The sequence below is a fragment of the Topomyia yanbarensis genome, chromosome 2 (genome assembly GCF_030247195.1).
Source record: "Topomyia yanbarensis strain Yona2022 chromosome 2, ASM3024719v1, whole genome shotgun sequence".
NCBI lineage: Eukaryota > Metazoa > Arthropoda > Insecta > Diptera > Culicidae > Topomyia > Topomyia yanbarensis.
The window spans coordinates 456,906,425-456,978,513 of NC_080671.1; the positions used below are offsets into that span (position 1 = coordinate 456,906,425).

The 72,089-nt window shown below is 41.4% G+C and overlaps 4 protein-coding genes across 4 annotated transcripts; 3 read left to right on the plus strand and 1 right to left on the minus strand.

Annotated features, from left to right (window-relative positions):
- The first annotated feature begins 22,860 nt into the window (after positions 1-22,860).
- Positions 22,861-24,306, plus strand: LOC131681159 (uncharacterized). The gene has a single exon (XM_058961870.1). It carries the CDS (start codon positions 22,861-22,863, stop codon positions 24,304-24,306), a length of 1,446 nt encoding a protein of 481 aa, XP_058817853.1.
- Positions 24,307-30,815: 6,509 nt separating this feature from the next.
- Positions 30,816-31,681, plus strand: LOC131682282 (seminal metalloprotease 1-like). The gene is made up of 4 exons (XM_058963661.1): positions 30,816-30,845; positions 30,909-31,034; positions 31,088-31,248; positions 31,304-31,681. The coding sequence occupies exons 1-4, from the start codon at positions 30,824-30,826 to the stop codon at positions 31,679-31,681; spliced, it is 687 nt and encodes a 228-aa protein (XP_058819644.1). The 5' UTR covers positions 30,816-30,823.
- A 138-nt stretch (positions 31,682-31,819) lies between these two features.
- Positions 31,820-33,009, plus strand: LOC131682283 (hatching enzyme 1.2-like). The gene is made up of 3 exons (XM_058963662.1): positions 31,820-31,937; positions 32,007-32,186; positions 32,252-33,009. The coding sequence occupies exons 1-3, from the start codon at positions 31,820-31,822 to the stop codon at positions 32,980-32,982; spliced, it is 1,029 nt and encodes a 342-aa protein (XP_058819645.1). The 3' UTR covers positions 32,983-33,009.
- A 2,571-nt stretch (positions 33,010-35,580) lies between these two features.
- On the minus strand, positions 35,581-39,719 carry LOC131681160 (uncharacterized). Its single transcript, XM_058961871.1, has 4 exons — positions 38,938-39,719; positions 37,664-38,681; positions 36,945-37,586; positions 35,581-36,834 (listed from the first exon to the last, which is right to left on the minus strand). The coding sequence occupies exons 1-4, from the start codon at positions 39,717-39,719 to the stop codon at positions 35,581-35,583; spliced, it is 3,696 nt and encodes a 1,231-aa protein (XP_058817854.1).
- Positions 39,720-72,089: the final 32,370 nt, after the last annotated feature.

The window sequence follows — 72,089 nt, forward strand, 5'->3', positions numbered from 1 at the left end:
CTGACACTTCAAAAGTTATTTGCAAAATAACCCTACTCTGGAGCATGGTTAAAATTGATAGAACGATAGTTAAATTTGACAGCTCGATGGTTAATTTTTTTCCTATGATGCAGAATGAAAAGGTGGAAAAATTTTCTGTACCTAATTGAGGTTGTCAATATTTTTCAATACAAAATTAAGGGATAAAGATGGAAGGGATAAAGATGGAAACGATAACGTGTTGTGTAAAGATTTGTTTGGGTTATTTCATGATGTGGATGTTTACTTTTCAAGGTTCTGACTGTCATACTTAATGTAATAAGAAAAAAAACTAATTTTAAAATATCGACAAATATTCACACCTCTACCAACTTGTGGTCATCGCAGCTGTCAATTCTAAATAACTATCCATACGTCAACTTTTGAAATGGTTCGCTCTCTCAAGGACTCAACTGATTCGATACAGATATCGACACAGATTTTTCAAAGAGTAAATACAGATGAAAAGATTTTTTAGGACAAAAGTACAGATTTAATTTTGGCAACCATTGCAGTGCATAATGTTGGTCTCTTTTAATATCAGGCGTCCGTGTGCTGAAGTTTGAATTTCAACTGGTGAAGTTTAGTGTATAGCACCCCCCCCCCCTTCAGGGGCGAGAAGTCTGTTATAACTGCATCGATTCGTTGAGGTATTTGAAGTTTCACCCTGAATCGATAAGATTATTTAGAAACTGTTCGTTGCCATTTTCTTCACCAGGACCTCTTAGCGCGATTTCAAATCATCCAGCACACGGTTCGGCTCGCGAATCCGGGAGGATTCCGCGCCTAACACGTTAAGGATCACCGTACGTCATCTGGCGCTGCGCGCCAGCAATTCACACCCTCAGGCAAAGGCCCTAATTGCAAAGGAGGGTCCCCTCTCGGTGTTGGCCATTGCTGTTAGCCGCGGTCACGCCGATGCTCGCCAAGGAGGGAAGACGCCTGCTTGCATCTAAGCCAGCAACGCCCGCTGGTCCGTCCAACTGCAATCCAGATCACCATCGTACCGGGGCCTTCATCCGGCCAGTTTCGCCGACGTCCGCGAGGGGATCTCGCCCGTCGGCATCGTTAGCGTCGCGATGCCCACCAGCCGAAGCAGCAACAGTACGGTACGTTGGTGAGAATAATAGTGTACACTCCACAGTAAAAATTGTAAATTACACCCCACACCCACACACTACAAATACACCTGAATAAAAAGTACAAGAAAAGTGAAAGTTCGAGGTTTTTGTTCTTCGACCCAGCGATACCAGCAAATGAGTCGGTTCTGCCGTAGAGCCTTGTATAATCGATGCAGTAACAAACCCCGATCAGAACGCAGCAGTGTAAATGGCAGCATCATGTTGTCATACTTCTCTTGCGCACATTTCGTTATTTTCAATCCCCTCTTCGGCTTTCTTCTTTCTAAGAAAATTATTTTTTAGGGGATAGATCCAAATAGATGATAAATAGATATAGATCGTAAAATGCAATATTTTATGCATGTTTTTACACTCGTGGTTAACAAATTGAATCAGAATGTTAACAGCTTAGAAATTAGCACCATAAATACTCTAAGCTGAGATTAAATAATTGATTTTAAATATGTGCATTTTTTTTTCAATTCGTTTATTTGATAAGGCAGGTTTGCGTTAGCTTAAAGGTGCCAATTTTGTTTTGTTTTACATTTTAAATTACTTAAAACTAGGGGATTACATATTGATTTTTGAAATTAAACTAAGGCGCATACATATAAACATATAAACAAGGGGGTAATATAATTTTCGTAATATTAGGGGGTCATTTAGTTTTTATGGCAATATGGTTTGACATTTTTAGCAATGAGATTATTGGAGCAAATAATGTTGAACTAAGGGGGAACATTTTTACGACAATCTTAAAAGTAGAAATAATTAGAGGGCGTGATTAAATTTTGTAAAGATTCGGAGACATTAATTAGAGTTATTTTATGTGGTAGTAGAGTTGGGCATTTTCAACGAGATCATATAATATAATAGTTAAAACTAGAAAAGGCAAGAAGAGCTAAATGCTTCATGAAGATATTTGGGGGGGGAGGGGTGTTACTTCTGTGCATAAGAGTCAGGGGAAGTAGGGTGGACAAACATGGCAGGGGGAGAACATTATTTCAGTTTCAGACTTCGGGAGATCAACGGATGGATTACATAATCAGGGTGGCCTTCATCAGGAAGAATCATGTACTGGGACGCCGGGTGGTCGTTCTCAAGATGGCAGGGGTTTCTCCAGACGATTTCGTAGTGCGGCTCAGATGTTGATCGGCTACATTTCGAGTTGTGCGTGTGATGTTCGTGCTTTAGGTCCCGTCTTTGTTGGCTCATTCGACAGGGATGTTTTGTGTCGCCTTGGAGTCGCATCAAACCATCGTGGGTGTATGGTACAGGTGGAAGAGAGCGTTTCTGAGAATGATAAGGAAAAAGGGGCAGTTAAAGTTGGATATTGATGGTTTTTATGAAGGTGTATATTAGGGACATATAGAGGACATCGCGGCTTGCCAACACATCTCGAACCGGGACGTTGGGTGGTCTTCCTCGGGCCCGGAGGGTGTCCATAAGCCGAGACCTGGCGGAACTGTACTCGGTGCACGCCCAGACTATGTGCTCTATATCGTGATAACCGTCGCCACAAGCGCAGATACCACTCTCCACGAGCCCAATACGTCGGAGATGTGCATCCAGCGTGTAATGGTTCGCCATGAGTCGGGACATCACACGAATGAAGTCACGACCCACATCCATTCCCTTGAACCAAAGTTTCGTCGATACCTTAGGGACTATCGAATGTAGCCACCTTCCTAGCTCCCCATTGCTCCACGAGGTTTGCCAACTTTCGAGGGTTCTCTGATGAGTAATACTGAAAAATTCGTGGAAGCAAATTGGTCTTTCAAAAACGTCACCTTCAATGGCACCCACCTTAGCTAAGGAGTCCGCCTTCTCATTGCCCGGAATGGAGCAATGAGAAGGGACCCACACCAAGGTAATCTGGAAAGATTTGTCAGATAAAGCACTCAGTAGCTCCCGTATTTTCCCCAAAAAATACGAGGAATGCTTTCCATGTGTCATCGAGCGAATAGCGTCAATAGAACTCAGACTATCCGAGACGATGAAGTAATGGTCTGCGGGTAATGTGTCAATGACTCCAAGGGTATACTGAATAGCAGCTAGTTCTGCGGCATAAACTGAAGCAGGGTCACTGAGTTTGTAGGAGGCGGTGAACTTTTGATTGAAAATACCGAAGCCAGTGGACCCTTCGAGGTTTGATCCGTCAGTATAAAACATCTTAGAACAGTCGACTTCTCAGAATTTATTATAAAAAATATTTGGAACCACTTGTGGGCGTATGTGGTCCGGAATTCCAATAATCTCATCTTTCATGGATGTGTCGAAGAAAACAGTAGATTCAGAAGTATTTATGAAATGCACACGGTTGGGATTGTAAGAAGAAGGATTAATATTTTGCGCCATGTAGTCAAAGTACAGGGACATAAAACGGGTTTGAGAATTGAGCTCAACAAGCCTTTCGAAATTTTCAATCACGACCGGGTTCAAGATATCACATCGAATGAGCAATCGATATGAGAGTTCCCAAAATCGATTTTTCAACGGGAGAACGCCCGACAGCACTTCGAGACTCATCGTATGGGTCGACTGCATGCACCCTAAGGCGATACGCAAACAGCAATATTGGATTCGCTCTAGTTTGATGAAATGTATGTTCGCGGCGGATCGAAAGCAGAAGCATCTGTATTCCAGTACCGACAGTATCGTTGTTTGATACAACCTAATTAGGTCTCCTGGGTGGGCACCCCACCACGTTCCGGTTATTGTACGAAGAAAGTTGATCCTTTGTTGGCATTTCTGTTTCAGATACCGAATATGGCATCCCCAAGTACCTTTCGAGTCGAACCAGACCCCTAGATATTTTACTGTGAAGACCTGAGCTATAGTTTGACCCATTAATAGAAGCTGTAGTTGTGCTGGTTCACGCTTCCTAGAAAATACAACTAGCTCAGTTTTCTCCGTGGAGAATTCGATACCCAGCTTAATAGCCCATGCAGACAAATTGTCCAAGGTATTCTGTAATGGTCCTTGTAGATCGACAGCTTTGGGTCCCGTAACAGACACCACGCCATCGTCTGCAAGTTGTCTTAACGTGCAGGAATTGTCAAGACATTCATCAATGTCGTTGACGTAGAAATTGTATAACAGGGGGCTTAGACATGAGCCCTGGGGAAGGCCCATGTAGCTAAATCGTGATGTCGATAAGTCACCATGCGAAAAATGCATGTGCTTTTCCGACAACAAGTTTAGTAAAAAGTTGTTTAAAGTCGCTGAAAGACCATGCTGGTGCAGCTTCTCTGAAAGAATGTTGATAGAAACTGAATCAAAAGCCCCCTTTATATCTAGGAACACTGATGCCATCTGCTCTTTACTAGCATAGGCCATTTGAATTTCGGTTGAGAGCAACGCAAGACAATCATTCGTCCCTTTGCCTTTGCGAAAGCCAAATTGTGTATCTGACAGTAAGCCATTTGCTTCGACCCAATTGTCGAGGCGGGATAGGATCATTTTCTCGAACAACTTCCGGATACAAGATAGCATTGCGATCGGTCGATACGAATTGTGGTCGGAGGCTGGTTTTCCTGGTTTTTGGATGGCGATGACCTTCACTTGCCTCCAATCGTGTGGGACAACGTTAGCCTCAAGAAACTTATTAAATAAGTTCAACAAGCGTCTCTTGGCAGAGTCTGGCAGATTCTTCAACAAGTTGAATTTGATTCTGTCTGGCCCTGGAGCTTTATTGTTACACGACAAGAGAGCAAGTGAGAACTCCACCATCGAAAAAGGTGTTTCGTTCGCGTTTTCGTGACGGGACGCGGCGCGGTAGATCTTCTGTGCCGGGGCGGAATCCGGACAAACCTTCTTGGCGAAATCGAATATCCAACGGTTTGAATATTCCACGCTCTCATTAGTACTGTTTCGGTTTCGCAAACGCCGGGCCGTGCCCCAAAGAGTGCTCATCGATGTTTCTCTCGTTAGTCCGTCAACGAACCGGCGCCAGTAGCTACGTTTCTTGGCTTTCATCAAACTCTTCATGCGCGTTTCTAACGTCGCATATTTTCGATAGCTAGCGGGTAACCCGTCGTCCCGGAAGGTCTTATACGCGGCGGCCTTCTCCGCGTACACGTCTGAGTACTCTTTGTCCCACCACGGATTAGGAGAGCGTTTTTGTATGTTCGCGCCGGGTACTGGCTTAGTCTGAGCTTGATTCGCGCTGTCGAGAATCAAGCCAACTAAAAAGCTGTACTCTTCCTCCGGAGGATGTTCTTGGGTAGATTCGATGTTGTCGGATATCGCGGCAGCATAGCTCTTCCAATCGATATTTCGTGTGAGGTCATATGAAATATTGATTGATTTCAATGGCCTTGAACCGTTATTGATTGAGACTACAATCGGCAGATGGTCGCTGCCGTGGGGATCAGGAATTACCTTCCACGTGCAATTTAACCGCAGCGATGTTGAGCAAAGGGACAAGTCTAAGGCGCTCGGGCGCGCTGGAGGAGCAGGAATCCGTGTCATTTCACCCGTGTTTAAAATTGTCAAATTGAAGTTATCGCAAAGATTCTGAATTAAGGAAGACCGGTTATCATCATTGAGGCAACCCCATGCTGTACCGTGAGAGTTAAAGTCTCCTAAAACAAGTCGCGGTGCAGGCAGGGATTCTATGATGTCATGTAGCCGGCGATGCCCAATCGCGGTGTTGGGGGGAATATATATATGGAAGCTATGCAAAGATCTTTGCCTTTGGTTGTTACTTGACAAGCGACAACTTCAATACCTGTTATCGAGGGAAGGTTAATTCTGTAGAAGGAATAGCGCTTTTTGATCCCCAAAAGCACTCCTCCATAGGGGGTGTCTCGATCCAGGCGAATAATATTAAAGTCGTGGAAGTTGAGATCTATGTCGGAAGTTAACCAAGTTTCACATAATGCAAATGCATCGCAACTCAAATTATTTATTAAAATTTTGAAGGAATCGATTTTCGGGATGATACTTCTGCAATTCCACTGTAGAACAGTGATCAAATCCGTGACCTCGTTCGATGAGTTAGCCATCGAAGGATACAATCGCTGAAAGGAGGGGCCATTTAGCAGTCAACTGCTTCAAAAATGTTCTTACTGTAGGGAGAAAAGCTAACATAAGGCTTTTAATAGGATCAGTTATATTGAAAGTTTTTATTATCCAGTCCACAATGTCCGAGAGTTTGATAATTCCAGTGCCGCGATTATTCTCGAACTGAAACAGAGGAACACTTGGGATTTTTGATGTTCCGGGAAGTGCTGGGAACTCCTTCTCTGAGTTTAATCCTCCGAGACCAGGAGCTAATTGCTTCGGTTTGGTTGCAACACTTCCAATAGATGTGACTTTCTGAGTCCCGTCAAGGGATACCTTCTGGCCTTTACAACGAACTTTAGGAGAGGAAATGTTCCTCCTCTTCCTATAACTTCTAGGCGCCCTAGTAGATGTTCCCTCTTGTGGGTCATCAGCCTCGCCCTCGTTAGGAGGCAAGTGAGCATAGATGTTTGTTGAGGTTGGTGGTGTAGCTTTCTTTAGCATTTCTGCAAAAGAACGTTCGGATCGTCCAGCAAGGGAACGTTTTAGTTTATCCCCGCGTAGTTTGTACGCGGGACATGCCGAGATATCATGCAGATTCTCTGCACAGTAAGGACACTTCTCAGCATTCTTACTGCACGAATCATCTAGATGATTCTCCCCGCATTTTCCACAGCGGATCTTATTGCTACAATGGGTGGCTGTGTGACCCAATTGTTTACACTTTGTGCAATTCATGACCCGCGGCACAAACAGACGCACAGGCAGACGAACCTTGTGCAAGAGGACGTAATTTGGCAAAGCGGTACCAGCGAAGGTCAACCGATAAGAGTTTGATTGGGGGTACGTTTTTGAACCATCCCCCGCAACTACTACTGAGTGCAAACGCTTGCACTCGAGTATTTTTACTGGCTGAAGTAAGCGGTCTCTGAAACGGCCAACCCCGTACTGCAGCAGATCCTCGCATGTCAAACTGTCATCGGTGACAACGCCTTCAGACTGTACTTTCACAGCTGGAATATACACGTGATAGTCCTTCGTAAAGTGCTCGCAGCAAGCAATATCGTTTGCCTGCTTTGAGTTAGTCAGCACGACCCTCAGCCTGTCTGAGCGGACCTTTTTTATTTCGATCACAGCCGAGAACCGTTCCGTTAGGTCTTTTGAAATCTGTAATAGATTCAGCGATTTTGTTTTGGGCCGAAAGAAGACCACAAAGGGACCGGTCGAGAGCTCTGGATATTGTTTGGGTCGGGGGAGAGCCTTAGGAGTCGACTCGATCTCCATTTGGCCATCCGGGGAGGAAGCCATCGACACCGTCAACGCACGGGGTCAGCACCCGCGCAGACGGGAAAAAGCCGTAAATGTATCAAAAAGGTAGATTTCACTTATCTGTATACTCGTTTCCCACGACGCACCAGTCCAGCTTAAATAGCTGGTTATTGTTCAATCCTCGCTTTACGAACAAAAGGTTGAGGAATGTGGCCTAACGGTTAACACACGCACAAAAGAATAAAAGTCCAAACCTCGAAGAGGCAGAGAATGGCAAAATAACCTTGAACGCGGATTACTGCACTGTTCTTTTTAGAACAGACCGAAAACAAAACACTTCTATCTCGATCGAGCGATGCGTAGAGACTGAAAATAAATATGCGCATTATTCCAATAAGAATAAAAAAACGAAAATATGAAATATAACACTTGTAAATCTAAAATAATCATTCTGTCGAAGTTTAATTTTTTGTTTGACCTTTGTTTACTTTTTATTTATGCTTCGCAGACCTTTATTTATAATTGATATTTATTCCAAACTTGTGAAAGTTCGCTTGAAACGAATATAACTGTTGTCCCTCACGTCGATAGGTATCATGTTCAATTAGAATGACATTCACAGTTCATTTTGAGTTCAAATTGAAACATTTTAACCAAAGTGTTAATCAAAGTTTGAAATCTCGACAAACATATGATTACAGCTTAAAAGTCAACAGTCAAAATTCTCTTTGAAAGGAAATTCCGGACAAACCGTTACTCGCCAATCATAGATGTTGGTAGAAAACAAAAGAGAGAAGTTTTCACTCTTCTCATTAACTTCATTAACTGCTATGAACTGTGTTAGCCAGTAACGGTTTGTCCGGAATTTCCTTTCAAAGAGAATTTTGACAGTTGGCTTTTCAGCCGTAATCATATGTTTGTCGAGAAATAACTATCATGGCACCAAATACAACCAATGGTTCAACCATCTCAAACTTGACGAGCGTGTATTCAAACTGAATGAAAACATGCATATGTACACCAATTTATTTGTTTTGGGCATTGAAGATTATGTCACTACAAAATGCTGTACATCATTGGCCAACTATCAACGATCCAACAAGTTAAAGTTCTGAGTTCAGAAACATATCGGCTACAAGTTGACAAAATTGTTTTCACACGCTATGGAATGAGACATTTGACGAAGAAAAGCTATTTCACTGCAAGAAAATATCGGAATGAAAAACAATTCACGATGTTATCCAATTTACTCATTTTCTTTGAATTTGTTGTTTTTTAACATTGACGTGTAACGTAGATCAGAACGCAGCCATATAAATGACAGCATCGTTTGATTAAAGCTTACCAAATATTTTAGGCCGGTTTAAAAACTGTTGGTGCGGCTTTGTGCTTACCACTATAGGAGAATTACGGGTAAAACCGACACCTCACGTCTTTTCCTAGAAATTATCCATTTCCCATAAAACATAACATGCTGTTCAAAATAAACAACCAATAACTAGTTGCCAGGAAAAAACAACACACATCAAAAAAAAAGCAAAGCATTGTCGATTACCAGAGATCCTCTAGTTCAGCATGAGTTAGTACCTCTTGAGCCATAGGAAACTCGTGAGTCCCTGGTTTCTATTAGTGTCCGGTTGACTCATATTGCCACATCCACAGATAGCGTGCCAGACAGGTGAATTTCGACAGCTTCTTATTCCTTGGTATCCAAATCGGGTAAAATTGCCACAGGGACGAGGTTTTCAATTAACGGGTGCCCGATAGGGTGTAAATCATTGGCCATTTTTAGCACCAATAGATCTTAAGGAATGTTGCGAAAAGTAAACAGGAGTACAGCTTGACCACAATAGGCTTGTAATCGTCACTCATTTGCAATTCTACATCTAAAAAAAATCGTACATGTGAGTACTTCTATTTTTTGTAAAATGTTTAAAAAAAATGAACCGTTCCGCAAGACCCAATGGTTGTGATAGTGTTCCTATAGTTGTAAGTCTATGTTCCCATTGTTGTACTATCTGTTTTCGCTCATCCACATAAGTTATTTCGTACCATTTCAACAAATATAATGACTCGAATATCAAACAGTATCAAATTCTAATAGTATAAGAAAATTCACTATTTTTTCAGTCTTTTGGTTTAACAGTTATGAGCTCGACCTGGTATCCGGGTACCTTTTCATATTTCAAACCAAGAAATTCCAGTCTTCCTGTCCATGCTGGGGATTGGAATTAAGTTACATTTTAAAACATCACCAAGCTTAGCTTCTGGGGGAATAAAATTGATGATGTGGGAAACGGGAGCCTGAGGAAAGGCCTCAAGATTTTTTTACCACATAACAAGACGATGAGGGTACCCGGGCACACCCAAAACTGAAATGCTCATAACTGCGGCATTTTCTAAGCGATTTGGACACTTTTAGCATAGCACTTTTAGATGTTTTGGATTTAGGAACCCATTTACTTTTAATGTGATTGGTCTAACGTAGGAGTCGGTTTTGATATGCTGTGAGAATATGTAGGACTGATTTGATTTCTTTATTTCGCACATTATAATTGGGTTCTTATTAACATCACAAGCATCTTTGGCGAGGCCCAAAGTCACCTTTTTATCTCTTCACATTTTTAGGGGGAAAATTCGTTTAAAAATAAAATAAAAATTCAAAAATATCCATTTTAATCACCGGTTAATTGAGGTCAGTCTACCTTCTCATCTCGTCCAGAGAAGAAGCTAAAAATCGTTTCGTGATAGATATGCGGCAAAAAGTAGCCCCACTACATACGAATTGTGTTGCTATTGATTTTGGACGAAGTTAGTACAATTGCCGCGACAATTAGTACCCTGGAAACCAGTGTTAATAATGCTCGTTTGACACCAGCGATGTCTCCCCCCAGTTTGATGGACGAATTGACCGTCGTTGCAAATAAAACTGCTATCACAGCTTCGCAGCATAATCAAATGGCAAAAGATGGATGGCTCTGAACTGGGTTCCAAAAGAGTGTGACGTTCTGACTGGTCAGAATATGACTTACGTAAACAGCGTCGTATTCAACAACAAGTAGAGAAAGATAAAGCTACAAAGAGTTAAAATCGAAAAGAAAACAAGGTACAAGATACAGCAATATCAACATCAACTACTACAACAACAAAGACAGCAAGAGCAATAAAAACAGGAACCGCAATAAGTACAACAATAACAATAATCACAACTAGAACCAAAATAATAACAACAACAATAACCAACCAAACTACAGCTACAAGTCCAATAACACCACCAACAACTTCAATGAAATAGGTACAATAGACACAGCAACGACCACAACGGAAACAGAAATAACAACAATAAAAGCAGTAACAAAAACCTCAACAACAACTACAACATAAACAACAACAACAACATCGGAAAGAGAAACAACAGCAATAACAGCAGTTACAACAACAACAGAAATAATAACTATAACAGAAACAACAATGCACTCAACAACAATCACCATAACGATCAGCATCATTGTTCATCGTGCTCCTGTGAACTTTCGTGTTTTCGTTAATTTTAACGCACTCCTCAGAGGCAGACCAGGACAAACATGACGCAGCTAGTAACAGTACAATAGTTTTAGATAATATTGTTACGCATAACGAATCACAACCAACAACTTTCTTCGAAAGCCTCAGTGGTTTACTGTTAAAATTTTGATAGAATAAGGAGCGCCGTAAAGATGAACGAAATTCATAAGAATATACTAGGCTCCTCATTTTCGATCATTCTAGGTTCCGAAACAAGTTGAAATAATGACATAAAAAGTGAAGAAGTTTTTGGAAGGGACTATAGTGTGTTTAGAGATGACCGTGATTTACGACTAACCCAAAGAATGTCAGGCGGAGGAGTTCTCATCGCAGTTTCATCTATGACACATTCTTTCGTGACGTTTTCAACAATTTGACGAATCTTCATACGACAAATATGTTGTAACTTTATCAAATGAACGCCTACATCAAAACTTATCACAGATTCGGTAGGTAGACAAAATTTCACGAAAGATTAAACCAACATAAACTAAACAGTCGTTCGATTGAAACACAAAGTGTGTTTTAGTTGTTAGGGATTTGCGTCAAGCCGGCTCTAACCTATTCAGACATAAAGTTAGTGTCGGTTTCTGATGAGGCGAAGCCGAGACGCAAACATGTATCATTACAATATATGTTTGAGAAAATTGCATTGCTAAGACTCAATCAAATAAACCATATAAGAAATCAATACAATTGTTATTTGGATCTGCTATTAACAAACATTAATGAAGATTTCTGTGTTGATGAATCTGTTGATGTTTTTGTGCACAAGAATCATAATTCCATTGACTTTAATTCGAGGACGTCTCCGATTATAGAAAAGCTAATTATGAAAATATTAGATATAAATTAAACAGCGCCAATTGGCAGTCCCTTTTAAAGAAGTTAAGTTGAATTCTTTCAACTTTCCATCAAAAACGTCAAAAGATATTTGTAATTTCTTCGCCACATTTTTTCAAGAAACTTATCCTAACTATTCAGATAATGATTGTGACTTTGAATATTTTTCTTATTTTCCTGATTATTCAAGAGATGTCGGTGTCAGTCACATTAGGGGAGACTGAGGAGACTTGATCCCCTTTTTTATTTTTCAGTCCAGCTCCGTGGAATGATAAAAAACTATGTATTTTTTTGTAGTTTTATATTGTTTCTAGGGATGACTAATAATCATTAAAAAATTACATGGAAATATTATACTGGACATGAGCTATGAGCATTTCTGGAAAACAACAAAAAAATGGAAAATTCTTAGATTAGTGGAGACTCGATCCCTAATTTGGGGACACTTGATTTCTTTATGAAAACGTGTTTAAAAGAGCATGTAGGGTAATGAGCCTATTTTTGCCCTGTTTCTACTATCATCCTACCCATCTGAAGCCTTTGATTAGAGCAGCGTCTGTCATCTTTGCTCAACGCATTGACTCAAATGGTATTGCGATAATGGGGGTACTCGATTAGAGACTTTGCTGCGCTCAAACAGAAGATTTTCACCATTCTCAAGACAATTTTGTTATTATATTGGCTCTTAATAAGAGGCGAATGACATTAACGTTAAAACCTCTATAATCGAAATAAAAAAAATGGACCTTAATAACAAATCAAAGAAGCTGAAATAATAAAATTATTGTAGTAATAATGTAGGTACCCTTCTTAATAGGGCAAAAACGGGTACATTACCCCATTCAATTTTATAAATGGATTGTAGTATTGATTAAATTGATATGATTAGATATTGTTATTTTTGTTACTACATATTACGTATCTCTCACCTGATTTTTTATGAATTCCCCAAATCTCCGTGCAATTATTTGAAAGCTGTCTTTATTATGGTTGAGGAACGTCAAATGTGGGATGAATGGTTGCTACGTATACTGTAGTAAACAATTACAGTTATGTTTCTTTACCATGAAGCGTTCATTTTTGACATTTTTTTATGACAACAATGACTTCAATTGTTCTGGTGTGAATTTGGTTATTTTCAGTGGTGTGTATGAAGTATGGCGAAGGGGATCAAATCTCCACGAATTTGAAGGGATCAAGTGAACCCATAGCATCTATTTCAGCAAACTTTATTAAAAATATAGTTGAACAAAAGAATCAGCTCAATCATAACGTATTCATATAATTGACATTCTCCTGTAATTCTGTATGCAAAAGTACAGTATGTAGTGGGTGATTTTATCAATTTTATAAAAGTTTGAAAATTTGAAAAATAAATCTTCTTCAGTTCTTCTGAGACTTTTTTTTAAATCGGTAAAAATTTGGTTACACAAAAGCCCAATTTCTTTTTTCTGTGTTAATGAAATTTATGTTTAGATAAAACTACGCAACTTTATAGTATATTCGATTAATGTATTCTGATCCGCCTTTGAGTTACAATGATGGGATCAAGTCTCCCCGGGGATCAAGTCTCCTCAGTCTCCCCTAATGTTCAAGATATCTTGTCTGGTCTCAAAGATCTAGATGCCACTAAAGACTCAGCATCTAATGGAATTCCACCTGCTTTCAGAAAGAATTTAGCAACTGAACTCACATCACCTTTATTCTGGCTGTTCAATAAGTCACTTGCTTCTGGTAATTTCCCAAAAGACTGGAAAAAATCTTCTTTAATACTTATTTATAAATCGGGTAAAAAATCCGATATTTGTAATTATCGGGGGATTGCCATTCTGTCTTGCTTTCCTAAACTTTTAGAATCCATCATAAATAAAAACATTTTCGACCAAATCAAACATAAAATAACAAATGCACAACATGGGTTCTTTAAAGGGCGTTCAACAAGTACAAACCTTCTAGAATTTGTTGATTGCTCGTTAAATGCCATGGATAAAGGAAATCGCATAGAAACTCTTTACACTGACTTCAGCAAAGCTTTCGATAAACTTGACATGTTAATTTTCAAACTCGAGACGAGACTCCTCAATTGAGTTAAGTCGTATTTAACAGATCACCAGCAAAAAGTTAAATTCTATGAGATGAAATTCGATATAATTAAAGCTACATCAGAGGTTCCTCAAGGTTTACACTTAGACCTCTTCTTTTCATTTTATGTCAACGACATCTCTCTTATTTTAAAAATTATTAAAATTCTCATATAAGCTGATGATGTGAAGCTATTTTCAGAAATTAGAAATAATAATGACTATAATGGTTTTCACAATGAAACACAAATCTTTTATACATGGTCTTGTAAATGTTTACTGGAATTAAATGTTAAAAACCTATTTTAATCCACCTAGCGGTGCAATTGTGCCTTTCTCATTTCTCCAAACTATGATTTAATAGATGGTTCGTACAATATAACATTATGGAAATGTCTTTCATTCTTATTACACTTGGTAAGTATATATAAGAGCACCTTTTTGCATTCATCGCGGTATCGGTTTGAATCGGAGTTTTCTATGTGATCGTACTCCACAACCCGTAACTCCGGAGCCGGAAGTGATGGAATTTAATATCAGTTTCCGGGGACGCAACACCTTTCATTTGAGACTAAGTTGATCAAATCGGTCTAGCCATTTTCGAGAAACCAATATAACCGTTATTCTGAATTTGGATGCTTCCGGATCCGTCGATGGTGGCCAGTGTAGCCAAAGAGAGGGAGACGATGCCGCAACCAAAAGCTGACAGGATGCACACAATTATCGATTTCGGAGTGGCAGTACAAAATCTGTGTTCTACTGCTCAAGCGTGCCAGATGAACGAATGCTTATATAATGTGGCGCTGCTGCAGGAGTTGGTCGAATGTCTGCCACCCACAATCAAGCTCAACTGGGCTCTTCATCGGCAAGGCAAGAACACAGTGTCCTTGGCTGATTTCAGTGATTGGTTGGGAAACCTAGTGGACGCTTTGAGCAAGGTGTCAAGACCACAACAAGGAGTTAAATGCCATCGAAATCAGCGAGATCGTAGGGATGAAGCCTACATTCACGTACATTCCGATACCATGCCAGACAAACAACACCCAAAGATGTGCTCTGCCTGTGAGAAGAACTGCCAGTCTCTGGATAAATGTGATACATTTCGCAAAATGTCTTCGCAATCCCGTTGGTCATTTATTAAAGACAAAAATATATGTCGTAAGTGCTTGAAGAAACACTTCAAATCTTGCGACACGAAGGTGTCCTGCGGTAGAAACGGTTGTCCGTACCTGCATCATCAGCTTCTTCACGACGACAGTAAGCACAAGCTTCCTGTTCAAGCGGTGAAGACCAATCCTACTTGCAATGCACACCAATGTTGTCTGGGCACAGTGCTGTTTAAGTATGTCAACATCACCATACATGGACGAGAAGGCAAGTCGATAAATACTTACGCATTCCTCGATAGCGGTTCAACATGTTCGCTGATGAAACATAGTCTCTGGGAGCAACTCGGACTAGAAGGTGAGAAGTACCCATTCTGCATAAACTGGACAGGAGGTCAAGGTCGATACGAGTCGGAATCCATCAAATGTACGGTAGACGTCTCTGGAATTCACAGTGATAAACGCAATCATCTAAACAAAGTGCATACTGTGGAGAGTCTGCAGCTACCAGCACAGACGCTGAATATCGACGATCTCTCCAAGCACTACAAGCATTTGTCTGGACTGCCAGTTGACTCGTATGAAGAAGTTCGTCCAAGAATACTACTGGGAATGGACAACATTCATCTGGATCATCCGACAGAGGCTCGCGAAGGTGGAGAAAATCAACCTGTGGCTACACTTACTCGGCTAGGCTGGATAGTTTACGGTCCGTGCTCGGTAGTCGAATCTTCACTTAGAGACGATGACCGCAAAGAATTTAACTACCATATCTGTCAGTGCGAAACAATCCACCTAGAGATGAAGCAGTATTTTTCGCTGGACAGTCTTGGTATCCAGAAACCAAATAAGCCTTTGATGTCCAAAGCTGACGAACGTGCGATGGACCTACTTAAGACTAAGACGGTCCGAGATGGGAAGCGATACACGACCGGACTACTGTGGAAATACGACGATGTTCAGTTGCCAGAAACAAAGGACATGGCCCTGTGGAATCCAGGTTTATGCCTTCTGAGAAACACCCAACACGGAGCCGGGCTGCGTAGAACTTACCTCGTTGACTGTCTGACGGCGAAAGAGGACTTCTCTTCACTTGATAGTCGCTGCTGTCCGTTCTGGTGTTGCCATCGACTTTGTTGCGTGTTCGTTGCGCACGATGAATATATGTATATACCTTGGGCCTGCGGTGACAGCTAAGCGAGGGGAACAATGTGGGATACAATCTAAAGGTGGTACCCCACATCTCACTCCTCCTTCAAAAAGAACACGTCAGTGGAGAAAAATGAAGGAGTGGGAGGCGGGCAGAGATCGCTTGCGCGCCAACCATTCAGGATTTTCGTTCTCGTGGCAAGGGAAAGGTTTCTTTTACCTTTAAGTTTCTTTTTTATTAGGACTGATTTGAATTATACATCATCAATGGGTTAAACGGGTTCTAAAGATCTTGTTGTAGTCTGTAATTAGAAAACTGGTTTACTAATCATTCTTTGCAGCTGTATTAATTGCTTACCTGCGCATATTTTCGAGCATTCGTCTCTTCTTGTACCACGCGCACGTACTTGTCCAAGTACGCAGGTGCCTTCCTCGGTCTCGTCGGATGTACACGCAATTCCGCTTGTATCTTGTGGTTTTCGTGGGTGGGGCTTCGCCAGTCTTTTACTCTTTTTGTTTACGTGACATGTCGCTTCCGTAACTTGCCATCGTCATTTGTAAGTAAAAGGCTCCCTTTCGACTGCTCGAGCACAGTGTATCTTGTTGAACCGAATCTGCTGTCTCCTTTCGAACGAGACTGTTGTTCTACGATTACGCAGTCCCCGGGAAGGATCCGACACTCTCGAGCACAACGACGTTTATCTTCGTGTTTCTTGGCTTTCAGCTTGGCTTCTCGATCTCTTTTGTCTAGTAGTTCGTTATCGTGTTCGACCTTGGTACGATTTAAGAGGGGAAGACGTTTTATTCTCCTTCCCGAAAAAACTTCTTCGGGGGGCGCTTTAGTTATTGTGTGAGCGGCTGCATTGTGCGCGCGGATGGCGGCATTAAGTTCTTCCATATGGTTGGTTCCAGAAGACACTGCAGCAGCCATAGCTTTGTTTATCAGTTTCATGGAGTTCTCCACGAGCCCGTTTTGCTGGGGGAACAGAGGAGTCGAGTATAAAATCCTGATACCTCGCTCGGCGCAGTAGATTTTGAATTCCTCTCCACAAAACGGGGGCCCGTTGTCAGTTTTGATTGTCTTGGGAAACCCTTCCTTATCAAAAATTTCATCCAGAATTTTCCGGGTGTGTTCGAAGCTCGTGGACTTCACTGGATGAGCCATAATGTACCTTGATCGGTATTCCACAAGAACCAGAATACTGATTCCACCAAATTTCGCATAAGGCCCATTAAAATCAAGGGCGATCAATTCCCAGACCGTTTTAGGAGCGAAAATACGCTCCATTGGCGTGCATTTTTCCGGTTTGCCGTTGGTAGCACATGTCCCACATGATTCAACCCAGCTTTCAGCGTCTTTAGGCATGCCGGGCTACCAGACACGCTCTCGCAGGATGCTTTTCAACTTTGCTGTTGATGGGTGTCCCTCATGTGCAACTTCCAGTGTTTTTCTGCGTAGCGCTTCTGGGATAACCGCGCAACCTTGTTTCACTAAGATTCCATCTTTGAAGTGGAGGTCGTGTGAAATAATTTGGTATCTGTGCAGCTGTTTTGGCCAATAACCGGTATCCAAAGCATGCGGGATTTGTGATAAGATTTCATCAGCTTCTGTTGCTTTCCGTATTTCGTCCTCTGTTACAAATCCTACGGCGTTTGCTTCAATTTTAGCGATTTCTCAAGGGCTTGCTTCTTCATCGAATGGATCGTCTTTTCCATTGTACAGTCGCGAAGATGGGTCTGCGATGTTGAATTTTCCTTCAACGTATTCTACTACGTAACTGTATGGACTGAGTCTTAGAGCCCATCCGTCCGCTCGAGTGAGCGCCCTTTTGGAGATCTCACGGGATCTGTTTAACAGGAATTCCACACCTTTTGCGTCGGTTCTAAGAGTAAAATGTCTCCCAAGTAGGTAGTAAGAAAAATACTCTACGACCCAAACAGCGCTAAGTGCTTCTCGTTGGTTTTGGGCGTATTTTCTTTCGGTGGGAGTCAATGCCTTTGAGGCGAAGCTGATGATGCGCGGTGTAGAATTTTCGTTCTCTTGGACGAGAACCGCTCCGAGGGCAGTAGGTGATGCGTCCGTGTACAAAATTGTCTTGTCTGCTTCAGCGAAATATCCCAGGGCGGATGTAGACTTCGCTATTTGTCGTTTAGTGGCTTCAAATGCTGCTGCCTGATGTGCTCCCCAATTCCACGTCTTGGTAGTGGCTACTTCCCACAGCGGGCCAGTCAAGTCTGAAAAGTTCCCGATGTATGGGCTAACAAATGATGCCAAACCTAAGAAACTTCGTAGTTCTGAAGCGGTAGCAGGTTCACGAAAGTTTAGAATATTTTTTACTTTTGAATCATCAATGTGGAAACCTTGTTCGTTCAGTTCGTGCCCTAGAAATTTAATACGGGTCTTGTCGAATTCGCATTTAGCCGTATTCAGGGTAAGATTATTAACTCTCAAGATTTGCAGCACTCTAGCAACCGTTTTGTGAAGATCTTCGAGAGTTTTCCCAAAAACTAGGATGTCGTCAATGTAAATTATGACGTTTTCGACGTTTTCCAGTATTCTAGACATCTCACGCTGAAACACTTCCGGTGCACAGTTCACCCCGAACATTAGTCTTGTGAATCTGTACATCCCGTTTTCGGCCAGGAACGTAGTTAGGTCTCGTGATTCTTTAGACAGCTCCAGGTGATAAAAGGCGCTAGTAAGGTCTAGTTTCGAAAAAAAATTTGCTCCGTGAAGTTTTGTTTTCATCTCCTGAATCAGCGGTAAGCGAAAATATTCGCGTTTAATTGCTTTATTGGGCGCCCTCATGTTGACGACGAGCCTGAAATCATCTTTACCCTTTGATACTGCTGACATGCCGCTAATCCATTCTGGCGCTAAGGTAACTTTTTCTATAATCCCCCGCTTTTCCATTTCTTGGAGTCTAGCTCTAGCTCCTTCTCTAAAAGCGGCTGGTACGTTATAGTAGGCATTCTTTTCAGGGGGAACGGATCGGTCGATGCTAAATTTTACCCGTACGCCTGGCATCTTTGGGAATACTTCCAACTTGTCCGTCTCGAAAGTGTTAACTGAGGACACTTTTAGAAGTTTCATTTCGCTAGCAGTGACTCTGCCCAATAACGATCGACGACCACAAGGTACTACTAAGAACTCAGCTGAAATCGCAGGGTTGTTTGTACCGGCCACTGCAACTTCCGCTTTGAAAGCGCATTCGATCTTCATGGGCTGTTCTGAAGCATAGGCCCGCAAGTTCAGGGTTTTCGGGTCCTCAATTTTATTGATAATTAACTGACCATTTCTTCTGTCATTTTGTAGTTGCTTCCAGTCTTTCCCGCCAATTATGTTTACGTCTGGTCCTGAGTCGATAAGACACTCAAGTGGGCTTGACGAATTTAAGGTGCAGCTGATGAGTACGTCTCTGAGGGAGAGTGCGTAAGCATTCTGGTAGAAAGTACGATAGTGAGACAAATAATTTGTATTACTTCAGAGTCATTAAGCAATGTAAAAGGGGGTGAGGGGGGATCTCTGAGCAACAAATGTTCATGAACGTGTCTTCGTATTTTGTTTGATTCGCGTAATATGTTATGATAAAAAACACTTTAATCTATTTTAAAATTCACTCACCGTTCTTTTTTATTAAAATAGTTTCACAAAAAGCTTTCTTCTTTTGTTTAGTTTTATTTCTCTTATTTTGTTTTTTTGTTTTGTTTATTAAAAATAGAAGTGAAATCATACCTGCTCATCTTCCTCTGATGTTTTCCGTGGACTTCGTTGGTCTACTCGGTTCACTTGCTTCTTGCGACAAGCCGCGGCGAAATGGCCCTTCCGGCCACATTTGCGGCAGTCTTTGTCAATTGCTGGACAAGGTGCTCCGTGATGCGCCTGTCGATCACAGCGTGAACATCGACTCCGTTTACCCAATGTACGTGCTCCAAGATCCAGTCGTTTTCTTGGTGGGCCTCTGTCCATCCTGTCGGCTCGGGAATTATATCTGTTTCCATCTGGCTCATTGTGGTAACGTTTAGGAGTTTTGGGGGTTGTAAAGTTGGTGACTGCCTGGACCTCTGCACTCGAAGAGCATGCCTTTACCTCGGTATCTAGGGCTTCACTTCTTGTAGCTGACTGCACGATTAATGAGGTATCATGACCATATGTTCGGGCTGCCTTTGCCAGCTCTCGGTTAGCCATTCCTTTTAGGAGTTGAGATCTAACAAACCGGTCTTGGTCTGCTTCACTATACCCGCATAAGCGCACTTTTGCCATGAGGCGAGCGTTAAATGCCATCGTCGATTCGTTCTGTCCTTGCTTCATGGCCGCGAACACTTCATGTTCTGCAGCTGTGTCCGTCATGCCGCGGAAGTAGTTGCTTATGTTTGTTACCATTTTGTTGTAGCAGTCTGCGTCATCCAGGCTTGGTCGAAGATCGGCAGTTCGAACAATGCTTTGCAACTCGTCTCCGATAGTGAGGTACAGTAATTGTGCACGTCGTGCAGGCTCAATTATGTTATTTATAGACACGGCTAAATTGAACTTTTCTATAAACTGGGTGAAGGCTTCCCACATGCCATTTGCAGGCACGTCTTTTGGGAAGGATGGCATATAATCAAGTCGTATATACGACGTGGGAGTTGTTGACTGATTGTTTGGGGCAGACCATGATTTTTCAGCCGATGTGGTCCTTTCCGCGATCTGCTTGTCCAGCATTACCTGGGTTAGCTCTAGAAGTGCCTTTTCCAGTATTGCCAACCGACCAGCTGTATTCGAAGCATCATCTGTTGTTTGCTGTATTGGAGTTACGACTGATGCGTAATACATTTCTGAGTTATTTTGAACATCATTATCTCCGCGAGTAGTTGGACCGCAAGATTCGTTCCACCCGGTCCCGGTTCTGATTCATGTTCCATTTCAGAAGCACTATCCGATAACCCTAATTCTACGATCTCGTCTACACTCTCTTGTTCCTCGTCACTACTGGTGTGAACAATTCGCACATATTTCCCATCCGATTCCATTCCGCGTTTCTTTCTGTGAGACGGGGAAAGACAGAGAAATGGTGAGAGAATATACGATCTATAACATACAGATGAGGTTTCTATACACTTCCTATGATCGCATATCAGTCCCATAAAGATAGGAAATCCCATAGAAAACGGGACAACTATGCGATCATGGGTAGTATAGGTATGGCACAAAATTATTTTGCTAAAACGGACAATCACAGCTTTGTCCGAAAACATAATGAAAGAAGATGAACGAACGTTCCGCTCTACAATAAACTCTACGTCAATAACTAATTCTATTCATAAATGTTTTCCACTCAATAGCGGGTGTCCCACGCTGCCCCGGTATCTTTCACTATGTAAGGTTGCGAACTTGAGATGTCCGAAAATCGAAGACATTGCAAATGTCCACAATACCCGTAAGAAAAAACCGAGCTCCATAACCTTTTAGCGAGCGTCCCACACCGCTAAGGTTGTTTATTTATGGTCTTAATATCTGCGCGGGTGTCCCACACCGCGGTTTTCTTTTGCGAAAGTTTCAACTATTTTTCCAGCGGTCGCCCCGCACCGCTAGACAAAGACTATCTTCTTCATACAACGGGCGTCCCACGCCGTTTACCAAAATCTTGCTAGTCAATTGTCTCGGTCCTTGCGCGGGTGTCCCACACCGCTCATTCGGTTTAACTTGCATTTTTTTCTCGCGCGCATCCCACCAGGCACCGACGAAAAGCACATCTGCAGTTTACTTATCACCACTACTTCACCATTTCGGGATACGGACACAAAACCACTATCCGGCTATACCAAACTCTGCAAGCGCGCCCCCCTTACACCACACTCACTTTTCTACTCTCAAACAAAATGGCCGACGCAAAAGCATTTGCCTGCTTTGCGACTGCTCCTCTCGATAATCAGACTGACGCCGACTAGTTAACACTTGAAACTCCCACTTTGATGAACGTGTTGGGTGATTCTCATTGTTTATATTAAGCTCTCAAATTGTACAATGAAAATTGTACAATACTGGTAGGATCGCCATTGTGGAATCCAGGTTTATGCCTTCTGAGAAACACCCAACACGGAGCCGGGCTGCGTAGAACTTACCTCGTTGACTGTCTGACGGCGAAAGAGGACTTCTCTTCACTTGACAGTCGCTGCTGTCCGTTCTGGTGTTGCCATCGATTTTGTTGCGTGTTCGTTGCGCACGATGAATATATGCATATACCTTGGGCCTGCGGTGACAGCTAAGCGAGGGGAACAATGTGGGATACAATCTAAAGGTGGTACCCCACAGGCCCTTAACAGATTGCGATGCCTGGAGAAGCGAATGGTCCGTGAACCGGATTTAGCAGCTGCTTTACAAGCGAAAATAGAGGATTACGTGCAGAAAGGCTACATCAGGAAGTTGACGGAAGAAGAAGAACGAGTTCACCATGACCGCGTCTGGTATCTTCCGATTTTCGTAGTGGCGAACGCAAACAAACCAGGGAAAATACGCATTGTTTGGGACGCTGCTGCAACAGTACGAGGTGTTTCACTGAACACATTCCTTTTGAAAGGACCCGATCAGCTCACTTCACTATTTCACGTCCTATTCCGTTTTCGGGAATTTCGTACTGCGGTAACGGGTGACATCAGAGAAATGTTTCACCAGGTGGCAGTACACAAAGAGGATCAACACTGTCAACTGTCATGCAAGTGATGACGTTCGGTGCAAGCTGCTCTCCAAGCTGTGCACAGTTCGTCAAAAACACGAATGCAGAACGATTTGCCACGGAATTTCCGGAAGCAGTCAACGCTATCATCAATGACCACTACGTGGATGATATGCTCAGTAGTGTCGAAACAGAGCAAGAAGCTATCGACCTGGCAATTAACGTTCGAGATATCCATGCACAAGGTGGCTTCAAGATTAGAGGATGGCGATCAAACTCAAGCAAGGTGCTGGTAGCACTGCACGAGCAGCAGGGAGACGAGAAAAGTTTAAACGTGACATCGCAGTTCTCAACAGAGAAGGTACTGGGCATGTGGTGGAGCTCCTCTGCTGACACATTCACCTTCAAACTTCCCACTAAACCTGATAAAGATCTCCTCAGTGGCAAAAGAGTCCCAACTAAGAAAGAAGTTGTGCGAGTACTTATGAGCATCTTTGATCCGTTAGGACTCCTTGTCAACGTCTTAATGTACCTCAAAATTCTGATCCAAGAAATTTGGCGTTCGAACATCGACTGGGATGAAACAATCACAGCAGTTCAACTCGCAAAATGGCATACCTGGTTGAAAGTAATCGAGAAGGTAGAAACCGTCTCAGTTCCCAGATGCTATCGCTTAATTACTTCATGCTCACCACAAACCAATGTGCAACTGCACGTGTTCGTAGACGCAAGTATAAATGGAATAGCAGCGGTCGCTTACTTGCGGTTTGAAGAAGATGACAAAATTGAATGCTCTTTCGTAGCAGCCAAAACAAGAGTTGCGCCCAATAAGCTGACGTCGATTCCCCGGCTTGAATTACAAGCAGCTGTTATCGGAGTTCGTCTTGCTCAGACAATCGCAGAAAGTCACCGTATCAATATCAATAAACGATTTTTTTGGACGGATGCTCGCGACGTTCTTTGCTGGTTACACTCCGACCATAGGCAATTTAGCCCGTTCGTTGGATTTCGGGTCGGCGAAATTTTGGAAAGCACTGAACTATATGAATGGCGCTGGGTGCCCACCAAACTGAATCCAGCGGACGACGGAACGAAATGGCAGAAAACTCCCGATCTTTCTTCTGATAGCAGATGGCTTCGGGGACGTGGCTTTATCTGGGAACAGCAAACTGCGTGGCCTGAAATGCTGACGCACATTGGTACGACATCATTGGAATTGAAGCACTCGGTCGGACTACACTGCGTCACTGTTCCAGTGGTAAGCTGCGAGAATTTTTCGACATGGATTCGCCTTCTGCGTCATATAGCCCAGCTAAAGCGATACATTCAAAATCTCAAGGCTACAAAAAATGGAACCGCACTCACGTTTGGCGAACTCACTCAAGAAGAATTGTTAACGGCTGAAACATACCTATTTCGTTTGGCACAGGAAGCAGTCTATCTCGAGGAAATTGCGATTCTCATCAAAGCAGCTAACTCTGGCGATAATTAAAAATATCGAATACCCAAAACTAGTTCGATCTACAAGTTGTCACCATACCTCGACGATTCAGGCATACTACGGATGCGTGGAAGGACAGAAGCTTGCGAATATGCCGAACCGGATGCCTGCTGTCCGATTATTCTTCCCCGGAGCCATCACGTAACGCAACTAATAGTGCGATCGATGCACTGGCGCTATCACCACCTCAACCATGAGACAGTTGTGAACGAGCTTCGACAAAAGTACAGGATCCCGAAGCTGCGCCGCGTATGTTACAAAGTACGGAAGTCGTGTCAAACCTGCAAAAATCGTCTTGCTCGTCCTGTTGCTCCACTCATGGCTGATCTACCACCTGCAAGACTAGCCGCGTTCACCAGACCATTTTCATACACTGGCGTGGATTATTTTGGCCCGATGTCTGTGACTGTTAATCGACATGTAGAAAAGCGTTGGGGAGTAATGCTCACCTGTATGGTGACACGAGCTGTGCACATCGAGATTGCACATTCGCTCAACACCGATTCATGTATACTAGCACTTCGGAACTTTATGTCACTGCGTGGAACACCACTTGAGCTATTTAGTGACAAGGGTACAAACTTTGTTAGTGCAGACCGCGAGCTGAAGGCGGCGTACCAGAATATCGACCAAAACCAACTGATCAAGGAGTTCACTACACCCAATACCAAATGGTCATTCAACCCTCCAGGATCCCCGCACATGGGTGGTAGTTGGGAAAGAAAGGTAAGTCCGTAAAGAAGATTCTCAATCAGATAAAACTTCCGCGCAACCCGACCGATGAAGTTCTTCGAAACACGCTACTAGAGATCGCCAATGTTATTAACTCACGACCTTTAACATATATTCCGGTCGACGACGAGTGCTCCCATGCCTTAACACCCAATCATTTTCTGCTCAATTCTTCGAGCGGATGCAAACCACTTACGCTACTCGATGACAGCCCCGCTGCGCTTAGAAACAACTGGAAGGCGTCACAAATCTATGCTAATATATTTTGGAGACGGTGGGTCAAAGAATACTTGCCCACCATCAGTCGCCGTTCGAAGTGGCATCAACCCATAAAGCCCATCCAAGTTGGTGACGTCGTTGTTATTGTTGACCCAGCACTACCGCGCAACTGCTGGCCAATGGGACGAGTGGTGGAAACCAAAATTAACAACAAGGATGGACAAGTTCGGAGTGCTGTCGTGCGAGCCAACGAGCGATACTACGAACGACCCGTTACGAAGCTGGCGGTTCTAGATGTAGGAGTCAACGAAAGTAAGCTGGACAACGATTCCAGCGTACTGGGGGGGAGTGTTACGCCCTTTGGTGAGCACACCTCACTATAAAACGCAGCCGCTCCCTGCGACGTCCGATGGGATCAACATCGATCGACCTTGCACTGAGATGCGAAATACTAACACCAAGAAGCTATAGCAGCGACAGATATTAGCTAGTAGTTCAGAACCGAAGCAAACTTTTCTTTAGAAACGGTTAGGAGTGATAGAAGCCAATTCCATTTGAAGTCAGGTCGTTTGTTATACATTTCTCACCAAGAAAGAGTCTGGTATAATTTGTGCGCGCAGTGGATTACTTTTAAGGTGAAATTAGTTCATTTAGTTAAAAAATCTTACTGAATATTTCTTTGTCTATTTCTCATACCACATGCGATTTGCAGATTAATTATCTAATAAGATCATTAACATAACCTACCCAAACTATCAGAATTAAAATTTATCACCATTAAGGATTAGCAGGTAATATTTTTATATATAAGATCGTCGCCTAATAAGCCTAATTACCTAAATCGATTACCAGTACAGTTCATAAACTCATAATTACCGCAAGGGACCATATTCCGGTCGTTAACAGGAAAATACGGCACTAAACGTGAGTTAAAACTAAGTAAAGCCATGTCAAGTGATCCTCGAATTTTTCGCAAAATCACCGATTTTCACGAGGTATATTTTATTGTATAGGGATTATGGTGAATAGCTTTTGGTATAAATATTTCGTTAAAACTCCTTTTTTTCTTTGAGATATTAACCCTTAAACTTTATTGTATAATAAAATTGTAAATTTTATATCTCAAAAACTACTGAAGATACTTGAATGAATTTTTGTACACTTATAGAATGATATTAACACTATCTCACAAAAATATATCTATTGTATAATTGAGTAAATAACGGTACTTTTCATCTATTTAAAAATTTCAATTGCTTTTTTTCTTATGTTCTTCACGCTAAAAATTTTCAAGAAGTATGTCAAATTACGCAGCAATCCTTCACCTTCAATAATCTGTATTGATAATTTTTCATTTTTGTTTCTATCAAAAGTTATGGATAATTTTGTAACGGTTTGTTCCTTCAACGCATGACCCACTTTGATGCAGCCCGCGAACACTTACATATTGGCAACGCCGCACGTCGCCACGTCCTAATGCGCATCGTTTTGGAAAAGCGTATCTCATGTCCAAAATTGCCATCTCTGATATTAGAGTAAAAGGACAAGCTTTTCTTTACGGATTATTGAGGCTTTTTCGAGTGATTTGCATACTTTTAGTGTTATTATATTTTATTGTTGAGCATTGAACAGTGGACATGTTTGAACCTGCATGGACACGATTTTTTGCAAAGTGACATATTTCACCACTTTTTTGTTAGTTGGTTCTGTCTGAGTGGTAGCACGGTATGTTTGCTCGCATTGTTGTTTATAATGTCGTTTTCGATTGAGAACCTAGACACTAACCCGGGTTAGTTGCTTCAAACAAACGTTTTTAATGGAACTGAGTTGGGTTCTAGCAAAACAGCGGTGGTGTGAGCGAACCCGAAATATTTTTCAGGTTGGAACCCAACTCGGTTTTCAGTTCAGTGACCATTCATAAATTACTCAACTCAAAAATTGCCCAAAATTGACTCTGCCTCCCCCCATGTAACAAATTGTCACAAATTTCTCCTTTTCCCCCTCTCCTATTACGTAACAAATTCCTAGAAATTTTGTTCTTCGGTGAAAACATGTTTCGTAACGATCTAACTAACTCCCCCTATGTCACAACATGTCACAACTTGTTGAACCCCCTCCCCCTAAAAGCGTCACGTAATTCATGAATGGTCCCTCAGTGGCGCATAACCTAGGTTCGAAACTGGCATCAAACAAACGCTTTGACAGCAGTTAGGTCTGAAACAAAAACATGTGAAGTAAAATGTCATAAGATGTTCCACTTTCCTGTATAATGTTGTAGACAAATAATGATTTTTTTAATAAAACATAGACGTACTTTGACTTACAAAAGTGTCTTTGAAGCAATAACATAAACTCGTTACATAAGTTAAGTTTCGGTTATTTGCGATACAGTTTAATTGCGAGTAACGATAAATTATACCTAATAAGAAAGTATTTATTAAAATACTATGATTTGTGTTGTGCACTTCGGTCAAAAAAATATAAAATAATCTCAAAATATCTGGAAAACATTCATCTTCGTTAATCCCTATAAAACAGTTTGTTCTTTTGCAGCAATCGAGAGATGTGGCTTCTGTTAGTCATGCAATGCACACTTCCAACGCGATGCGCATTAGAACGTCGCGACATGCGGCGTTGCCAATATGAAAGTGTTCGCGGGCTGCATCAAAGTGGGCCATGCGTTGAAGGAACACACCGTTACAAAATCATCCATAACTTTCGATAGGAACAAAAATGAAAAATTATCAATACAGATTATTGAAGGTGAAGGATTGCTGCGTAATTTGACATACTTCTTGAAAAATTTTTAGCGTGAAGAACACAAGAAAAAAAGCAATTGAAATTTTTGAATAGATGAAAAGTACCGTTATTTACTCAATTATACAATAGATATATTTTTGTGAGATAGTGTTAATATCATTCTATAAGTGTATAAAAATTCATTCAATTATCTACAGTAGTTTTTGAGATATAAAATTTACAATTTTATCATGCAATAAAGTTTAAGGGTTAATATCTCAAAGAAAAAAAAGGAGTTTTAACGAAATATTTATACCAAAAGCTATTCACCATAATCCCTATACAATAAAATATACCTCATGAAAATCGGTGATTTTGCGAAAAATTCGAGGATCACTTGACATGGCTTTACTCAACTATAATCCTCTCGCACCATATGCTACATGGTTGCTCATACTAATTGTTCCTATCAATTGCATTTGCAGGGAAAATTTAATTCGACTGAATAAATCGTATTTAAACTCTGGAAATGCCTGTTGCATCTTACTGTAACACTATATTTATTGTATCCCAAAACAACGTTAATAAAGATTATTTCAAAACTCACTCGTCAAACTAATTAAAAGGGCTTGAAGAAATATTGATACCCGGCATTATCCCGATGAGTTAGTTATGAAAATAATTGAAAAAATTGGGTTTGAAGAGAGTGCATAAGGTAGACGTTTGAAAGGGATTTGGGGTGGGGGGGGGGGGGTCTTTGAGGGGAGGTGGCTAGATGGGAGGAGGGACATGATGGGGGTAACTTGAGGGGGGAGGGGATTCAGGGAAGGTGTGTAATGTGTGGAGGGGGGGGGGGGGAAGGGAGGTCAACCCCTCACTGCATATCTATACCTACGCCTTTATAAGTAAAAAAAAAATTGGCCGGGATTAGGTTGACGATTTTTAGAGCGATTGCATAACCTTTCTATATGAGAAAGGCAAAAACCCGGACCGGTGAAGAAAAATCAAATTTTAGACAATATAATCACATTTCATGAATAGACCAAGCTTTCTACTTATATTTTGCCATTATTGTAACTTTCCTAAAGTACGCATACAAATGTAGCGAATTCTTCACCCTCGCTTAGCACTTAAGCCAGGTTTAAACATACTGGTGAACCTGGTTTAAAAGTTAAGCGAGGGTGAAGAAATCGGCTCTTAATCATATATCGAAACTATAAATATACACGAATCGAAAACAATTTTATACATGGACGGTGACAAATATTTCGCACTATTTGAAATTTGAAAGAACTTTTTCCAGATGTTCTTAAAGGTGTTTCGAATGATGAGTAAGCGACAAAGCCGACCAAGAACTTATTACCGGACCTCGTGACATCATATTATAAGGCCAAGCTACGTACGCCAGATCATGAGTCAGTACTGTAGGTAGATCTAGTACTATCGAAATCTGTATATAATTTTCAACAACAACTTTTGGGTGTGTAACGACTAACTGTACCTAAGAGAAGGATTGTTAAGTGTGAAATTAAAATAGTTTGAAAAGATCGTAAATGTGATAATCATGTGCTCTTTTTAGGGTATCATAGCCGTTCAAAATCATGATTTTATTGATCAGATGTTGTTAGCTTATTAAATATTCTGATCAACAAAGCATGTTTAATGTGTCACTTTGGAACGGTACCTTACATTGCACCAGAAGATTTTTTTCTTTTTTTTAATCCGCAAAATTGGTTGGTTTTAAAAACCCTATTTTCCCCCTCAACATTCGGAGCGATTCGTGCGGACACCCTATAAGTAATTACGTACTAAATCGTTCGGTGTTCGTTCTTTTATAGATAAAGATTAAACAGCAAACCAAAACCAAACGTAACGCCACAAATTACGTCGATATACTACGTATAATGGAAATCAATCAGAGCTCTCTCCATCTCTAAAAAAACAAAAAGCTGTTTGCAATACAATCCTTGGTAGAAATGATTGAACATCCATATCTTAGAAACGAGCAAAAAATGCGAATACAAGATACATGCAAGCCTCTTAAAATAATCACCTTGGTCAAATTGAGTAATTCAAGCTTCAAGATGTACATTTCTGATAATTTTTTTAAATTTAAATTGACGATTTTTAATTCTAACAAATTTTTACAAGTTTAAACTAATGCGGAACATTTCACGGGACATAGTTAGATGTAGGACATATCGCCAAAAGACAAGACAGTCCCGTGAAACTCGGAACTTGTGGTCACTTTAGGGTAGAAAAATGACCATGTTTGTTCACGAATAAAGAGGAAAGGTCAAAAATAAAGATTTTCCTGTCCACGTGGAATATGAACGTACAACGTCTAATTTCCAACTACTTATTCATAACTCTTCCAATGCCTTTCCCGGCACCCCAGCACAAATATCAATAAATTCGTTCAAAATTTCGGCTTCAAGGTAAAATGAATCGTCTGTTGATGAAATGTGCTTCGTTCGTTAGTTTTTCAATTCCCCACTTATGCTCGTTTACTTTTATCTTTGCCACACACAGCCAGTTGGTTGTGAGTCTGCTACTAAATAACCAAAATACTAAACTAACTCCGGCATCGAGTCGGAGGATGCCGGACGGACGAAGTTTTCATTTTGCTCACCAAACTGATTGGATTTGTTCGTTTTTGTGTAATGTGCATTGGTGTGACTTTCGACTTTTGATGTGCATCCGGAAAGTTCTACTTATCATTTTGGATTGGGCATCCGATGTGGTGAAATTTTACTTCGCAATGAGGAAAGTTATTTGCTGGGATTCGTTTATTATTGCAACACTGTTGGTTCTACAGATGAACACCAAAGTTGATGATGGTAAATTTGTAATGAGAGGAGTTAGTGTTTGAAATGAAAATATAAAGCCCCTGCCACTTACAGGATATATCAACTTTGAACGTGTTAAACTAAAATCAATGAAATACGGAAACATAATTCGTAACTATCTGACCGAGGAGTACAAGTGGCCGAATGCAACGGTGTACTATAAGTTTGAGGGATCTTTTCGTATGCAAATACTGTTAAGCAACTAGTGCAAAACTGACGATGTGATTTTACAGCACGTTCAGCAATTCGCCGAATCAAGCAAGCCATGCAAATTATATCATCCGTGTCTTGTGTTCGATTCCTGTCAAAACCATCGAACGAAATTGACTATGTCGAAATAACCTCAGAGCTCAGTGGATGTTGGTCAGATACAGGACGCCATTCACAGATAACGGTAATCACACGCACATCCTAAAGTAGACTGTTTGAATAATCAATATCAACTCAAGCAACTGAATCTAGGTCCAGAATGCTACGCCTCCGTCGGAACACCCCTGCACGAATTGATGCACACTCTGGGCTTCCTGCATCAGCACACCCGCCCCGATCGAGATCAGTACATTCACGTATTGTACGAAAATGTTATCCAGCGGCCCGAGTACCTGTTCAATTTTGAAATCATCGAACCATGGACTGAACTCGCTTTTCCTCTGCCGTACGACTTCGAAAGTATAATGCACTACTCGCCAGCAATGTACAGCCGGGAACCGAGTCGGCTCCCAACAATGATTCCCCGAAAAATCCCCCCGGTAAGCGAAACTATAGGCCAGCGTAATCAGCTCAGCACACTTGACATCATTGGAATAAACTTTCTTTACTGCGTCTGAAAAATTGAATTTTATTTACACCGATCGAACAATAGCCGCCATTGATATAGTTGTTGTTCACTTGTTTGGGACCTTGAGAAGTTCAAACGCGACTGTAGGTTTTCCCCTAATCCACCAACATCAGTTCGTCCGTCGATCATGTACGCATCGATTGTGCTATCAGTTTTGATCGGTCAGGTCGCATCCAAGTTGGCTACGGTTGATCTGTTATCTCACTATGGGACCTCGCTGTACCGTACCATCGATCCAGGTGTTGGTAACTTTGATCAAATTCAGTATTTTGGATTTCGGTAAAAATCTACCCTTGGCCACGTGTCACTTGCAGATGCACTAATTAGAGGTTTGAATCGTTCAACTGGCGTTCAACCATGGGAGCTCGGCAATCTGATTGAAAGCGATATGCGTCTTCCGTTGCCAAGACTACGGAATGGTTTGGTTGGTAATATGACATCGTTTTTCCGTTGGCCCAATGCTACTTTGATCTATAAAATTAGTAAAAATTTTAGTGAGTCTATTTTGTTCAATGATGAGTTTTTTCTTCTTTTAATATTAATTTCAATACTTCGTTAGATGACACGGAACGCTCCTTCATCCTCGGAGCGATGCGCGAGTTTGAGAAGTACACCTGTGTACGGTTTCGGGAGCGTGTCAAAGAGAAGGCCTACGCGTCCATCGACAATAGCGACTATGGATGCTGGGCTGACGTAGGTCGTGGAACTGGCAAAACTTTGGTCAACCTCCAACAGGGTTGTGCGAATGGGTTGACCACTCCGATTCACGAACTGATGCATGCTCTGGGATTTTACCATGAGCATAACCGGTTGGATCGGGACAACTACATTGACGTCATCTACGATAACATGATTCCGGATCCGTCTATTTACTACAATTTTCAACTACCGGAAGCGAGTGAAGTGACCAATTTTAACATCCCGTACGACATCGGGAGTATTATGCACTACTCTCAGTACTCGTTTTCGGTGAAACCGGGAAAGTTGGAAACAATGCGAGCGAAGGTGCCCTGGTCCAGTGCTTTCGGCCAGGGAGAAACTCTGACGAAGTTTGACGCACTGCTGATAAACATTATGTACTGTGGGGTGGTGCAACCACAGGAACCGTTGCCCGTTCCGGATCGATGGACTCCGGCGGAACCTTTGGTTCGCAAAGGCACGACGACGGCACGTCCGAGCCGTTTGACAACGAGTCGAAAGGTGATCACGCGAAAGCCAACCTATATGAGGATGAATAAGGAAGCGATGGAGAAAATGGAACAGGCATTGCGGGATAAGTTGAGTGGTTGAAGGGAAATCGTTGCCCTTTATATAAATATGAAGATATTTCAATAAAACAGAATCTTTACTTAATTGTTTATTACTAATTAACTGAGAAAGCTCCAAGAACCACCATTGAATTCTAAAAAGAGCAGTTTTTTCAAACTCTTGGCATAATCTTCCTGAAAATCAATCAATAGTATTCCACTATTGTCTGGCCGGTTTCTGTGGCATTCTCAGTTGCACCTTAAACTTTGTTTGCAGATTCCTAAACTCTTTAGATTAATAACATTCTTTCGAAAAGAAGAATGTTGTCCATATGAGTACTGCCCACAACCTGACAAACATTGAAATATGTCAAGGCTTACTATAGTAAAATTAAAAAAAAGCTTTTTAAGCTGAAGAGACCGAAACTTAAGTTCTTCGACAAAGTTTTAGAGCTACTCAAAAAGCGAAATTTTGCTGAAGAACCTAAATTGGTAGGTTTTTGGATTTTATAACTTTTCTTATTCAATGAAATGTATGTGTGGGGTTAGGTTACACCAACTCTCGACAGCAAACTCGAATTTTGTATATAGTTAGCTTTAAGCTAGAATTAAGGTTTATTAATAATAATTTCATTGTACATAATTGATGCGCTTACAAATTTGGTGACCGCTTGAATCGAGTGGAAGGAATGGGTCGATCTGTCCCGCACGTGATAGATCTGATCTAAAGTAAATCCTAGCAAGATAGGTTTAATTATAGTTATTCCTAATAAAGCTGATCTGATTTGCGGGCAATTTACCAATTTCAGCACTTAATCCAAATCTATACTGCACTTACTCGTTTCTCGAATTAGGAACTGATACTGGTTTAGCCGTAGCCGAAATAAATGTGAGCAAACAGCTTCCGTTCGGTCTTATAATTTCTGTCCTGACGTTTCTCGCATGTCAGTGTCGCCAACCGCTGCTGCGCCGCGTTCAGCAGCGTGACTGCGATCGGCAGCGTTGCCGACACGAGGGGGTCTGTCGGCACATACCCCCGCTCGTAAACCTTGATGAGGTTCCAGAACGTCAGAAACATGTTTACCTTCATCCAAGACTTCCAGAACAGCCAGTTTCACGGCTGGTCTTCGAATGACCCCCATCGATGTTCGCACCAACGCTTGCCGCACTCTGCCGTCTCGTCCTGGGATAATCGTCTCGATCCGTCCCCGAATCCACTGGTTCCTCGACGTCCCGCCAACCACCAAGACCAAGTCGCCGATTTTCAAATCCTTAACGTCGTGGAACCACTTACATCTGCGTGTGATAGCAGGAAGGTATTCCTTCAGCCACCTGCGCCAGAACTCGTCGGTGATGAATCTGGTTAATTTCCAACTGAGGCTTCTGAGGGTCATGCGACAGTCCACCAACTTCGCTGGGAGGAATTTTCTGCCGGATGAGTTTCCCAACAAAAAATGGTTTGGCGTCAGCGCTTCTTGGTCTGCATGTTCTAAAGGGATATAAGTGAGTGGCCTGGAGTTTATCATTGATTCCGCTTCAAGTAGGATCGTTTCGAGTGTCTCATCGTCTGGCCGACGAGGACCGTTCAGCACTGCCTCAGTCGCTACCTTAACAGAGCGAACGAGCCTTTCCCACACACCGCCCATGTGTGGTGTTGCTGGTGGGATGAACTTCCACGTAGTCTGCGCCGTAGTGAATTTCTCGACCAGCGCCTTGTTTGCTTCGTTGTGTGCTTTTAGCTCGTTGCTCGTGCCTTGGAAGCAAGTCGCATTATCGGACCAGAACTCCTTCGGAATACCGCGGCGTGATACAAAACGTTGGACCGCCATGATGCACGACTCTGTGCTTAATGAATGTACCACCTCCAAGTGTATAGCTCTTGTGGTGAGACAGGTGAAAAGGGCCACCCAGCGCTTGGTATTGCTTCTGCCCACTTTAACCAGCACCGGACCGAAGTAATCCAACCCAGTAAATGTGAAAGGTTGAACGAAAGCCTTCAGACGCATCTCAGGAAGCGGGGCCATGGCAGGTGGTGTCGGTGCTGCTTTCACGATGCGACACCATGTACATTTGCTTACAACAGCCGTCTCAGCTTCGGAATTTCAAAACGTTGGCGAATTTCGTTGAAGATGGTCTCTCGGTTGGCGTGGCGGTAGCGACGATGGAACCAGTCTACAATTAAAAAGGTAATTAGGTGTTGATTGGGGAGGATTACAGGGAACTTAGCTTCGGTCGGCGCGTAAGGTGCAGCACCGATTCGGCCTCGACTCCGCAGGATTCCTCTTTCGTCGAGGAAAGGCCATTTAGTGTAAATATCACTGGACCTCTCTACGACTTGGTGACGCTTTTCGGGTGGTCCTTGCGTTTTGACGAGAACGGCGATTTCATCCGGAAATATTTCGCCTTGCGCTGCCTTCCATAGCGCTTCTTCTGCACGTCGTAGTTCGTCGCTGGTTAGGATGCTGCGCTCCAACACTTGTCCATCCTTTTTCCGACAAATGTTGTCTACAAAGCGTAGTACGTATGCTGCTACTCGGTGCATTTTAGTCCATTGGCCGAAACGAACGAAATTCATTATTGGGGCAAAATGAGCTAAGTGACACTGAGTTGGTCGTAATTCTTCTTGCGTAGGATTGATGGGCTATTGCCGTGGCCAGTTTTCTGCTGAGGCATGGATAAAACCCTGTCCCTGGAACCAGACATTATTCATATTCAGCTGCGGACCGTTACCCCACTTTGTTGCAAGATCGACGACGTTCAATTTTGATGGCACCCACATCCATTCTTTCTGCTCAGTGGACGTTAATATCTCGCCAACGCGAACAGCAACAAACTGCTTGTATCGCCTGTGATCGCGTGAACGAATCCACGCAAGTACGGTTCCAGAATCACTCCAAAGGTAGCGTCGGCTAATGGGGAAAGTGTGTTGACTTTGAATTGCACCCATTAATCGAGTGCCAAGAACAGCCGCATTCAGCTCTAGTTTCGGGATAGAGAGCGTTTTCAACGGCGCGACCTTGGTCTTTGCACCGACAAGCGCCACTTGCACACCATTATCTGTCTCTAAGCGAAAATAAACTGCGCAGGCATACGCTGCTTCGCTGGCATCCACGAAAACATGGAGTTGAAGATTATCAAGGTTTTTGGGGAACGGTGAGCGGAAGTAGCATCTCGGTATATGAAGAGTGTTTAGCTGCGGAAAAAGATTTGACCATTGTTGCCAGCGTTCATTGATTTCCTCCGGTACTTTCTGGTCCCACTCTGTTCCTTTCGCCCAGATATCCTGAAGGAGGATTTTACCGTGCACGAGGAAGAATGCGATAAATCCTAGTGGATCGAACAAGCTCATGACCACCCGGGCTATCTCTCGTTTAGTGGGAATATGATTATCGAGAAGAATAAACTGCAGATCTTCTCTCAACCCCAGGGCGTACACGAACACATCCTCGTATGGTAACCAGTTCATTCCAAGGACCGACTCAGATTTTTCCCCCCGTTCCAGATCTAGGTTCTTCTGCTCTAGCTCATCCGTCTCTCCTATTTTCTGCAGAACTTCGGTCTCGTTAGACAGGAAATGCCGTAGGGTGAAGCCACCTTTCGAGTGTACCAGCTTGATTTCGTTTACAACCGCGATCGCTTCGTTGACCGACTCAAAACTATCCAGATAGTCGTCAACATAGTGGTTGTTCTTGATGGCTACGGCAGCTCGTGGATACTCGGTCGCAAACTCGTCAGCGTTGAGATTTTTCACGAACTGTGCTGATGCTGGCGAGCAGGTGGAACCGAATGTTGCGACGTCCATCACGTACACTTGGGGGTGGTCTGATGGGCGTTCTCGGAACAGAAATCGCTGAGACTGGCAATCGGGAGCTCGTATTTTAATCTGATGGAACATCTGCATGATGTCTCCACGGGATATTGAAGGAACTGATAGAGAACTCTCGGAAGAGGAGTCAGGAGGTCTGGTCCTTTTAGTAATTTTGAATTGAAGGACACATCACCCACTTTGGCTGCTGCGTCCCAGATTAATCGTAGCTTCTCTGGCTTTCGAGGGTTAGTAACGAAACCCAGGGGAAGGTACCATACACGTCCGGATTCAACGGATGTCAGTTCTTCCAGATTTGCTTTATGAGCATAGCCCTTGCGCTCGTATTCATAGATTTGCTCACGAACTCGCTTCTCTAGTGACGGATCCTTTTGAAGTTTTCGTTCTAGCCCCTCTAGTCGCCGCAAGGCCATTGGGTAGCTGTCTGGGAAATTTTGATTATTTGTTCTCCAAAGCAACCCGGTTTCGTAGCCAGATCCGGATGATACGCGCCTCGTTGTATCCACTAGCAGCTGCTTGGTACGCTTGTCATCGTCGGACTCAGGGACTTCGCACAAATGGGAAATACCAGCTTTATCTAAAGTGAAAAAATCGCGGAGTTGCTCGTTCAATTCCCGATCCGGGTCAGACACTGCTCCAACATGAAAATTTACCACTGCCGTTTGCGACGGTTGGTCAGGTATGCATCCATAAATACTCCATCCTAGCCGGCATTTTGCACCGATTGGGTCGCTAGGTCCTCCTTCTCGCAACTTCAGGGGAACGCATAGCCTCAAGTTGTCTAGACCTATCAGTAGCTTGGGCTGAACCAGTTCATAGTCCTGCAACGGAAGACCACGTAGGTTTTGGCCAAATTTCCATATTTTAATGATTGGGAAGGTAGAACCGGGCGGCTAACTGTACGAGTGCCAACGAGCTTGTATTGAGCGCCACATCCCTTACCGGAGATATCAATCTGCACACGTTGTGACTTCGGCTCGATCCGCTTTACATTTTCGGTCCACTGAAGTGTGAGTGGTTCCGTATGACCTTCGACCCCCAGCTGCTTTGCAACAGATTCTTCTAAAAGAGTGTACGAAGAGCCTTCATCGATGAATGCGAAGGTGGTTAGTCGATTGCTGTCGCTAGATAGAACGACAGGCACGATGCGAAAGAGTGGCCATTTAAGGTCACCAGAAAACACGTGACTAGCCGATACGCCTACGTTTTCGGTGAGAGGGGATGAGCAATGTAGGAGAGTGTGGTGTTTCTGGCGACACCCCTCAATTCCACATCCGTTCCATGATCTACATGGCCATTTTCCATGACTATTGAGGCAGGTTCTGCAAAACCCTTTTTGCTGGACCAGTTTCCATCGCTCGTCCAAACTTGCGCCTTTAAACTGGTGACAGTCCGCCACTCGATGACCAACACGGCCACATGCCCCGCACGGCTTTCCAGATTTGGAGTTATTAGTAGCACTACCAGTTGCGACTGCGGAAGTTCGCTCATTGGAATGAGTATGAATGACACCGGTTTCTCTTGGCTTCCGTTTTTCGTGTCTAAGAGCACTCCCTAGTCCAGGAATCTCGAAGGAAACCTCACTCGCAGCGGTGACCAGACCGGACATGAATTCCCCGAACGTTTCAAGGTTAGCTGGTTGGTTTTTATTTTTGTAGATGGCCCAATCCAATCGCATCGAGCCTGGTAACTTCTCTACGAAATCCTGCATTAGCGTCGGATTTGACAGGTGGTTTTGCTGGCCAGCTGCTTTAAGATGATCCACTAAGTTCTGAACTGAGAGACCAAAACAGATAAGCGTTTCCAACCGGTCGTGCCTTGGGGCCGGTACGTACTGAATTTTGCTCATCAGCGATCGAATTATTAGCTCCGGTCTTCCGTAGAGCGTGCGCAGGGTCTTGATAACGTGCGGCACACTGGCGGGCAGAAGTAAACGGCTACGTACCGATTCAAGAGCATGTCCCTTCAGGCATCGTTGGAGGCGGACTAGAGTTTCTGCATCCGAGTATCCGCAGGTGACAGTCGACTGCTCGAAGTTGGATATAAATATTGGCCACTCTTCTGGGTTCCCGTTAAAAGTTGGTAAGTCCCTTCCCAAAATGTGCCGTGCAGCAATCTGCTCTTGTGTTAGCGTTGGTTCGGCAAAGGAGAGTGTACGCGAGAAACTGGTACGTTCTGCAGCTTCTGAACGGGTTTCGATGGGCATGGTGCGGGAGGATGAGGTAGTTGGAGGGGATGTGAGTGCTTTGAGAGTGCTGATATATGACTAGCTGAATAATCGTCTGCTGGGTCTTCAGGAACATCTTCGCCATCGGGATCGACGGATTGATCATCGTCGTCGTTATTATCTTGATTTCCCTCCGATCCTCCAGTATTTGCGAGGAATTCAGCCAGTTTTTCACTTTGTTTCCCATATCCGAAATCGAACTACCTCTGCTGCTCGTTTGCGCCTGCTGTCGGATGATTTCTAGTCGCCTTTCGAAGGACTCCTTCCTAATTTGTTGCTGCATCCTTTTTAGTGCCAACTCCTCCTTCAGTTTGCGCTCACGTATGTCCCGTTCCTCTTGGGCGAGCTTACGTTTTTCATCCAACTGGCGCTCTTCTTCCTTTAGCTGCCGCTGCTTGATCTCGTTCTGTTCCAAGAGCTCATATTCTTTCAGCCGAAGTTCTTCTTCGACAAGTTTTAGTTTTTCTTCTAGCAGTGCCACACGGACACTTGAAGTAGTGCTTTTCGGCGGGTCGGGATTCTTCTTTCCTCTTCTTGAGCCCGCTTTTGACGTAGTTTTTGATCCCTTCAATGGACGTGTTTCCCCCGAAGGAATCTGCTCAATGAACGGTTCCTGCTTGGCCTCACACAGCTTGCAGGTGTATGTGATACTGCGCTGCTTTACCTGCTCATTTACTCCGGCACATCCGAAATGCTCCCAGAGTTTGCAGATGCTGCACTGGACCATCTCTGTCTCGGCGGAGTCCGGACGGTCGCAGGACTGGCAGTTCCTTGCTGTGTGTGATGGTGGGGAGTCTTCCATTCTCGTTTCCACTTGCCCGATCAAATTTCTTAAAGACATGTGGGGTTAGGTTACACCAACTCTCGACAGCAAACTCGAATTTTGTATATAGTTAACTTTAAGCTAGAATTAAGGTTTATTAATAATAATTTCATTGTACATAATTGATGCGCTTACAAATTTGGTGACCGCTTGAATCGAGTGGAAGGAATGGGTCGATCTGTCCCGCACGTGATAGATCTGATCTAAAGTAAATCCTAGCAAGATAGATTTAATTATAGTTATTCCTAATAAAGCTGATCTGATTTGCGGGCAATTTACCAATTTCAGCACTTAATCCAAATCTATACTGCACTTACTCGTTTCTCGAATTAGGAACTGATACTGGTTTAGCCGTAGCCTAAATAAATGTGAGCAAACAGCTTCCGTTCGGTCTTATAATTTCTGTCCTGACGTTTCTCGCATGTCAGTGTCGCCAACCGGTGCTGCGCCGCGTTCAGCAGCGTGACTGCGATCGGCAGCGTTGCCGACACGAGGGGGTCTGTCGGCACAGTATGAAAAGCACTCAAAGAAGAATCTTTCTAAGGCCCAGATGGCCAAGTTTCGTATGCCAATTAACTCATTTTCAAAGACACCAAAGAATGATCTTCGCGCAATCTTCCGAAGACACCTCTGCTTGATTAGTGTTAATCGGTCGTGTTTTCCCCTTAGCTACTGTTTCTTGCACGCTAACGAGCGTTTCTGGTACGACGTTACTGTAATTTCAGCTGCGAATCGATGTAACGGAACATTCGATTGGCGAGACAGCAGACCGTTAGTATTAATAATTTTATGTGTGTCGTGTGTGGTATTGCTCTGCTCGATTTCAGTCTAATAGTGTCGTGTCTGTTATTCCAGTTTAGAGATGGAAGATTCGATGGACTCATTCATGTCAAAATCGATTAAGCCCCCCTTTCCTTTCCCCTAAGCTTTACCCTTCTACGTTAAGTGATTCGCTTCTTTCTTTATCAACCTCATCTGTGAATCCTCAAATCGTAAAGGTGCAGAATCTCAAGAAAAGTATCTCACTGTCCAAACCCCTCCCAAGCAAGCTTACCCAGATGGATTGTCTATTTTATCGGCTCATAAAAATCATTGGAAATTATTGAAATGGCGACCTGACAAAATGGAATTCCGCCGTAACTGAAATAACGTAGATGAGGTAGAATAAGGTTCACGTTGTATTGTCTACCCTGCAGCAAGAAAACGCGCTGGCACAATGTGTGCTATTTGCGCTAGAGTACCGCGTATGTGTACCAACGCAGGACGTGGAAATAGACGGTGCGCTCACGTAGATGGCTTATTGAAGAATGCCGTTTGCTGTTTCAAAGATTCTTCCGATGAAGATAATTGAATTCGAGTAATTGTGTTCGGTATCGTTCGAAAGGAGAAAATAAAGTTTATCCTCCAGAAGAATAGCACTGGTACAAACCGAAGTTTCTGATCTTCTCAAATCACTTTTCAAAGCGTATGGGCCATCCTTGTAGCGATCGTATCCCTCGATGGCTAATTCATCGAGCGAGTTTATGACCTCAATCACTGTTCCATTGTAGAATTGATTTGTTCAATAGTTATCATCATCTCTAAAATATAATAGCTGCTATTACTTCAACATGACAGGTTTGAACAAGGGAGATTTGCCACGGAATCCAAAACCAAAAGTGCGTGCGAGTTTGCTAGATTTATTTCTAGGAAGTTATTAGAGGAAATTATTCTGCGACGTCTCGACTCGACTCAATTTGGCTGCCGTAAAGGCCAGGGGACGAATGATTGCTTTGTGCTGCTTTGATCAGAAATTCAACTATCACATGCTCGTAAATAGCAAATGGTGTCTGTATTCTTGGATATTAAAGGAGCTTTTGATTCGGTGCCAACTGAAATTATATGAGGTAAGCTTCATTAATAGAAACTTTCAATTCTAAACAACTATTTGTGCAATTTGTTATCAGAAAATCCCATGAACTTTTTTCATGCGATTTGGCAACATTTCGAATCAGCTACACTTCCAAAAGGCACATATGCATTGGTCGCAGTGGTTAATGTACCCAACAAAGGAAAAAAGGCTCATGTTTAAACCCACTTATTTGCAGCTTCTACGTGGAATATATTGATTGATGTCTTGCCAACTCATGCACGTGTTTGAAAGACTGTTTCTGGAATCTCTCTTCTCGTCTACTCATCCGATGTGTAATTAAGAACTTTGAAAGGGTCAAGCTTCAATCGCAAGCAAGGTTTATGACAAGATACTGCTAATTCCACTGTATTTTTCGACACATCCATGCAAGAGGAGACTCGTGCATTATAGTTGGCAGAGTTGCCGGGTTTCCTAAATGTACGAGGGAGATCCTGCAAATATGTACAAACACGTTGACTGCGAGAAATTGTTTTCACTGACGAATCACTTCGCTGACTTCAATATTTTCAACAACAGTACAATAGAGGATGTTAGATCATTGAAGGCCGATAAGTTCTAGCGGTATTCCTTGGGGAATATACGGTAATCTTTAAGTGCTTTAGCTCGAGTTTGAGCTCGAACTTGTGCGATCACCCCTGGTTGCTACTCTGTAATTGCTTTAGCAGGGAAAACATCACTTGACCATGGTATGGATTCCTGCTCATTCTTCAATTCTAGGAATCGAGAGTAGGAACTCTCTAGCTGAGATGGGTACATTAGATGGTGATATTTTCGGAGGCCCTATAACGGGGATCTGGGAGGCTGGTTATATTCATTGTTCCTAAGGTATTGACGAAAGCATGGTTCTAGGAGTTGGATGTAGGGGAGAGAGGGTAACAATGAAACACATTTTTTCTACAATTTAATTTTGATGATAATACATGTTATTTGTGTAATCAAAAGTGATACATAGTGCCACTATGTTGTTAACTAATACATATATTTTTTCCAGCTGGTAAAATTCACGGGAATTAACATTTTTTGGATAATAAACAGTTGGTGGTAAAATGTATCAGTGTGCCCCATGGGTAGGAACTATGAAACACGATGTCGTCTATAGTGAAATATTCTACTTATAAATTTTATTCTTTTGATTTGACGAAGAATGATCCTAACGCTTTGAATTAAAGTTATATTGAGGCGAAAATCGTTTGTTTACGAAAGGATCCACTATATCATCGCGTAACATCGAACCACCATATATGTATATTAGCTGCAATCCTGAAATAAGAGATAATTTCTACAAAATTTATCCAAATTTACTAATTTTGCACTATATGAGTAGTAGTTACTGTGGAAAATCTGTACCCATTAACATTTTGAGACAGACCACAAAAACAAAAAAAATCATTGTTCCCCATACGCCATCGTTTCACAGTTACCCAATGGGTCTATTCATGAAAATTGTGAAATTACACAGAACCATGAGTAGTTACCAAAAAACTTTGTTCGCGGCAAATGTTGAGCATAAAATTTGCTATAAATAGCAATAGACTAAACATTTATTCAATGAATGGTAATTTATAAAGATGGAATAATGTTTATCATTGCAAATTTACTCTGGCTATCACAAAACAAACAAATATCCATTAAAAGAGATAGAGTTATCAGATCTCTTCCAAAACATAGCAACACGTGTAAAGAATTAGAAATTGTGAAATATGAGGGAATGAGACGATTTCGATAATGCATTATGATTTTATTGCGAATGTTTCATAGTTCCTGCTGATCCACTGTCACCCTCTCTCCCCTAAGTCCGGATTTTATTCTCGTGATGTCCAGACTCATATCCAATCACCTGAAAGTAATCAGTTGTGGCGAGGGTTACCCACTACCAGGAGCCGGTTTCACCTGACGGGTATCCATTTGGGGCGACGATAATAGATGCGATGCGGCGGAAACCATAGACGAAATTGCCGGTGACTATTGACGAGAAAAGTCGGAAAAGTGTAGAATCAAGCTAGATAATTCAACAAATCTATGAGAAGTGTGAAGGTGGTTAAAAAACGAAAGAGTAAAGTGCGAGTAAAAATAGAAAGCAAAAATATGGAAGTGAATATCGTATTCGCTCAAATACTTATTTATTTTATTTATTTATTTATTTATTATTATTTTCATCTGACCGACATGGTCTACATGAAATAGAATGTGGAAAAGCCCATTTAAAGCTTGTGTTAAAAACGCCCTCCAAATGCGCGTAAAAACCCCATCATCTTTTCGCATATACATATTATTTGTAATTTGTAATTTATTTATCAGCAGAACGAAAACTTGTCAGTTACATAAACTTTGTATCAAGTCTATTATACAAGTTTTCCGATTACATTCGATTACATTGGGTTAAACTTAATTATACATCTAACAAATTAAAAAAGTTCGCGGAATTCGCCGATGCTTCTTCATTAGCGAACACAAGATCTAAGGTGCGATTTCGACCGTTTTTACCGTACACATCTGCTGCATGTTAAGAAGGGACATCCCGTCCAGTAGAGAAATACTTGATCTCGATAAGGTTGAGTCAGAGGGGTCGGCATAAGCATAGCCGGACGAAGTGCATTTCCACACTATACCAGGCCGATTGAAATCTCCGAATAGTAAGTGATAAGCATTGGGATCAAGTGAATTTGATATATCCAGCGCAGCAACGATATGCTTCTGAATATGCTTCTGAATAATCATTTGCGGAGTCCGGGGGGAGATATACAACACCTACACAGATATTTGTTCCATGGCTATTGACGTTCACCCAGAGTTGTTCGAGACCATTGTTGTGACTTATTTTGTGCTTGGACGATAGCTGATTTGAAACAGCGATCAGAACACCACGACCCCTTGTTTTGCCGGAAGTAATTTTATCGCGATCGTTGCGATATACCGTGTACCTAGGACCGAATAACTGTAGCGAGTTGATATCGTCGTTCAGCCATGTTTCTGTTAGCACAATAATATCCTGATCCGCATCATATGTAGCCACATACAGCTTGTCGATCTTCGTGCGCAGTCCTCTCACATTCTGGTAACATATTCCTAGCTGTTGAGATAAGTCACCATCGGACAGTCGGGCAGTCGAAACAGTCATGGTAACATCAGGGTTTGAATTGCTGATTGCTAAACGAGTGGCGTTGGTAGATCTGAAGTTGTATCGTCCATTGGTTAACAGGAAGCGGAGATTTCTTTGAGGGGGAGCAGTATCGAGTGTAGCTTCGGGGGGACATATACCCTCCTTGGCATTACCTGGAGAAATAGTCGTGCTGTCATCAGGATTTGGGTTGCTCATCGCTAGACGAGTGACGGTAGCGGAACTGGAGCTGTGTTGTCCATCGATTGACTGGAAGCGGAGATTTCTTTGAGGGGGAACAGTATCGCCGTAATCCAGGCATAACCGACGAATTGAACCCTTTATCGAAGCTCTAATCCGTCCACATACTCAAGGGCCGCGTAGAGTACAGCAGCTATAGAAAACCATGTGAAATCGCAGAGTCGACGGGGAAGGCAGCGAAAACGAGCTGGAGTCGAGAAGAGAAGAATGGAGAAGTGATAAGGTAAGAGGTAGTCAGTGAGGAACGGGGTAGGAAGGGAATAAAAATTTCGACAAATAAATGAGTGTTAGCTTGAAACCACGAGCGTATGTCTATTCTGAGGCGTTAGGGGGGGGGGGGTGGTAGCGATCCACGAGTTTCAGCTTGGTCGTGTGCTGAGTGTTGTGGTTCTAGGACTCTTCTGATTTAAATTTCAAAAGAAAAAGAATTAGAAGTTGAAAACAAACTGAGACTGCAACTAAAAAAAAAAATCGATGAAATGAAATATTTTTGAGGGGACAAATGTAAGCTTTATCTGCACTGAAACACTTTCTTTGTATGACGGACATGTTAGCAATTTCACGCTCGCGTACTTTATTATTAACTTAACTTCTAGAAAAAACAGCAAGCAGGAATCTACTAGAAGAATAATACAATAAATGATGTCTAGAGAGTCCTGTTTCTGTCGCTTCTTCCGACATAGGACAAGGAACGGATTGAGACAATTTCGGGATTCTGCCGCCGGATATCTCACGGCCTTTAGGCTAGGTTTATCCGAAGCAACATAATTGTTAATTCTGAACCCTCTTACATGATTCAACGGTCATCACCAAAAGTAGCGAGGGCAATCACAGATCAACGAAAAGCCCTTCGAGGTTTTAAAAAATACCGCATTATCAGTCAACTGTACCACTACAGGTGACCCCTCTGAAATTGCTAATGCAGTCGGTCAATCTTTACCTTTCTTTCTGGGAACTCATTCCGCCCACCGGCCTTCTTACAACATTCATACTAGATGCTAGCCAGGATTACAACAAACCTTTTTCTGGAGTGGAAGCAGTCACTGCGATGAGTACTACAAAGGGCAATTCCGTCGGGCTCTAAAACGTTGGCTATCCCTTGTTAAGGCTTTTACCCCCGGTTGGCAAGCGAGAACTCCTAGGCGGATTCAACAGGATCTGGGAAGGCGCCTCCTTCCCAGACAACTGGAGGACCACACTCCCGATTCCTATTTCGCAGAAATGCGAGGGAACCAAGAACTCGAATGACTTTCGACCCATCAGTCTTCTCCCCTGTACTGGGAAAACGGTGGAAGGAATAATGAACAGACGCCTGATGATCAAGATCTTCTCGACCATCGACAGTTCGCATTCCGTAAGGGATTAGGCACAGGCATTCATCTAGGCTGCCTCGTGACACCATAGTCAACGACTTGCATGCAGACACGGTATGGTATGAAGGAGTTCTAATTCAGCTTACAACTTTAGATTCAATGCGATGAAATATACATATTTATACATCAATCAATTGCATTTAAGGGGAGGGGGAGGTAAGGGTTTCAGCTTGAAAAAAAAAACACTTTTTGCGATTTTTTTAGAACTTTGCGTGATGCGAATTTATCAAAACTTTCGTACTTTATAGTGTATCATTTCAATAACATTCTGTGATTGTTCTATGCAAAAATATCGACAAACGACTCGATGACGAAGCTTTTCGTAGAACTTTCCTGAAAAAAAACATGATATGCGGTATTACCTGCCATTCAAAAACTACTTAACCGATTTCTATCAAGCTTTGCATACACATTCTATATAAAAAAAATACCTAACCCCTACTTCGAGTTTTCGCGATAAATATTCAATTAAGGAGGGTTTTTAATCATTTTCAATAAAAATTTCTACTTTTCACGAAAAATTACAAAATCTTACTGAAATGATACACTATAATGTACGAAAGTTTTGATCAATTAGCTTCACGCAAAGTTTTAAAAAATCGCAAAAAAAGTGTTTTTTTCTCGCTGAAACCCCTTAATGCAGGCTACAATTTAAGGAAAAGAGTTTTTTTTTAATTCATTGGAAATATGTCGCTGAATGAGTAAAGATTCTTGTTTTCTATGATCTTTTTATATATTTTGGACCAGTCTGTAGACACGTCACAAGACTACCTGATGCTTGGTCCGACTAATACCGGCTCTCACTGTGACTGCGACGACGAGGGTTGGTAAATGAATGTTATAAGTTATAACCGATAGATAGCGACAGTAGCAAGTATGGCGCACCTACCCACTGTTCCCCGAGAGGCGAAGTGGGGAATCTGTTGAGGATTGTTTTACTTGACAGAGACCTGTCGAACAAAGAGATCGATTTCATGCACTTGGCCGTGCAGGTGGTTTGGGAATGTGTGCTGTTTCGCATGTATTTGCAAGCATTGTTTACAAATAGGATCGATGTCTTGAAATATGTGAAGAAATAATCTGTCGAAATCCCATAGATTCTGGCTTTTTTTTGTACGAAATCTATTCTGAGAAAGAATGTTTGGAGGTAGTCCCGATGAAATTTCTGGACAAAGTTTGTTGATTTATTTATTTATTTTCATTTTTCATCTGACCCATGTTGGTCTACACGAAATTTAATGTTGTTGTATAGGAAAAGCCCATTTCAAGGTTCACTTCAGAAGCAGACCTCGAATGCGCGTAAAAACCCATAATCTTTTCGCACGTTTTTTCTAAAATTACAATGATCTGACATTACAAATTAACAAAATTACATACAAGCTAAGTCAGTCTTCTAAGTCTATTCTTGAAAACATCATTAGAAACATAAAAATCGCCCTTATGGGTTCGTTCTGACCGTACTCGGTGCGCTGAAAGTCGAGCCTTAAAAAGTTACGTGATCTAAGGTTTCTGGGGGGTACGTTAATGTTGATTTGTGAGAGAATATCTGGGGCATCCATTTGGCCAGTCAATCTGTTCCCAACAAATACCGCACTGAATGTATTTCGCCTTTTTGCCAGAGTTTCCATATTGAGCAGACGACAGCGATCAATGTGTGGTGGTAGTTCTGTTGGGTTACGCCACGGCAAAGTTCTAAGAGCAAAGCGGAGGAATCTTGCTTGTACTGCTTCAATTCTGTTAGCCCAAATGCTCGTATAAGGACACCAAATGGCTGCGGAAGCTTCCAGGACAGACCGAACAAGTGAAAAATACAATGCCCGCAGACAATATGGCTCAGTAAACTCTTCGGCTATTCTTATTATGAAGCCATGGTTTCTATTTCTCTGTGCTATAACGTGAGAGTAATGGTTTCTGAATGTCAGTTGCGAGTCAGGAGTACACCAAGGTCTCTGATAACTGACACTCTCTCTAGCAATTGGCCGGCGATGTAGTAGCTCCAGAGAACTGGATTTTTCTGCGCGTGAAAGATATTATAGAGCATTTGGACACACTGAGAGCCAACAAGTTGCGATTACACCAATTACAGAAAGCATCTAGATGTCACTGAAGTTCGATGCAGTCCTCTATTGACCGCACAATGAGAAAGAGTTTGAGATCATCAGCATATATGAGTTTGCACCCTGGGGGTATAACATAGCAAACGTCGTTGAAGAAAAAAGAAAAAAGCAACGGTTCGAGATTGCTCCCTTGAGGTATACCCGACAAGGTGATGAAGCTATATGACACGTTACTTCCTAATTTCACAGACAGAGAACGATCTACGAGATATGATTTAAGCCATCCTGTAAAATTTTATGGAGCACCCAGCCGCTCGATCTTTGCCGGAAGAAGAGAGTGTCTACTTGTGGTCCATTTTCGATGTTTTTAATACAGTATGATGTAAATTGGGCTAGATTGGTGGTTGTTGACCTGCTTGCGAAAAACCCATGTTGGTTCTTCGATATGTATACTTTGGTCTCACGAAAGAGCATATTTCCTACTACGATCTCAAACAACTTTGATCCAGCGTAGAGCGAGGTTATGCCACGATAGTTCGCAACATTTTGCTTATCACCTTTTTTTTAAAAAACCGGAAACATTCTCCCAGTCGATTGTTTGTAGTGAGTTATGAAACCTAGAGAAGTCAGTCTTCGAAAAGTTGAACTCCCTGACATCCTCCATCTCGTCATAGAGAACCAGCTGCGAACAAATCTGCGTTACCAGAAGTGGAGGATGATGTGCGTCTACAGCAACTAAAGGCTCAAGTGCCTCTGATACGGTGCAGTTCATTGAAGCTTCTTCATTTATAAAGAGGAGGTCCAGGATTCGATTTCGTCTATTATTCACTGTAGACATTTGTCGCATGTTCAGTACAGATATTCCGTCAAGTAAGATAGTAGTCGTCCTCGAAAAGGTTGATTCAGAAGGGTCTGGGAAGGCATACCCGGAGGGAGCGCTCTTCCAAAGAAGTCCAGGCTGGTTGTAATCACCAAACAGTAGATGAGCCGTGTTGGGTTCAATGGAAGTTGTAATGTCAAGTGCGGAGTCTATGTTCTTCTGAATAATTTCTACATCACTGGCGGAATCGGGGGGAATATATACAACACCCACACAGAGATTAGTATAGGGGTCACGGATATTTACCCAGAGTTGTTCGAGATTGTGAGTGTCATTTTTGTGTTTGGATGAGAGTCGGTTGGAAACTGCAATGAGCACAGCACCACCACGTTTCTTCCCTGCGCTATTAGGATCGCGATCGTTACGATATACCGAGTACCTTGAGCCAAATATTTGGAGCGAGTTGATTTGATCATTCAGCCACGTTTTGGTCAGAACAATAACATCATGATCAACATACGAAGCAGCGATGAATTTTTGTGCGTAGCCCTCTCACGTTCTGATAGTAGATTTTGAGATGTCCTGCAAGTTTTCTCCTGAGGGTTGAACGGTGGTAGATCGAGTGGTAGTGGAAGCAAATGCCTGTAATTCGGTGGCAGCATCTGTATGTCCAACTTCGGAAGGACATATACATTCATTGTATTTACCTGAGAAAACGGATACAAGAATTCCATATCCTTCGAGTTGGTCTGACTTGTTTAGAGCGTTGTTATCTGACCGAAAAGGTTGATGTCGTGTCCTTCAAGTTCTGTGGTAGACGGGTGGGTGTCGGTAACGGAGTTGACCTGATTACGTCTGTTGGCAGGGTGCAATGGTGGATCGAACTCAGGGTGCGCAGTATCTCGAATAGCTTCGGGAGGACATATACCCTCCTTAGCATTACCTGATCGGGAAAGGTCGCTGCTATAACATCTAAGTTCCGTGGCAATCATATGGGCGTCGGTGGCAGAATCGTGCTGATTACATCGGTCGGAAAACTGGGCGGCTTCGCCGTGTTGCACGAGGTGCTATGTACTGTAGTCAATAATGCGGCGTGACTGCCTAAGTCGAGTTTGATACAGGGGGCACTCAGAACTCCAGAAAGCATGATCAGCTGGCGTTTGATCTTCAGGATTTCTTGTCACATTTGCATTGTGACAATTAATGCATTTTCGGATGTCTGAGACACACTCTTTATGCTCATGCCCTTCGGCGCAAATCGGACAGCATGGGGACTTCTTGCATGTGGCAGCTCTATGGCCGTACTCCGAGCAGCGATAACAGCGGAGCACGTTTACACATTCAGAGATCTTGCACCGCATCCAACCCAAGTTGACATGTTGTAGTTGCATCAGCTTTTCGAATGTTTTGGCATCAGTTTCAATAATGGCAGACATAGGATTATCTGTGTGTTTTTCGTTTCGCACAATTCGTGTCACCGTCAGGTTGGCAGGCTGCGGAAAATTATTTTGCTGAATTAGTTTTGCCACGAAGTTTTCCGCAGTGATGTCGTCAGTAAAACCAGCAACTTTTACTTTGGGTTTTAGAGCTTTCTGGACGTCGGCGTTATACTTCTCAGACAGATTCGCTTTTACTGTACTGAGTAATTTAAGCACTGATTCACGGGAGTCACATCTAGCAGTTGCTTCTCCATTGGGTCGGTAATATATTTCTTTGACACTCAATTAAACTGGGTCAAGCTTGCCTTGAATTTCCTGCTTTTTTTAAGGTTATGTCGATCATAAATTCATTGAAACCTTGCCCATGTTCAATTTTCATAGGTACCTAGATACCTGTTTCAATAAAATATAGCATTTGAGAATTCATCTCAAAATATTCTTAAAAATCATAAATTTGTTGAAAATTAACAAAAACAGAACTAAAGGGCGTATGATCCGTCGAGTTTAAAGCCCCAATAAACAGTAGAATAAATACAATAGAATACAATACAGTGCTGCAATAATTTTTTCTTGTATAGTTGGGATCCATAGATAAAATATAAAATTGTTGTACCTTTTTTTAGTTTTCAGTACAATCAATTAAACAATATCTTCTACAAATAATAGTGTCCTAACTATGATTTGTGATACACAACTACAATAAATCTATTGAAGACATTCTAGACTTCATAAACTTTTGCTTGGAAGAAGTCATCACATATCTGAATTCGAATCAATCAGACACTGGCGGTTATTCTGAACCATCTCTTATAACTAGATATTCAGGTTGGTACCCATAAACTGTGATAAGTGCAACCTATGGATAACCCAGACCGGATGTAACAGAAGATAAGTTACTGCTGGTCTAGCAAGCCAAATTCCGAAATGTTCGAATTTAAAGCAGGTGTGATTCTATGTCAGTAGAATAGGTGCACTGTTATGATTATTAAGAATCAGAACAACATTCCGAAAATGGGTTGAGAAGAGTATGTCATCGCTTTGTTTTCGAAGATATCCGCGTGGAAATGCATGGAAGGCAAATGATTTTCCAGTCTAAAGTAATGCATTCGTAGAGTCGGAAGAACTTTCACGCAAAATTTTAACCGGATGATAGCTGAATATATTTGGCAGGGATGTATGCTTTTTGTTTTGCGGTTTTAGTTAATTTTCTCGTCTATTTTCTTGAGAAACCAACTTTTTCTTCTGTTTTGCGACGCGAGTTACGATGGCTTCAAATTAACATTGAAAAACCCAAATTCTAATGAATAAGAGTGCAACCAAATTTATAATCCTAGAAACATAAAGTCCATATTGGGCACCGCTTCCTGATCAGAAACACACCACAAATATATCTCTCGTGTTATTACTTGTTATATTTTTTGTTATTAATTAATTACGACCTAATTATTAACACTATATGTTACGAAAATTGCTTTCTGTTACAATCTTGTTAATTCATTCAGATCGGATTAGGTACTTATCTAAACCACCCACGCATGAATATTTATGTCACAGATTATTTGAAACAGTAATTTTAACATATGGTTCCTTCTAAAATGGATTTTTGTAGTGTTCTGCCGTCCTCATATTCGTCACAATGGTATTCGGCTCCCTCAATTAAAATGTATCCCCCCCCCCTCATCCCAGAACGTCAACAAAAAATATTCTCAACAAATGCTCCCCTTTTTTTAATCTTACCGTTGCCATTCTAGTTAATGAGATTACGTGGAATTATTTAATTTGCAGTCACCTATTTTTCCGGCTCGCAAGAGCACAATTTTTACCCTCCCAAATCCACCGGAGCCAAACATGCGTCGGAATGCTACAACCTTCCACGGTGTGCGTAGGGGTAGGCAGGTAGGTGAATAACGATAATTGCACATAATCCCGGTCCGTAATCGCCAGAATCGTTTTATTGTACCGCCCTGGCAAAGAGTTGCCCGCAGCTAGTCGCAGGGAAAAAAAGAAGTACCGTGTTAGAAGATTTCCCATGATGGAAATGAGCCGTTGAGGTGTGAAAGTGTCCCCCGCATCCTTGGATAAGTCTCAATGCTTCTTTCAGCGGCTCATCAACCGTTTTCAACGCAAAAAAACATTCAATTTCCTGCCTCACTGCCTTCCCCTGCAATACCAGATTTTGTTTCTAGAAATACTTCAAACCTCCAGCTCCACAGAGAATTTCGTTTCCCTCGTACTCGAGGGAAAGGGTAACGGATGTTTCTTGTATAGTACTTTGCTTGTCGGTTGGCATATGAGTTCTGGAACGGTGCGGTGGAACAGTACAGTACACACAGAAGATATGAAAACGGATACACCGACCGACTTACACGTCCTGGTTTCGTTCGGCTCCTACTATAGGTACCTACCCAATACAATTGTGTAGCATTTCTGCATAACTGTAATATATGTCTCTCTGGTGAATTGTCAGCCCTTCCGAATCATCATCACGCAAAATAGGTGAAGGGTACGTTCCAGCACTGATGGTGGTGGTAGGTCCTACCTTTTGATCGAACAGAAAACCGAACCCGAGAGGATACAGTCAGGGGGCCGAGAGCATCGCGACGTAAGGAAATGGTGTCATCTTTCATTGTCGCATGTTTATCTGCCATGATGAAAGATATCCAGTTTGGTACATACAAACCATCGATAGTAGAAAACAAATAACTATATAATCGTGTTTATGCCATTATAGAGGAGCACGGAGAAAAGCTTGATCATCAAATTTTGCAAGAAGCCTTCATAGGCTTATTGATTAGATAAAAGCAACAATCGCCACTAATTTAATCAGTTGTCTATGTACAATAATGTAGACAATAATGGAGCGTGTTAGACGGGGTTACATTCTCGGATTCAGAAATTTCACCTGAAAATAAAACTGGAATATCAGATTAGATTTAGAGATTTAGTATGTTCAATTTAAAATAGTTTTTGTTGACATTTTTCAGCTATATCAATATGGTTTGAAATTCATAAACACTCGAAACCCATAACGGCTACGGAAAGCTATTATCCATACGTCCACGGTGATATCTCCAGATAACATGTAGACGAATAAAATAATGTTTCTAATCCAACTTCAGGGCATCAGGAAAATTGTATTACCTGAAACTACGTCATATTCATTAAAATAATTTAAAATGTATTATTTTGTGAATTTAGAGGAAAGAGATGGAACCGAAATGGTGTATAAGGTGGAAGATAAACTTTTGTTGAAATCTAATAACTTTATTCACTAACTTTTCGAATCTAGAAAGTATAATAGGTCAGCTTCGACTGTGAGAGATTAGAATAATACATGTTATGCAAATTAATTCGAAACTATTTGACGGATCAGTTTCCACCGTGTTTCATTCTACAATTTTCAGCAACACTCGTCGCCACGAACCGAAATCATATGATGAATAGCATATTGAAGCATCCAGCAAACAATGGAATAAAGGTTCCCTTTTGAAGCTGAACTTTGTCCATCCACTCGTTCGACCCGCCAAGAGAGCCCTCAAGTATCACCGACCAAACTTGCGACCGATTGCGTCTTCACGTGCACTATTGATGTATCTGATGCTTCCGTTGGCTTATCTCGCCTAGCTGGAATCGAATTTTTCGCGTGAATCCTGGAATCGGAAAGGACTTATGTTTAGTTGTGTGATTTACTGCCAGGGATTTGGAAAACAATGCGTGAGCAAACGCTGACAACCACATGGACGCTGAAAACGCACCGCTAGCTTTGATTTGATTGCGATGAGTAATAAAATGCTGGATTATGTTAAGGCATCTCCACCGTTAGACCTAAATTCTCATTCTAATTAATGGCCGATCCAAAAATATAAACCAGAAATAATTTATCGGCTAGATCTAAAAGCTGACTCATGTAACCCTTTATAAGGCCCAGAGTTTGGGGTTATTAATGGATGTTATATTAATAGAAACACGGTTCTGTCAACGACACGACTAGACACTAGCATTCCAAAACTGTATCGCAAATCCGACTACCCCTCAGTGACTCAGGTAACTGGTAATGTCAAATATGAAATTTGGACAGAAAATGCATAAAACTAGCAGCACTTGTGAATCTGTTATTTTCTTTTAACAATCTCCTATTAGGTTTTACACCAACCGACATAACCCCGCAAAATGAGCCGGATGAACTTCGTTTGACAATTCTCGGTGGTTTGTTTACATACGAGTTGCGTGAGCTCGAATGTAACAGATGAGCACCCGTTGCACTCGCACTCACGCAACTAACAAAGTAAACAAACCACCGAGAATTGTCAAACATGAACTTCATTCATCATGAGTTCATTCGTGTCGTCATCTTGTAGGACTCAATAGTTACCGTTGCTTCTCCTGGTTACACACTGTCATTTTTGTATAATAAAAAAATAATACACATGATCGAATCGTTCCAGAAATTTTCCGGACGATATCAAGAAGCATAATAATTTCATATAGTGTCATCGTGTTTAATACGGTGAAAGCTTCAAAGGTACTAGAATAGCAAATCGCAAAATGTTAATAATCTGCTCAGTTTTTTATAGGTTTAAAAATTGTCGAATGGGATTGATTGCAACATAGCGACTTTTGTGAAAGAGGTGTTTTAGAATTACTTTTTTTACCAGAACGATGCATATTGGTCGTGCGGTGGCTCCTCAAAAGCACATCTCTGATCCACCCGTTTGCCCGAATTATACAAACAGGGGCTGTGTTTAAATGAGCGGTAGCGACTAATGATATACAAATTACGATGCCGAAAATATTGCCATTGCGCAAGAATACGAAGTGGACTGAACCTAAAGCAAAGAAATCCAGGCATTCCGGGCTCTGTATCTAGTTTAGATGACGCTGTCACAGTTGGAACAATTTTCATCTTCATTACTAGCAAGGCGGATTCAGAAAAAATATGAGGGAGTTAAGCATTTGGTTTGAAAATGAAGATTTGAAAATAAATCTAAATGTATGTATTGTAAATGTATAATTTATTAGTTTCAGAAAGACATCTATCTAAAATTTCACAAGTTAAATATTTCGGAACCCTGATACCTCCCCTGGATCCACACTTTCATTACTAACATTACGTTATGGCTGAACCAATCGACCGCTTTGCCAAAAATTAAGGCAATACAAAATTTTAGGCGTAGAGTCCGAACAGGCTTTCTATCAAACAACAACTACTATATGCATCAGCTGATGGAATGTGATGTTCGTGACAACTGGTGTAGCACGTAAGATAGGATGATCCGCAAATGGAAATTCTGTTAACGACACTCAATCATCATCTGACCGCCAATCGTGAAAAAGACACAAGCAATATCATTTTCAACAGAACCGGCACAATAACACCGCCGAATGCTATTAAATTTAGTGGAGAAACGATTCCACTATACAGCAAAGTAGTAAAGCGTGGTCTACAGATGGACAGCAATCTCTCCAAGTCTAATCAGGTCAACAATGTGGTTCGGAGGATATCCTTCGAACTTTCCGAAGATTTGCTCCGGTTCTCTCACTCCTAACAAGACTTAAGCTGGTACGATCTGTGGTAGCTCCAATTTTTACCTACTGCGACGTAGTTAATTACCCCGGACTGTCAGTATCACTGAAACAACAACTACATAGGTGCTTCAAATCAGCTGTTCGCTTCGTCTACAACCTTCGTCTTCGTAATACAACCGCCGCAGTCAGAAACACGATCCTTGGACACGGTTCACCAACGAACTACCACGAAAGAATTTACTGTTTCCTGAAGCAAGGGCATAGCGAAATATTACAAAACTACAGCACCTACGAGGCCAACAAGAACGCACACGATGCTTCATCATTCCGCGACACAGTACATCCAGTGGCAAAATCTTACTTGTGTATGAAGTATCCTATTGGAACGCCCTACCACTAAACATAAAAGAAAAACCCAGTATTACATCGTTTAAAAATGCTTTCAAACTTCTGGCTCAATCATTTCATTTTGACTTACAATTAGTTACACACCTTTTTGTTTTGTTTTTAACGAGTTTTTTTTTCTCATTTTTTGTAACTTTATTTGTATATTATGTATTTACCGGTATCCAAGTAACTTCCTTGATCTGATTCAAAGTCTGTACTAACAGGTTATCGTACTCAATATAATTACAAAAAGGACAAATCGTTCGAATACACATAAAAACTAGTACCATCCATTTTTTAATAATTAAAAAATGGCTACGAACCATGGTTTTGCTCACTATATATTTTCATTCCATTGTAAAGCAATTGTTTAGGTTATCACTGTTCTTACGACATCCACCTAGTCCAACTTCCGCTGGTTTTTCGATTCACTGCGGGATATATTTACAATTTTCAATTAAAACTTCTCAAGAGATGTTATTTTTTATCCTTGCCGTTGGGTAGCTTGATTCAAAATTTGGTGTCCAATACTAAGGAAGCCGAACGTGAACGTGTCCATGGAAAGATTGTAAATACCACCGAATTTGATCACCAGTTCATTCAAAAACTAGATTGATTTGGCATGTTAACCATATTGCTGCGACGTCTGTGTCACCGTCTTCTGTGAAAGAAAGTTCATCTTCAGTACCCACTGGGATCACTCCTCAAACTGTTCATTCAGTTGCGGCTGCCCTTTTCGATTCCAACTCCGACTCATAGCGCCACATAGTTCGATACCTTGGGTGACAAGCAACCGCAATTCCTATCGATTTCCGGAGTACGATGTGCTTATTAAGCTAACGGAACGGAAGCGACGTTTAAACTTATTCCTTTATATTTCATCTGTAATAGGAATTACATTGGTTAAATTTATGCATACAATCATTACCTTCTTGACACGAATGCACCCGCCGGTGTAAAGTGTCGTTAATAAAATAAAAAAAAATTACCTTCTTGCGCTCAACCTCGGGTGATGGTGACTTTGAAGGAGTACCATTTCTGATTTCTCCAGGCGTTGCAGGTTCCTCGTACGAAGAAGAACGAGAGTAGTTACGATGCCGATAACTTCGTTTTTCAGTCTTTCAAGTAACTAGGCAGTTAGTTTTGTATACATAACATGGTTGCTATACAGCAACTGAAAATTAATAAACAAAGAAGTGTTGCTGGAGAAATATTTTTTGCGTTAGAATCAGGGGGTCACTCAATGCACTGGTAACTGGCGGTGAATGGCTCGGACCATTTTTTTCACAATATTTCACTAAGTTTCAGGTCGTGTCGTTGGTTCTGTCACTCAGTTTAGAATATATTTACATTTGTTTCGTAATAATAACTGGTTTTAAAATATACTTGGTACCGCTGTTAGAAAACGCCAGTCTTCGTATTGTTTGATGTATTTCCAACGAGATTGGTGGACATATAAAGACAAATCGAGCTGGATCGGAAATTAAGGTGAGTTACTGATTATTACCTCATTAACAGTGAATAACCCCTGGATTCTGAGAATTAGTTGAAAACTGAGACCACTGATTACAGAGGTCCATTTATTCATTTAATTTTTTTCTTTGCGATTTTTATCACTCATAAATCAAATTTTCGGATTAAAAATAATTGTTTTTTCAAATTTGCATAACCAACTTATAGAGTCTAGAGTATTTTTTTCAAAATCGAGCTAATTGTATTGTCCAAAAGGAAATGGCCGTATTTTTTTTCAAAAAGCTTCACCAATCTGATATTTTTCACTGTATCTCAATAAAAAGTAATTAGAAGAGTTGCCAGCCAGTGTTCACTCAGCTTTCGTTGCTACCAGTCGCGTTTACTGAGTTCCGTTCTAGTATAGAAGTGTTTCTTTGTGCATACCGTATCTGCGTTTCGTATAGAGTTTCGTGTAGGGTTTCATACACGTTTGTTGTGTATTGGAAAGTGGAGGTTTTCAGCTTTCTCCTAACTGTGTAGATCAAGAAAACTCCGATGAAAACGTGACGCCCGGTGGATGTGATCCCACGCCAAATGAAATCATGGCGGACCCCCAATCAGATGATGATGCTGATGATGTACCAAACCGTGATTCAACGCGCATTAGAGCCTACCCGGAAATGGCTAAAGGACCGTTTACGATATTTTGGGAAAAACGACAAGTGGGAAAACCCCTAAACGTGATACAAATTGCTAAATACCTGACAAAAAACTTCCCTTCGGTTCAGGAAATTAAGAAGGTTAGGGTTAACAAACTGAGAGTCATTGTTAAAGAACGAAAGGAGGCTAATAATATCGTAAACTGTCAGATTTTCCGAATGGAGTACCACGTGTATATTCCTTGTAAAGATGTTGAGATTGATGGCATCATTTCTGAATCGATTCTTGACTGCAAGGAATTGTGTTCGAATGGTGTCGGAAGATTCCGAGATTCAGGGCTTCCCTCTGTACCAATTATCGAGTGCAGAAAATTAAACACTATTGCCGGTAGTATAGACAAATAGAAGTATTCCCCTTCCTGACTTTGTTGAAATTGAAAGGGTATTGATCCCAGTTATACTATTCATACCCCGTGTCATATATTGCCTACGTTGTAAGCTATACGGACATACTAACATATATTATAGTAGTAAACTGCGTTGTGGTAAATGTGGTAGTGATCACGAAGATACAGCTTGCCCATCGGAAGCTGTGATAACCTGTCTTCACTGTAGTGAAACTCATTCGGATTATCGCGAGTGTAACACTTACAAGGAAAAGAACATTCGAGTAAAACAATCGCTTTCCGATCAAGCCCGAAAGTCATACGCGGAAATGGTGAGCGCTGTACCTGGTATTGACCTATTACAGAATCGATACGATATTCTTGATCAAGTCACGGAAGACAACAACGTAGGCACAACTATAGGTAGACCAATAATAAAACCGAGTAAACGTAAAAACCTATTATCCCCAGAGGTAAAGAGAAAAGAATTGAAAGCAAATATCTTCCAAAACCCTATTCCTTCAAGATCGAAAACATCTCCCGGATCTCAACCACATCATAACAAGCAATTATAAAAAACCACCTGGTCTGAGTTTTCCGTTTTCCGACAAAGAGTTTCCTCCGCTACCTAAAAAAGAGACCGACAGCAACGGCATGGGTCCTTTTAAGGTATCATCATTACTAGCATTTTTACTAAGTTCCCTCACCGTGTCAGACTCTATAAAAGGACTGGTGGTATCCAACAGGGAAAAACGATCGGAAATGGTGAGTGAAGCTAAGCAATCATGTGAAAAAAATTCACCACCCAGAGGCGAGACTCGAACCCGCAACCTTTGAGACTCCGGCCCAATGCACTAACCCTTATGCTATCCCTGGGTATGGTGACATCCCAGAAAGAACATATGATTATCCCACTGGCGACGGTGATCGTACCCTGCCTGCAAAGCGAGGAATCACACACAACGGCAGCTGATCACCCCAACACCGTCGCCAGTGGGATAATCATATGTTCTTTCTGGGATGTCACCATACCCAGGGATAGCATAAGGGTTAGTGCATTGGGCCGGAGTCTCAAAGGTTGCGGGTTCGAGTCTCGCCTCTGGGTGGTGAATTTTTTTCACATGATTGCTTAGCTTCACTCACCATTTCCGATCGTTTTTCCCTGTTGGATACCACCAGTCCTAAATAAGGTATTGGCACTTAAGCCAAAAGACCAAAAAAATTGAATTATTAGTTTGATCTATAAAAGATTTGGCTCGAGGTGCGCTACCGGTTTTCAGATCCCTCGTCCACTTCTTGGTCGAAAAATGGCCAATACTTGGAAGCTTCATATCTCTAAATGAATAATACAACCAACACAAGTGTGATTTCGATACTGCAGTGGAATTGTCGTAGTATGGTACCTAAGATCGACAACCTTCGTGTTTTACTACACAATACAAACGCGGATGTGATTGCTATCTCCGAAACCTGGCTCACGGAAGAATTAAACGTTTACTTACCCTTATATAATGTGATAAGAAAAGATCGGGGGGATGGTTACGGAGGCGTTCTGCTGGGTATTAAAAAGGAATATGAGTTCAAGAATATCGAGATGTTTGGCTCATAAAATGTGGAAGTTGTTGCTTGCAGCAGCAAGATAAAGGGAATTGAAGTTAATATTATGTCATTATATATGGCGCCCAATAGAAAATTAAACAAGACCACATGTAAAGCGATGATTTCAGAAATTGCAAATCCACTGATAATTATCGACGATTTTAACGCACACAGTGTCGAGTGGGGCGAGGAATTTGATGACCCTCGTGCCAAATTAATTTATGAAATATGTGATGAGCGGAATTTAACAATTTTGAACAAAGGTGATATTACGAGAATAACTAGCCCCCCCCCCTGCTAAGGGAAGTACAGTAGATCTATCTTTGGCTTCATTATCCTTGGCGCTCTCTTGTCAATGGAAAATCATCTGCGATCCGCATGGCAGTGATCACCTGCCAATTCTAATTGAAATCTCTCACCCTGAGTCCATTACACCAACAGTTATGCACCAATTTGATTTGACTAAAAATATTGATTGGAAATTGTACTCCGATTTTGTTTTAATTGCTTTAGACCAACTTGTCGACATGGAAGATCATATTGCTAAATACGAGACACTAGTCAAAATTATAATTGATGCTGCCACAGAAGCACAAACGAAACCTTTACCGAAAGCTGGAACCACGAAGAATCGAAAAGCAACTCCATGGTGGGATGACGAATGTTTCGATGCACATCAAAAAAAGTCTGAGGCTTACAAAGATTCAGAGGAACTGGAACAACTGCTTCATTCAAAGAATATCAGGAGCTAGAATCCCTATGGAGAATTCGTATACAATCTCTAAGCAAAGAAACATCAATGACAAACCTATGGCTCGATCGATGAGAAATCGGAACGAACATAACGAGGACAGAGAATACTCTGAGGCTTGGATCGATGAATTTGCAGAAAAAAATTGGCCAGCTTCTGTACCTGTAAATACCCTTGACTACTCCAACACAATGGTGTCTGCATCAGCTCTGGATGAACCGTTTCATATGACGGAATTGTCTCTCGCGCTTTTGAGTTGCAATAACTCGGCCCCAGGACTAGACAAAATTAAGTACAACTTCCTAAAATATCTGCCCCCCCCGAAGCTAAGCTAATCATTTTGGTACTGTATAACGGATTCCTGGAACGTAATCTATGTCCAGAGTCGTGGAGAGAAACAAAAGTGATTCCAATTCAGAAGCCAGGGAAACCTTCGTCCAGCCCTGATTCATATCGACCAATTTGTATTTTGTCATGCCTACGGAAACTATTGGAGAAAATGATCCGTGCAAGGTTGGAGAAATGGACCGAAGAAAATAACATAATCTCTAAAACGTAATTTGGTTTTAGAAGAGGTCGAGGAACAGCGGACTGCCTAGCACTACTCTCCTCTGAAATCTAACTGGCATTTCCTAATAAGCAGGAAATGCCAGCAGTTTTCCTAGATGTTAAAGTAGCATACGACTCCGTTGTAGTTGATATTTTGTATGAACAACTGGCTAAACTTGGTTTGCCAGTAAAACTTTGCACATTCCTATTTAATTTACTCTCAGTGAGAAAAATGCACCTTTTCTACAACAATGTCTTAAAACATCTAGAAAATGCATAGTGGAATTGTCACAAGGATCATGCCTATCACCGTTGCTATATAATATATACATAAACGATATCGATAAGTGTCTAGAGCCAGGATGTGTACTTAGGCAATATGCTGACGATGCTGTTTTATACACAGTAGGAAGACTTAAAGACGTAATGCAACGGGAACTGCAAAAATCACTGGATAACCTACAAAGCTGGGCGCTCGCCAAAGGTCTGACTTTCTCAAGTAAAAAAACGTACTTCTTCGATGATCCAACTATGTTTGTATAATTCATCGATTAAAGACTCGGTGACACTTTGTTACTTAGGGGTGTGGTACGACAGAAAATGCTTGTGGAGGTCACATATCGATTATTTGATTAAAAAATGCACTAAAAGAATCAACTTTATGCGTTGCATAACGGGATGTTGGTGGGGAGCTCACCCTACAGATTTAATTATGATATACAAATCCACGATCAGTTCGGTCCTAGAGTACGGCTGTATTAGTTTTCAATCTGCTGCTCGTTCGCACATAATTAGGTTGGATCGCGTGCAATACAGATGTCTGAGAATTGCTCTGGGCTGTATGACTTCCACTCATACAATGTCACTTGAGGTTATAGCCGGCGTTCTTCCGTTGAGCCTACGGTTTGCTGAACTATCGTACATATTCCTGATTCGTTGCGAGGCGCTTAACCCCATTGTGATAGAAAACTTTGAAAAATATTTTCAACGTCTCCCCATCTACGAAATTCATGTCAGTGTATCATCAATTTATCTCCGAAGAAATAAACATAGATCCACTAATTAACATCCATGCATTCCCTCTGGAGGTAGTCTGTTTTCAACCATTGGTAGACAAATCAATATCTAATGAATTAAAAGATATCCCTAAAAATCTTTTACCCATCATAGTCCCCGAGATTTTTGAAAAAGCAAATATGGCTATATAGCAGAGCACAAGAAAATATATACTGATGGATCTTTCTCGCAAAATTCCACTGGATTTGGTATTGCGTGCTATGATAACCAAATTAGTTTTCATCTAAAATCACCATGCTCGATATTTATCGCAGAACTCGTAGCTATTTTCCATGCAATAGAAATAATCGAAACTCTGCCTCCGGATGACTACTGGATCTTCTCAGACAGTCTGAGCTCTTTAGAATCAGTATTAGCCACACATGTATCAAAAGATTCATCGGTCTTTGTTTTTAGAATAAAAAACAAACAGAGAGAACTCCAATCTCAATCATATAATGTTACCCTAGTATGGATCCCTTCACATTGCCGAATTCCTGGCAATGAAGAAGCGAACCGTCTTGCAAAACTAGGCTGTTGCTCTACCAGAGTGTACCCACGTGGGTATCAAACAAGTGGTTTCTACCACTTACCATGACAGCGTTCCTTGTAGGATTGGCAAACAAGCTGGTCAGAAGATCCGCTTGGGCGCTGGTGCCAATCGATTAGTCCTACTGTTTCCAACGAAGCATGGTTTAAACATCATAATTTTGATAGATCATTCATTGTAACTACTAGTAGGTTGATGAGCAATCACTATTCGTTGAACAGCTACCTCTCAAGAATCGGCGCAGTAGAATCGAACGTGTGTCATTGTAAAAAGGGCTATCAGGACATAGACCATATCGTATGGATTTGTGAAGAATACAACACAGAACGCATCGATCTTTTAGCACAAATAAGGAAAATACATAAATAGCCACAGATACCTATTAGAGATATTATAGGAGTTGGAGACTTCATGTATTTGGCGGGTATCTTCAAGTTTTTAAAAACCATAAATCTTAAAATTTAAAATTTGAAATAATACCATCAGCGAAAGAATCCTTTCAAATATAGGCTATGCCATATCCTAACACAAACTAACAAGAGTAAGATTAGCTTCGCTAACCATGGAATAGACAAACATGTGATTCGCTAACTACATAACCCTACTAATCCATACATGTTATATTACATTAATTATTATATTGTAAGTGAACTTAGCTCCGCAATGTATCATACTAATGAGCCGAAAATTAAATTCCTAAGGAACAAAAAAAAAGAGTCGCCAGACTCCTAACAAGTAGATGTCATAAGCTTGGAACACTTCTCGCTTCATCTTTCTGTGTTATGAACGAAACGAAAAGGTGGCAATATGGTTGCCACTGCCTTATAAAGGGTTTAACAGACATTCAAAGAGTTTCCAAGGCTAGGAAAGTAATAATTTTGAAAAAATTTTGAACGCTAAATAATGTATTTGGTTACACGGCACTTTGCGCGAATATAGTATGATTCGATGAGTTTGCGGCTGACGATATTTAAAAGTTTATAACAAAATCTGACGCTTCGAAATTCATGGCGCTATGGATCATAAGTCAGCTTAAAATTTAGCCGATCTGTGCGCAGGCCCGTAGCGTGCGTTTGGCCGGGTTGGCCCCCGCCAAGGGCGCCTACCTTAGGGGGCGCTGTAATCTTGGTTTGTTTTATAGATTAAGGATAAGCCACGATAGAAGTTCCATGTTAAGAAACACACTACCGAAAGTCGAACAGAAAAGGCAAACCAATGAGAATTAAAGTCTTCTCGATGTTGAAAGGAGTTCCACAATATCACAAGTCTGTAGGTGTTGTACCTAGGCCCACCCAGTCCTGCACTAAGTTGAATCGCTGGTTGAAATGTCCATGAGGTTTTCGGTGTTTCTAAAAGCGCAAGTTTTTTTTCCAATTTCTTAGACAAGGAGCTGAATCGATTTTGTGTCAGAGGTCCTCGAGCTGGTATATTTGGTGCTTTCTCAAAAGAAAAATTGAAGCGTTTATAAGGAATCTGAACTGCTTATAGTTTCAGGGAGCAGTATAAAATGTCTCCCATCAGAGTCGCACTCTTTAGAGCCAAGAGAGCATAATGATTTGTCGTGGTCAGTGGCAAAGCTTTTTTAGTATTTCCGCAAAAGAGTACTTAGAGCGTTGTTTAACGCTACAGATTCCTCGGGCGCTGGCACCCGAGACATGTTAATAGATCATGTGTACTCTCCCCACGATAGGCAGCATTCGCAATGCAAGAATCATGTTTAAGATTCTCTGCGCAATCGTCAAACCTCATCTATATAATGATCCATTTGCAATGTATGAAATGGATGACGTGCGGTATAAACAGCAGAACAGGTAGATGATCCTTGTTAAAAAATGACGTATTTTAATGCAAAACAGCCCCGAGAAAGATCACCCGACACGAGTTCAACGGGACACAGCATTTTGTTCCGCCCAGTGCGATTGTCATACAAAATTTTCGCTCACTGGAGCAAGGGGTCTTTGAAACAGCCATCCTCGTGCTTCAGTAGATCAACGCATGACAAAAACTCGATTCGATTACTACGCCGTCGATCTGAACTTTGTGAGCGGGCATGTAGAAGCGGTAGTCCTTCATGAAAGATTTGTCGCCATTTGCTTGTTTTAGACAGAATATTATAATTCTGTTCTTATCTGGGCGGACATTCGAGACTTTCTCTAAAGGCAGAACAATTCTGCGTCAGTTCTTTCAAAATCTTTAGAATAATTAGCGGAATATCTTTGATATGGTGCCAAAGAGTTCAATGTCTTTGATTTAAAATGGGCAGCCGGTGTCTTTAATTACGAATCTTCATCAACATCCATTTTATGATTGGCTGTGTCTTATCAGGGGGGGGGGGGGGGGTTAATTATACTCTCGCCTAGAGCCCGATACAAAGTGCATACTAAAAGAATACAAAGGAAGAGACAGCGATTATGGGAGATATAATGTATTAAAAGGCAAGTCAGAGAATGATAGAGCAATAATGTGGTCATCTATCTTCACTTGATGTATGCCTGGATGCTACCGATTTTCTTAGCAATTGTCACGAAGAATGTGTATGTGCAGTCCATTATCAGCAAGAGATCGTAAAAGCATCTTTGTTTCACTTGCATATGCAAAATATGGCTGACGGGGACATAACCGGAAATGCACGATGATTGCTTAAATCTAATGAAATGAAGCGTCATCAATAATCCACCAAGCAGGTCGCAGCTTCTTAAAATTGTCTTCTCGGTATACTGTTCTTGATATACGGTAGAGTGACTATATTTATAATCATCTTGAATCTTCAAGCCGGACACACCTCGAAAAAGTCCTTATGCAAAATTTAAGCTCAAGCGATAATGTCATGAATCGTCCAGATCTTGGGTAATCTCAAAAGAAAATGGCCTCTGTGGGATATGTAAAATTTTTGAGTTGAAATAATACTTGAGTTTGGATATCCCTCTCGCAGGTTGATGGCATTGACGGTATTGTAAACATCATCAAGCCACAATAGATTCAATAGAGTTATCTAAATATATCGCTCTTTTTAGTTTCTATTTGCACCAAGTTCTGCTACTAATCAGTTCTCATGTTAATAATCCATCAATCATTATGACTACCCAAGATTTGATTTATATAAGAAGCCCGCTTCAAGATGTTGATTTCAATACGTCTCCATAGTGGTGTATCGAGGAGGCCGGGAGGGCTGATATGAGCCTTTTTCGGTTCTATACCTTTCCTCTATTTACCCGCTCATAACCAACAATCAACCAGTAACAAATAGATAATTGAGAAAGGATGTGCTATGTGTGGTGGTAGGCTATTCAAGTATTGGTAGAGTTTGAAGTACTAATGTATGTCTCATGTGATGATCATAACTTCAGCTGTATCTTGTACCTATCTAATCTATTACGTCTCTCATATATTGTCTTTTATTTTTTCTTTTCGAGTCCTATACAGCCAGTTTACAACCGCCTTCAGCTGGGTCCGCAAAGATGGTGATAGTCAACGTCTTGACACTCACACATTCTCAAACGCGGTCTCAAGCGGGAACCTACAAAAATGCCCTCGCGCACATGATTACGAATCGGTCACGTCCGGAAGACTGTCCTTGATCCTAGAAGCCTGAGTCCATGCCTTCAACTGGACCAATTAAAAAAATACGCTATTAGACAACACGTCTAATGGCGACATGACCGGGAACCCTATCGATATAATGGATCCCAATCTCTGCCAGAGTTTTAACCGCACACCGAAAATTTGATATCAGAGTCACGGTTCGCGCGACCATTCAGGAACACACGCAAATATGTTACAAAATTACGTCAGCGTACAAACGTTAGGGCCCCTCGCGATTTTCCAAGCAACCTACGTCCACGAACTCGCAAACATGATTACACCCCGGTGATAAGGAGAACGTCTCAGCCCTCATAAACTTACCAACGCGATCTCAAGCGTCCGGAAGTCTCTATCCTCGGTACCAACAATCTAGGTCCATATTATTTAATAAATAAAATAAAATTGAAAAAATCAAGAAAAAATAGCTCCCATATCCACTAGACAAAACGTTCCATGGCGACGTGACCGGGAACTCTAGTGATATGGGGTAACTCACTACCTTTCAGAATGTGATCCGTACACTGAAAACTAAATGAATGACTGTCCGCGAGTATGTGAATGGCCGCAGGGTTTCAAAATCGAATTTATACACGCGAAGTTACCTACACGTTAGCACACGTGACATACAAGCGCACACGCGATCGAACACGTTAACGTACAGAAGCTCGATCCTCTCCCGATGATACACGCTATCGCGAGTCCCTACGCCCGCACATACCTGAACCGTACAATGAATATCACATTCAGAATCACGGTCCGCTACAATTGGCCTAAAGCAGTGTTTTAGTGGGCGCCATTCGTATGTCTCGTCTGCAAATTGTAGTATGTGATTCTGACGGGGAACCCTTCCGAGAACCTAGCTCTACAGCTCCAATAGGACAACTCTAAAAAAAACTATATTACTGTCACGTTAATCATATTTCTCAAGAGTATAAAATATTGTAGATTGATTATTGACGCAAAAGGTGACCAGTTGGTTTCTTTTCGTTCTTATTGTTTTCAGTCTTGTTTTGGCGGTGGGTGTAAAAAAGCAGCGCGCATGTCATCGGTTGTATATCCGACACACAAAGTTAGTCGTTCCAGGTGTTGCAGTAGGCCTTTTTTATACCGTTTAAAATGCGACTTAAATAGCATAACATCGCGCGCAAAAAATTATAACACAAGAATCAATCGCCCGCGAAGAAAGAAGCCAATTCAAATTTGTCATGAATAATAATACCAAAATTTATACACGATAAATAATTCGTGTATTACGAAACCTTATATCGAGAAATGGGTTGAGACACTAAAAGTAATCGCTTTTCATTATATTGTGTTGTTTTTGGAATGTTGTGTATCGCCGGAATGAAGCAAAGAATAATAATAAAATCGATCACTTACCGTTTGATTCAATTAAGCATATGCAACACTCTCGACTGCCGGCTATCGGGAGCTGAAGTTGCTGTTTTTACAAACCGAGCATTTAAAAAATTAATTCAATAAACGATAAATATATCAATTTCTCGGCAGCTGGCTGCCCAGAGCAATAAACACATGATAACACTGCTAAGAGTTGTATAGATCGTATCACTTGTCAAGGTGAATCCAGGTTTGTGTAGGGGAGAGAGGGTAACAATGAAACACATTTTTTCTACAATTTAATTTTGATGATAATACTTGTTATTTGTGCAACCAAAAGTGATACGTAGTGCCACTCTGTTGTTAACTAATACATATATTTTTTCCAGCTGGTAAAATTCACGGGAAATAACATTTTTTGGATAATAAACAGTCGGTGGTAAAATGTATCAGTGTGCCCCATGGGTAGGAACTATGAAACACGATGTCGTCTATAGTGAAATATTCTACTTATAAATTTTATTCTTTTGTTTTGACGAAGAATGGTCCTAACGCTTTGAATTAAAGTTATATTGAGGCGAAAACCGTTTGTTTGCGAAAGAATCTACTATATCATCGCGTAACATCGAACCACCATATATGCATATTAGCTGCAATCCTGAAATAAGAGACAATTTCTACAAAACTTGCCCAAATTTACTAATTTTGCACTATATGAGTAGTATTTACTGTGGAAAATCGGAACCCATTCACATTTTGAGACAGACCACAAAAACAAAAAAAATATCACTGTTCCCCATACGCCATCGTTCCACAGTTACCCAATGGGTCTATTCATGAAAATTGGGAAATTACACAGAATCATGAGAAGTTACCAAAAAACTTTGTTCGCGGCAAATGTTGAGCATAAAATTTACTATAAATAGCAATAGATTAAACATTAATTCAATAAATGGTAACTCACAAAGGTGGAATAATGGTTTTCATTGCAAATTTACTCTGGCTATCACAAAACAAACAAATATCCATTAAAAGAGATAGAGTTATCAGATCTCTTCCAAAATATTGCAACACGTGTAAAGAAATAGAAATCGTGAAATATGAGGGAATGAGACGATTCTGATCATGCATTATAATTATATTGCGAATGTTTCATAGTTCCTGCTGATCCACTGTTACCCTCTCTCCCCTACTTCTTTACCCCATCCTACTGTTTTTGTGTGCGCCAAATGTCTTATGTTCTTATTGGAAATACATGAAACGTCAAAATCTGGTATTAGTTAAAAAAAAAACACATACTCTTTTTTTTTGAAAATCAAAGTTTAAAAACTAAAAGTATGGCAACATAAAAAATACAGGATGATACAAGATCCGACGTTTGATGTATTTAAAAAAAAAATTGGAACCAACACAAAACTAAAAGCTGCCTTTCCAAACCCAAATCTTAACTCGAAATTTAACATGTTGAAAACAGGCCAGCCCTTGTCAAGATTTTAAATACGAATTCGATTTTTGAATATTTCAAGAGTCTTGGGTGTATTTTTCCACAGATACATTTTTTTGCGGGATCCCTTAATCATGCCCGATTGAGCTCAAATTTGACATAGAGGCTTTACTCCTGGTGCGAGACATTCCTTACCTTGAGAAAAACACATGCCTTACACTTGTCTTTATTTATCATGTTTTTGCTCATGTGTTTTAAACTTCCGAAGAAATAGCAGAGAAAATTAAGAACAGCAAAAAGCCTGCTGTCGTCTCTTCTCTCAGGTATCTTGTAGTTGTTGTACAGAGAATGCAGAATTCCCCTTGTTCGATCGAAATAGTGCAAATTTTGAAACAACCCTGTCAAAAAAAATGCGGACGAGCATAGTCAGGCGATTTAAAACGTTTGACGTTTGACTCAACTCGCCTGTGCTAATTGCCCCTAGGAACAAATGCAATTTGCGAAAGCGATTTAAAGGCAATTTCAATACTTAGACACATTTTCTGGCGGCTGAAATGGACTTGGTTGTTTTTTGCGTTTTTCAAACATGGCGGTTCATGTTTGGCTTAAGTTTAAAATTGTTTTTTTTTAAACAATTGACGTGTTCCCGCTTGTATTTTGTTTGTTTAGTGCACTTAATTTAGCCAACGAATGTGGAAAATTGTAGAATCGTGTATAAGTGTAGTGGAACAAGATCTCTGAGTCTAAATGAAAGTCAGATTGTGGTAAGTTTTGGTGTGCAATACGAATTTCACCATCGATTCTTCCTATAGTCTGGTGGTGATTACCTAGTGTACCGAAAAAATTTATGTGAGTAGATAGTGAATCCGAAAATAATTATTATTTTTAATTTTCATATCAGGCAATTAAGGGCGATTAAATGGCGCGTTCCCCAGGCGATTTAGGGGCGATTTAAGGGCGGGTAGAGCGGCAAAAAAATGACGGCGGCAAATCGCCCAAATGTTGCATATAAAATAGCCCCCTAATTGCCAGCAAATTGCTGGCAAATTGTAAGGCATTTAGCGCATCCGAGTTGGCAAATAGCCCCCCGCTAGCCAGCAACATGCCCTTTTTGACTGGGAAGCGAGAAGCCAGCTCCAAAAATTTGTATAAAGTAGAATTTAGATCTACGCGGTGGGGTTGGTCCAAATTTGTTTCAAAAATTAAAATTTATACCATACTTAGATCAACGTTGGCGGTGCCCTAATAGATATAATGGATACTCAATAATTTCCAAAGCTCATCAATTGGTTCTCAGCTATTCAGATATCACAAGCTTGTTGTGTTTAATTCATTTCAAATTTGAGAAAACATTTAGAATCTTCAGTTTTTGTCTTACTACGTTTCTGTTTCAGCTAGGCGCAAGTATGTACAATGCCTCCGGTGTGCTCAAAACATCCCTCCACCCAATATGGGGTTTTAATTCATGGGAAAATTTTGATGAATTGTTCATGCGTGCGATTCTACAGTTTGCCCAAAATGTCCCCTTTGGGAAATAACTATTCCGTCCCGGTGCTACTCCTTCTCATCCTCATTGGACCGCCGGAAACGAAATTTGAACTATGCTGACAACTTTCCAAATATTCCATTAATTTTTGATCAACTAGGTGGAAACGGCTTGCGGCAGATCTTTGAATCAACTTTAGACTTAATTAGTTTGAACCAGCTTCTCTGCGAGGAGTTGGCTGTAAATGTTTTCCAACCCTTCGATGTTTAAAGTTGAGCTACCCCTCAAAAAAGTGAAACTGGTTTTATGCGTAAAACTAACCTTCTTGGACGCCACCACATTGATCATCATGAATATTCAAAGAAGAGAGGAAAAAATTCTACCTCCAGCTTACATAGCTAGAAACGCCCGGAGAAAACTTTTCAATAATTAATTTTAATAGGAAAACTGAATTTACCGCATCAGGAATCAATTAATGCGTAAATTATTTCCTTCCGTGCGAAGCTGAACAAAAGTTTTCAAAGTCATTGACGGAAAATAATTTAATTAT

What these genes read in the sequence shown, in the direction of transcription:
- LOC131681160 (XM_058961871.1), bottom strand. Translation starts at nt 39,719, where the DNA reads ATGGTCCAGTGCAGCATCTGCAAACTCTGGGAGCATTTCGGATGTGCC. An exon ending in CCGTTCAGAAGCTGCAGAAC is followed by an intron (nt 38,682 to 38,937) that starts GTACCAGTTTCT and finishes TCTGCCCGCCAG; the next exon opens with TGTGCCGCACGTTATCAAGA. An exon ending in TCTGGGACGCAGCAGCCAAA is followed by an intron (nt 36,835 to 36,944) that starts GTGGGTGATGTG and finishes GACATCATGCAG; the next exon opens with ATGTTCCATCAGATTAAAAT.
- LOC131682282 (XM_058963661.1), top strand. Translation starts at nt 30,824, where the DNA reads ATGAACACCAAAGTTGATGATG. An exon ending in GAACACCAAAGTTGATGATG is followed by an intron (nt 30,846 to 30,908) that starts GTAAATTTGTAA and finishes TGCCACTTACAG; the next exon opens with GATATATCAACTTTGAACGT. An exon ending in GACGCCATTCACAGATAACG is followed by an intron (nt 31,249 to 31,303) that starts GTAATCACACGC and finishes TATCAACTCAAG; the next exon opens with CAACTGAATCTAGGTCCAGA.
- LOC131681159 (XM_058961870.1), top strand. Translation starts at nt 22,861, where the DNA reads ATGACGTTCGGTGCAAGCTGCTCTCCAAGCTGTGCACAGTTCGTCAAA.
- LOC131682283 (XM_058963662.1), top strand. Translation starts at nt 31,820, where the DNA reads ATGTACGCATCGATTGTGCTATCAGTTTTGATCGGTCAGGTCGCATCC. An exon ending in TACCATCGATCCAGGTGTTG is followed by an intron (nt 31,938 to 32,006) that starts GTAACTTTGATC and finishes TGTCACTTGCAG; the next exon opens with ATGCACTAATTAGAGGTTTG. An exon ending in TAAAATTAGTAAAAATTTTA is followed by an intron (nt 32,187 to 32,251) that starts GTGAGTCTATTT and finishes ATACTTCGTTAG; the next exon opens with ATGACACGGAACGCTCCTTC.